General features: G+C 39.8%; 1 protein-coding gene across 5 annotated transcripts; it reads left to right on the plus strand.

The window, feature by feature from the left end:
• The first annotated feature begins 6,349 nt into the window (after nt 1–6,349).
• Nucleotides 6,350–60,219, plus strand: nhsb (Nance-Horan syndrome b (congenital cataracts and dental anomalies)). 5 transcript variants are annotated; one of them, XM_085356648.1, is made up of 13 exons: nt 6,350–6,629; nt 49,684–49,836; nt 49,922–50,058; nt 51,987–52,034; nt 52,265–52,309; nt 52,434–52,475; nt 52,836–52,898; nt 53,713–53,906; nt 54,947–55,098; nt 55,451–55,603; nt 55,883–59,071; nt 59,305–59,428; nt 59,586–60,219. In XM_085356648.1, the coding sequence occupies exons 1-13, from the start codon at nt 6,350–6,352 to the stop codon at nt 60,217–60,219; spliced, it is 5,214 nt and encodes a 1,737-aa protein (XP_085212774.1). The 5 variants fall into 5 exon arrangements, with proteins under 5 accessions (XP_085212774.1, XP_085212778.1, XP_085212786.1 ...); XM_085356652.1 differs by having other exon boundaries at nt 53,713–53,905; nt 54,967–55,098; nt 59,287–59,428; XM_085356660.1 differs by having other exon boundaries at nt 53,713–53,905; nt 54,967–55,098.
• Nucleotides 60,220–63,284: the final 3,065 nt, after the last annotated feature.

Raw genomic sequence — 63,284 nt, forward strand, 5'->3', positions numbered from 1 at the left:
CTGACAGAGTGCCACTGTAAATGATCTTTCATCAGGTAAATTTTAAAGTTCAGTATTTCAAAGCAGGAGTTATGAAGAATCATACTGGCATTAGGACTAATAATATGTACTTACAAAGTCAAAGTTTTTTTTTTAATTATGCTAGACTATTGGAAGACAATCAACTTTTGGTGTTTTCCGCATATTAATTATTCTGAAATAGAGACGGTGACCCTAACTGTACAGAAGCACACTAAACAACTGACAATCTAACAGACATCATTGGCCTGAGCTGTCATGCACAGTGAGTCTGATCCTTTGCTGTGAGAGTCTGACAAGCATGTTTCTGGTCAGTTTGGAAGAAATAATATCACAATGTTGATCTTTCTTTCCAATATTCCTTCTCTTTTACAACATAAACTGTGATCAAAGCTACTTATGTTCACAGCATGTAATAATACTGACAGTCCAGGGCATTGTGGTCTGTTGAGCTAGGGTTAGGGTTAGCAATTCAGACATATGTAATCAATATTAAACGTCTCTGACGTGGGCCACTGGCCGCAGTGTTGGGAAATCCATACCAGGCTGGAACGAGTCAAGGTAGGTGAGCATCCACGAGAAGACACAGCAGATGCATCCTAATACTGACAGGACCAGGAGACTCCAGAAACCGAGCAACAAATGGCGAAATGAAAAGCCGAACAACAACAAAGCTGTTTCTTTAGAGAGTCTTAGCTTACATGTGTGTTTATTTCATATTTTCAGTTGTTGCCCTCCACGGCTAAATAAACCGGTTTCAGTAATGCACTGATATACAAGAATGGACATAAGGGGCTTTCAAAGAAAAAACTCAGGTAGTATTTTATATATTATGCTTTGTATGTTGTTCAGTATATTTCTATGCAAAACAAGAGGAACTTCAATACACAGCAGTATATTCACAGTTGAAACCAGATATTTACATACACTTCATGGAAAACACAAGAACATTTTTTTACTGTACAACATCAATTTAGAGTGAACTTGTTTTGTTTTGGATAAATAAATATTGCAATATCTTTTGAATTAGTTAAATCTCAGAATAAAGAGAGACAGAGCTTTCTATTTTTTATCACAGGCATAAACACACAAACATTTATTAACATGTTCCACCGTCTTCCAGTTTGATTTTCTCATCCTGTGGACAACAACGTACATGGATGCAGGTTTATTGTTAACTTTTGTAAGGTTTATTTAGTGAACACATCCAGCTGCAGCTCCACTGTGATCCTGAACTGGATAAGCACTTAAGAAAATGTGTCAATAAATGGACATACATCAACTTACTATATTTATCCAAACAGACGGGACCAATAATGCTTCATTGAGTTAGAGACTTTAACAGTCTCTTCTATGTAAGACTGTCTCGTGCTGATATACCTGCAAACTTGACAACAAAGGTGTTGCGACTTTCGTCCGTAAATAAAGCCGCGGCCGGCTGAGTTGGTTGTGTCCATGTGACGCGCCTCCAATAATCCATAATGGGTCGTACTTGTACTTTGCGCATTTATTTTAAGAACAAAACAAAAACAAACATTTGCGCTTTCAATCAATTTACAACTAGCGCATGGATTAACTGGTGTGCCAAAAAAGGACGCTCAACAGAAAAGTTTGCCCACAAACCACTCACCCAACACACCTGCTGCGAACACCGACATCAGGTACCGGTAAATAGACTGTGACCACACCCACATACCATCACCTGAGATGCAGGTAAAGCTATACACCTGTGCCACCAAAACAAAAAGGAAAAACATAAACATTGACTTTGGCTCTTACAAAAGGTTTTTCAGACAACATGTAGCTGTCCTCTATGTCAGCTCACACATTTACATTTATGTCACACTTATTTCTGCTTTCCCATTTTATAATTATTACTTACATTTTGATTAGATACCTTGAGTTTGTAAATGATCAGATTACATAATTGGAATACAATGTATCCAATTCAGGGTTGCGGGAGGATGAAGCCTATCCCAGCTGATACAGGACAAAGACAGGCTGCCAGTTTATTGCAGGGCTAAGACAATATGTGTAACAGAAAATCCACTTACATGTTTGATATTTCTTATAATAATCATAATTATGACTATTATTTAAAGGTTTCTTTATAAATACATTTTGATTTTTTATAACACCTAAAATATAAACCTGAGCTGTTTCAGATTCTGACCTCTGACCTCAGTGACCTGGCTGTGTCCTCACTGCAGCTCCCTCTTTGGAAGTACATCTGCTTCTTGTCTTCCCCCAGTGTTGACCGCCTGCCCTTGATATCATGTACTGTACCTGAGGAACAAAAAAGGATAAACACTTGCCTTCATTTAAGAAGTACATTCATACAGAGGTAATCTATGGAAACACACTAGTTCACCATTTGGGAGGAATCAGTTCCTGTGAAACATTTCTGTAAATGAACATCATGTGGAGAATGAATGAAATGAGTTCTTCAGGTGACTCAGCAGTCCCACACTGACAAATGAAATCTAGTTAAACTATTAAGCATATTTGCTCTTCTGAAATCTGTTAAACAATAACAAACATAAATTAGTAACAAAAATACAGCTGAGTAGAGGCTTTACAAACCACCAGCAGCCATAATGCTAAATTTTAATCTTCAAATGTTTCTGAGCCGTCTTCAACCTGCTTTTAACACATTAAAGTCCCACAGTCAATGCAGCCTGACTCAATCCTAGATGTTCAGCACACAGAGGTACCGTTTAAAGTTTAGTGATAACATGAGTCACTGATCATTTGCAGTATTACAGAGTCTGGCAGTCTTTGCATGATGTCCACGTCACTCTAAGTTTCTAGCTGACTCTCAGGTGTGACAGCAGGAAAGAGTAATAATAACCTGCATTCTGAGGTTTGTCATGCAGGATTAAAGGAGCCAGGCTTTGTTCACACAGCTAGAATTGTATTTTACACTGACCCTGGGTCAGTATAAGTATCATACAGTTTAAACGAAGCACTGAAACTTGCACATATTTATTACAGATGCACTGAAGCTAATCGAGATATTTGCTGTCAGTCTGTGGCTGCGATTAAACACTTTACTGAAAACTTTATTAACTAGTAACTTCATCAGTCATGACAGAAGCTAATATTTCTGTGCTAACATCGTTTAAACAGTAACAGCTTTACTACAATATAAGCTAACGTTTACACTGTAACTTTAAGCTAGCACCATAAAGACGGTAAAACACGTAATAATATCTACAAATGCATCTTAAAGCTGTTATATTAGCACTCGGTGTATTACTAACATAACCACATTAACATTACTGACACTCGCTGACTTTTAATAGTCATTCTATAAATGCTGTCCGTTTAAATGGTCTTACCTGTACACACTGCTGTATCCGGATTCCAGCCAGAGTGGATTCCGGAGTCTTCCCACGCTCCTGTTAGTGATCCTCCATCTGGATGGATGAGAACAACCTTCTGAACAATCTAGCAGGAGATGGCCCAAATCTATGGGACTGATTTGTGCTAATAACGCCCATTGTATGGACTGATAACAGCCGAAGCGGGTGAATAAAGTCACCCAGTAGCTAGCTGTGCCATTACCCAGCATACATCACTCCCTCCATAAATGCAATAAACGATACAAAAGTATCGTTCTACCTGTTTTTCAGGTAGTCGTTTACATTATATAATTTATTGTGTTCAGTATACGTCACTACAATGTGATTTCGGAAATATATAAATATACAGACAACAGGCTCTTCCGCGGCAATCTCTTGTCGTCAATAAGCAACGTTAAGGGAGCTCTATAGTATTCAATGAGAGGACCCTGCGCGTCGATAAGTGAAGCAGAGGGAGCCTGACCATGCGTCACACATTTGACAAGTTGGGAGTGAGAACGTGTTGCTCACACAGATCCCTGTCTTAATACTTCTCAAATGTCTAATTGATTGAATTGGTCGCCATGACAAATCCTGTCTCATTATAAATAATAATAAAGGATATAATGCATAACTGTATAGGGAACAATTGTAGCATTCTTGTCTTCTTGGCAGTTCGGAGAGAGAGGCCCGTGACAGGTTCCTGTTAATCTGCACTGCCTCAAATTTGCAGCAACAGCAAGTTTACTGCACACGTCCATATACAGACTGAGCCTAGAGGCTATAGGCTAATCACTGTGAATGAAACAGACAACGGGCAGGCTTAGCATCCTGGAAACAGAAATTCAGCAAAAAAAGAAAAAAGGAAAAAGAAATAGGTTGACAGAGGATCTGCTGTAGTTAAACTTTTTGGTGAGGTGTACAGGGTTAACAGTTTATGAATTTGGAGCCTCAGTGCATCATGAGAAGATACTGTGCAGTGACGTGTGCATTGCAAACATGGTCACACAATTTAATTTTGTAGTTTGTGAGTTTATATTCATTACCTACTATGTCCACATCATCTATAATTGTGGTTTTCAGTCTTTGCATGCATTTTTTTCTTGGGGGGCGGGTATCAGAAAAACAAAGCTTAACTGTAACTTAACAACAACTCCAGATTACAATGACATAACAAAACACCATGTTCTTTGTTTAATGGGAAATATAGTTTGATACTAATTTAAGACACAAGCTAGCAGTGTACAAAGAGACACCCAGACCTCTCTAGGTGCACCCACCTCCTTTGGCTATTCTGGGGGGACACGAAGCTGGTCCCACACTAGCTGAGAGGTATAACCTCTGCACAGAGGTCTTCTTGTGATAGGATATCCCAAAACACCTCAATTCAGAGGCGCATGCACCACGTCTGCCGGCTCCGCAGGAATAGCAGCTCTAGCGCCTCTTCACAAACAGGAAGCTCATTTCCGCAGCTTGCATCCACAATCTTATTCTTTCTGCCAACATCTAACACCAGTGGCCACAGGCAAACGTGGCAGAGCCTCAGAACTGGTGCTAATTCTCCCCCCAGCCGCTCCACACTCAGCTGCCAACTGCCCCAGTGTGAGCTGGAGTTCACTACCTAATGGCACCAAGAGACAATTATATTCCAGCTATATTTGGGGTTTAGAGAGTTGTGAGAAACATTGTGTTAAAAATCAAACGCAGCTAAAGTGCTGAACACACCTCAGTCAGAGGAGCTCCATCCAAGCTTCAATTTTACCACCACCTCCAGTGTCAGATCCTAAATCCTATCACCACTGAGATTCTTCTCTGCCATGATGGGTCATCTGAGTCTAATTGCCAAATACATTAATTTCTCTATCTCAATAAATCGAGTTCAATTCTTCCAAGTGATCTCTCCTTATTGAATTGCTTTTGGCCCGTTTAATGACACTGTATGTAAATGAAACTGTTTGCTCAGTACAGTATAGATACTTAATTAGTTATTTAAGTTTGTAAGATGTTCTCATAAAATTAGAAAAAGCTGTTTTCATGAATAATTAGAATTGTGTCAGTACACCGGAAATTCTATTAATTAAAATGAGTTTAGAAATTATATCAACTTGTGTCCCCAGCTCCGAACATCCCCTTCAAGAAGTTTTGGATGCTGAAAACGATCTGTTTTCCCCAGACTTACCTGATCACCTGCATTTAGGCCAAGTAAGACATTAATATTTTTCAGAATTATCCTCTTTCAGTGTCTGCTGACAGGCACGACTGTCACGACCATTCCCCATCTACTCATATCTGTATCTCCGGGTTTTACCTCAGTCTTCTCCCTCATCTTCTCTGCCTGCACATACTTCAGGCCACGGAGCCAGGTTGCATCAAATACCAGAAGAATTACCGCAATATGGGCGGAAAAACAAGGGAAGGCCTAAAAAATAAAAGCTCCAAACGCGGAGATCGGTTATGAAGTAACCTTTGTGTATTTAAATACAGGGCTTTGCAAGACATGTTTTCACTTTTTGTCGTATCCACCTCTGTATCCTGTGTAATTACCATCAATTTTGACGACACCTCTTCAGTGATTTTCTATTACCGTCGTTGTCCCAGATTCTTATTTTGAAACCTTTCAGCGGCATTTCCTTTTCGCTCTGGCTGATTTGACGCTGGACGGAGGCAACCCATGATCGCAGACTCAACACGCATCCTCACACCACTGACCTGGGCTTAGCTGTGTCCTGCATGTGTGTGCATGTGTGTGCGTGTGTGAGCGGGAGTGTGAATGATCCCCAGAAACCAGCAGCAGGATGGAGGATCTCAAGGAGAATCTGGGAACTTTGGATTGACGCCCGGGGATAACGCGCAGACGGCCTGAACCTCATCGGGCTTCTCGTGGATTTATATATTTGGATGTTGTCCGTTTTACCCTTTTACCTTTTACTTCTAGGCAGCGGGATTTTACGCTTGGCTTACAACCCTTATCATCTTTGGCGTGCAAAATGCCATTCGCCAAAAGGATTGTGGAGCCGCAGCTTCTGTGCAGACACCCGATCCCCAATGATGATGGTCTGCTTTTCGAGGACCTGTGTGCCATCAGTAATGTGGTTCTTTCCCGGACCTTGCGACAGCTCTCCGACCTGGCCCGACACGCCTGCTCCTTATTTCAGGAGCTGGAAAACGACATCATTAGCACCAACCAACGGGTCTGGGTCCTTCAGAATAAAATAGGCCAGATACAGCAGACTGCCAGTGCCCTAGACCCCAAAAAGGAGGCTGTGCGTAAGTAGACGAACACATGTGCATACCCCCATATTATGGGGAGAAATCGCTCCATGATTTAAACCTGAGCGTTTTGGCTTTGGTTTCCATACATTAACATCCCTCATGTGCCCCCTAATGCTTCTTAGTGTCCCTTCCTCAAAAAAATAAAATAAAATAAAATAAAAAATATATATATATATATAATTTTTTTTTAACACAGCTGCACGCGCGCCCGTCGTAGACTCGGCCGCGCTCGCACCCCCACCTTCATTGAAATGTGTCACACGAGTGCGTTTGCACATTTGCCCATCCAGATGCATGTTTCACAACGCAAGATGTGTTGACTGCACATTTATGTGGCGTTGGAGACTCGGATGCGCGCGTATGTGTGTGTGTGTGTGTGTGTGTGTGTGTCCTTCGACGTGGAGGGGAATCTGTGTGTGTGTCTGTTGACAAGCAGGCAGCGAGAAGCGGAGCGGAGGGGCGTGTGTTGCCGCTGCATTGGCTCAGCATCGCAGTCTCGCTACTGCGGGAAGCGCACACCTGAAGCATGTTCAGGCCGTGTTTCCCGGTCCCCCAACAAGGCCTCCTTCTCTTAGAGAGGGTGTGAACAGGCCAGTCTGCATGAAGTTAAGGTTCGAGTATCTGTTTAAAAAAAAGGGGGGGGATACGTGTGTGTTTGTCTGTGCTTTTCTATCTGTGTGTGTGTGTTAGAAAGAGAGAGAGATGGGTTTTTCGTAGACGACTCCCCGTGCGCCAAACCCACCCTTTCCACATGCAGCAGCACCAACACAGCATCAATAATGAATCCAGATGTCCATGTTGCAGGGTAAATGTGGAGCGATCGCGCCTATATGTTTAGGCGTCGCATTCATTTCCAGCTCCCGCGGATCTCACAAGAAAAAAAAAACAGAAAACAGAAAGAAAACCCGCCTGATTGGCAGCGATGAGAGAGCCTGCAATTGACTGTAACAGAGCGTTCTGTGCAGCAGCTACATATTATTTATGTTCTCTGCAGTGCCGTCAGTATACGTCTTGAGATTTTAGAGGTTCGTTTCAGAGATTTTAGGGCAGTTCTGTACGCTGGGACTCATCACTGCTGCATGTTATCATAGTGTGGGGACAATAAGAGCTTCTTGGGGGTGGGTGGGGGTCTGATTGTAGGAACATAAGCACCCCTCTTCAGATATAACCCCCTCAACACACATCTCTGAGCGTGTGGTACGGCGGCCATGTCTGTATTACATGGGAATCTGTTCTGCTGTGTTGTTTTTGTTAATAAGGGTTGGTTGTCTCACATTCAGCAAGACAGAAAATATGTTCAGTTGTGCCACATGCAGTAAACAGTAAACTCATCTCTCCATAATGGAAACTCTTCAGACCTGACACAAGCAGCACTAAACCCAGAAACCTGTCACATACTTGTTGGGCACAGAAGACTGATTTGTTTAGTGGATTGGGCTTTTTTTAAAATCCCCCTATCCAGTCAAGACATCAAACACAAGTTGTTGTTTTTTAAACATGTACCACCGTCAGAGTTTTGAAAAGTCTTTGCACTCATGCTGTCAACTAGAAATTCTCTATTGTGAAATGCTGTTTTACCCTTTCTGGCCCTTTAATGTTCTTTAAATCTGACAACCTGAGATGTTGACATCAACTTTTTACATGCTGCAATTTTAGGCGTCCAAGAGAAAAAACTAAATTGCTGCTCATATGTGCATACACTATAATAAAAATATAACTTGAGCTCCTCTTCCCCATTTGAATTGTTGTTGTTTGAGAATTCCAGTGCAATGTGGACAACTTTGGCAAAACAGGAGAATGATGCCATGCCGTATTCTATTTTTTCTTTAACTGTCCTTCGTACAGTGTTACATGCCTACAAATCTATCACACAATTAAAATGTTAAAGATATCTTGCCCAGTTATATACACTATAAAACATTGTCCCCTTTCTGATCCTTAGATATTTAATTTCCCACAAGAGTATTGTTTTGAATTTACCTTTCACTGGCATCATTTATGATCATATTCTTGTTATGGAGAGAGTATGCAAAGAAGTGGCTCCATGGTCTGAAAACTCCCCCCGGTTCAGAACTGGGAGGAGACACAAATCTACCCTCTGGGTGTCAAGCTACTCTTAGTGCTGGTCCTAAGCCTGGATAAATGGGAGGATTGGATCAGGAAGGGGCCCTGCGACAGACTGGCGACCTGTCCAGGGTGTACCCTGCCTCTCGCCCTATGACAGCTGGGATAGGCTCCAGCGCCCCCCGCGACCCTGAAAAGGATAAGCGGAAGCGAATGGATGGATGGGTGGATGGATCAGGAAGGGCAAAATATGCGCCAAATTAAACGTGCAGACTCATTTGCTGTGGTTAACCCTTGGGAAATAAGGGAGCAGCTGAAAGCACCTTCTAATATGGATACAGAAAGAAAACTTTGCTTTTTACGGTGTCTTTTAATGCAAAAACACTTAGTGCTGGAATATCCTGTGAGTGGTGGGGATAGAGTTAATGTGGCACATTTTGAAGACAACTGACAAAATGCTCTTTGACTTCAGATTGGTTGCAGGGAGAGTCTGACTTCTCTTTGGTGAATGCTCATTGGATGAACACCAAAAATGTTGCTATTTTTATTCAGCTATCAAAAGGGCTATTATCTTCCTGTGTGCTGATAAACAGAAGCAATAACCCCGAGGATGTAAAAGTCACTGTTTAAACACAGACGGAGATTCAGTGTCGCTGACAACAGTTTCCCCACCTGATGGTGGAGCGTATCAAGATTCCAGGGAGTCAATATGGTGCTAACTTGGATTGATCCTGAACATAGCAGTGGGCAGTCTTCAGACGGCGTTCAGACCACCTGCGTTGTGTGAGACACTGATCAAAACATAATTAAACAGTCTGTACTTGTTGTCATCTGTTGGCACTAGCACATGGTGTTAATGTACAACTTTCTTTTGTTTGATAATGCGTAACGAAAAGCAGGTGACCTACAGCTCAGTGCTGCTTTTCCGCACTGATAGAGGACTGAAAGTCCCGCTGCTCTGATAATGCGCTTATGATACTCCTTCTCTGTACATATGGACTGAGGGATAAGCCAATCATGCAGGGGAACCTCATGGCAAATGTATGAATATCATAGAGGAGGAAATCAGTGGAGATGTGACAACCAGAGATAACAGATTGTTGTGAAATTTGAGGATTTGTAGCAATAACAGGACAAACAATAGCTAGTGATGGGAAATGGGCACTTATCACTTATTTAACTTTGAGGTGAGCAAAACTAGGCGTGAGAACTACTGTTGACTGACATGTGACAGGCTGCGAAATATACCAGAGGGTTACGTAAGCACCCACGCCTGGAATATCCAGTAGCAACTAGATGTCAGCAGCAAAAGGGATATCACTTTATATGGGAACACGGTTTAAGGCTGAGGGATATTTTTACTGTTGGCCATCAGGATGTCAGATTGGAGTAACGGCTGTCTGTACTTTCCTGGGACTCAGGGTGCCAGATTTAAGTATCTCACTGGCAGCCCAAGGCTCAGTGATACTCAGTGAAACTCAGAAACAAACAAATAAACACACACACACACCTCTTTGTGACTGCTTTCGTCAGTAGCAGATTGATGTAGTCACTTGTAGTTTGTATGGAAGACACTGCAATCACTTGGCAGATAATTTCCAAGTCTGAGTGAAACTGAAAACTCCAACACAAACAAGAGATGGAACGCACTGGTTGCAGCGCTAACACACAACTTTTACTTTGAAGGCAAATTCTCTTATTTCTGGGTTGTGTCTCATTTTTTAAAGCTTTAATAATCTTTGGCTGGTAGTTACTAAGTGTTTGCAGACAAATTGGTGTCTTCCATAGGAATTTATAGGTGACTACAGCAATCTGCTACAAAGGACAAGGCAATTCATGGTGCAGCACCCTCTTTGCAATTGATTTCACCTAGTGACAGCCAGCAGCCTCCAGGAACCCCATTTTGCCCCCATGATCAGTGGTTGTATCTGATCTAATATGCCAGACAGCTTTTGAAAAATGTGCACATGATGTCATGTGAGAAGCCAATATAAATTAAGTCCCCTTTCCTATACATTTTTATTCTATACATCTTACACTTGTCACACGTTTTTTTAATACACCTTTTTGGGGGGTGGCAGGGTAAGGGTCTTTAGTGGCATGATCGTTCAGCAACTATATTCTGTTGACAGAATATAGACTACCTTTAATTACCAGTTAGCAATAGCATAGTAATTATACAACAAGGGTCATCGAAATATCAAAAATATACTGGTCGAGTAGCTGAAGAAGTATTGCCTGTCTTAGTCCAAAAAACACTAACACATTGTTTGTATATTGCCTTTTACAAATCAGTTATCATTCCTTGGTAACCCCCCAAGCAAAACACACTTCCATATCCAGATTCTTACTCTGGATGGCATTACCTTGGCCTCCAGTAACGCTGTGAGGAACCTTGGAGTCATTTTTGACCAGGACATGTCCTTCAATGCACATATTAAACAAATATGTAAGACTGCGTTCTTCCATTTGTGCAACATCTCTAAAATTAGAAATATCCTGTCTCAGAGTGACGCTGAAAAACTAGTTCATGCATTTATTACTTCCAGGCTGGACTACTGTAATTCATTATTATCAGGATGTCCAAAAAACTCACTGAAAAGCCTTCAGCTAATCCAAAATGCTGCAGCAAGAGTCCTGACAGGGACTAGAAAGAGAGAGCAGATTTCTCCTGTTTTGGCTTCCCTTCATTGGTTTCCTGTTAAATCCAGAATTGAATTCAAAATCCTGCTCCTCACATACAAGGTCTTAAATAATCAGGCCCCATCTTATCTTAATGACCTTGTAGTACCATATCACCCTATTAGAGCACTTCGCTCTCACTCTGCAGGCCTACTTGCTGTTCCCAGAGTATTTAAAAGTAGAATGGGAGGGAGAGCCTTCAGTTTTCAGGCCCCTCTTCTGTGGAACCAGCTTCCAGTTTGGATTCAGGAGACAGACACTATCTCTACTTTCAAGATTAAGCTTAAAACTTTCCTTTTTGCTGAAGCATATAGTTAGGGCTGGACCAGGTGACCCTGAATCCTCCCTTAGTTATGCTGCAATAGACGTAGGCTGCCGGGGGATTCCCATGATGCATTGAGTTTTTCCTTTCCAGTAACCTTTCTCACTCACTATGTGTTAATAGACCTCTCTGCATTGAGTCATATCTGTTATTAACCTCTGTCTCTCTTCCACAGCATGTCTTTTATCCTGTCTTCCTTCTCTCACCCCAACCGGTCGCAGCAGATGGCCGCCCCTCCCTGAGCCTGGTTCTGCCGGAGGTTTCTTCCTGTTAAAAGGGAGTTTTTCCTTCCCACTGTCGCCAAAGTGCTTGCTCATAGGGGGTCATATGATTGTTGGGTTTTTCTCTGTACCTATGAAGTGCCTTGCGGCGACTTTTGTTGTGATTTGGCGCTATATAAATAAAATTGAATTGAATTGAATATCCCATATCTAACTCTGCCTTTCTGCAGTAGTTGTCTTCTACTTTCTTTGGTACTTGTGGGCTTTAATCTTTTTCTTCTTCAGTATGTAAGGATAGAACACTCTTTTAGTACTGGAAGAACTGCTGCCTTGATACATATGCTGCCTGATATAAAAAAATACAGTTACTGTTGCATTTTTCTATTAAACGGTACTGTAAGCATTGGCTATGGTGACATCTCTATATACAGCAGGTTGATTATTTCCCTCAGTGATCACCTTCGTCTACATTTTGATGCCAAACGGTGTTATCAGCCAACCAATGACGCTCTCTGTGGATATATATCACAATAAACAAGATGTGATTGGCTGATGCCTGCAATGGTGCTTCAACAGTTTTCAACAGTTTCAAGCAAAGCGACGGATCCTTAATTCACTTCAGCATTGTGAGACACCCCCCCCCCCCCCCCCCCCCCTTTAAAGTGAATGAGAAGCAAAAAAAGTCAAAGCCCAAAATGCTTTTGTGTGAATCCTCCCTGAGACAGTATTATCTTTCTAGCATAATGATAGTGTACTTCAGGTATATTGTTTATCACTCATCAAAGCTTCCCCAATCAAATTTTCACATTAAAAAAATAACTCATATATCCGTGTGAAATCTCTCACAGCTTCCACAGCCAGCTGAGCAGCTTCGGACCTCTTGTATCTAATTTTTCAGATATTGCTGTTAAATAATTCTGTATGGTACAACAGTCTTACTCTGATTAGCCCCATTTACAGTACAGCAGGTGAAGCAAAAGGCACTGAAACTCTTTAATACTGTCAATGTAAATCACCTGCCCAGCACACAACATCAGACTTAATCAGTTATTAAGAACTAATATAACTGGTCAGAAAAGTGATATTAAGAACAGACAACATCTATACAGTATTTTCAGTTAATGGACTATTTAACAAAATCTGTTTAAAAAAATAACAAATTCCAAATTAATATTTACATATTTGATACAAGTACAAGCATTCGGGGTAAATAATGGAATAATGTGTGAATGCTGGCAGACCAGACTTATTAAATAATGCTGTGAGAATTGCAGTTAAGTGCAGTTCACCTCTGTAAGGCTCACATACCCTGACTGGTTTGGATTCAGGATCTTCTGTTAAGTAGTAATCTACACCATACACTCTCCACTGAACACACACACACACACACACACACACACACACACACACACACACACACACACACACACTTACACACAAGGTGGAAGGGATTTTAATGTGAACATATTGGACTGTGGGGACTGTGGCAAATATATTGTACTGCTCTGGCAACACTAGTTTCTTTGTGGTATGCCATTAAAGCAAATTTGACTTTGAGTTTCAGAGCGTATGGCCTGTGGCAGCGGGAGGCTGCTCTATCTCTCGCTAGTCTGCATAGTAACAGAGGACAGAGAGGGAGGCCTGCTTTAACCTTTCAGCTGAGTCAGTCCCTTTCTCTTTAATGCGTGTCGTACATTTTAAGTCGCTAGTCGTTCTAACAACTAAAACTAGGATCGCTTCTGAAGCAAACAGCATCTCTTTGTCTGAGATAAATTGAGGAGAGCGATTGACAGAGAGAGAGACTGAGAGCCTGGCAGTACACAGTAATTCTCAGTGGTTTGAATGTGTATTTATTATTAACCAACTCATAAACAAACTAGCAGAATGAACTATTATCTGTGGAGAAAAACATAACCAGTCTAGGAGAGGTATGTCTTAGTACGATTGGATGAGTTCTCAGCAGGGCTCAACATTGATTGGTTCAACTTGGAAAAAGTGCCATTTTTGAAAACAAGCAATCTATCAGAAGCTAGATGATAAAAACTGCCATCAATGACTGAAAACTTGGCTCCATTGTCTTGTTTGCTGATGTTGTTGTGGTCTAACAGATCTATGGTTACAATCATGCACTGTTTTGAGATGCATCATGGTTGAAACCTTTCTTAAAGCTATCGTCACCCCACAAGTCCGGTGGCCTGAATTCCTACAATGGAAAATCACCTACTTAGAGATATTGACCAACGTCATAGGGTGCTACTGGTTTACAGGCTTAATCCATTCAGTGTGTGGTTCTCGGAGCTGTGCAGGTATTTGGTTTCAAACACGCATTGCACATCAGAATACTCTGCGTCTAGGCACCGTTTGTCTGCCTCACACCTTACCACAAACAACCCAAGTCAGATGCATCAATTCAGATGTTCCCAGTTCAATATGTGTGATGATTTGTGTGCAAAGCTTTTAGAGACTGTCTCCTTGCCTCTCTCATTCCTTTTTTTTCTGTCCTCCATCTTTTCTTGTCTGTATCCATTCTCATCCCCCTTCTTCTACTTTGCTTTCTCCACTCCATCTATACCTCTTTCCTCACTGCCCTACTTTCACCATCATCGGCAGCATGGAGAGTCTTCTGCCTCTTGACAGCATATTTAATGTTTAATGCACTTTGATTTTCACGCAGACACTTACAAGCCGGAGAGGAGAGGAGAGGAGAGGAGAGGAGAGGAGAGGAGAGAGTTTGATAGCTAAAAGGAGAGATGAGGAGAAATCAAAGAAAATGATGACAAATTCTTAATAGTATTAATTAAGAGTGTCCACAAAAATGGGAGACATGAGTGGTGTAAAGTTATTAAAGTCACACTTTTATTATGGAAGTATGCTTGTATTGACAATGCCGGCATGTTTATGAGCGTAATTTTTAGCATATTCATATGGTGGTTAAGTCAGAGATAAGCTACAGTTGGAAGCTGGCACATTGTAAGAAGAGGGTACTAAAGATGCTGTCCAGTTGCTTGAATGAAAATTGTTTTCCTGTTCCTTGGTTTGCATCTATGTTGCAAGATCCACTACAAGTGTGCTTTAGCGTGTCGGCCTTCTACCCCAACCAGTCCTGCTAGGGTCCAAATATTTTTCATACAAAATTCAAGTTCTTAGAAGCAGAGTTTATTTATGGGGCAGGCGTAGTGTAGCATTAACTGTTTAAACTAAGATTGTGACATTAAAAAATGTCATTTTCACAGTCAAACCAATTATTGCCAATATGCATTCAAAAGAGATTATTCTGGGAGAGCATCCAATCAGTGCAGCAGAAAGACAATGATCTGTATGTGTGTTGGGTAAGCAGCTTCAGCTGAAACAAACAGGCCTACTTCTGTAATGTTTAAGAGTTGCATTTGAGCATGCATATGAAAATAGTTCACCCCTCTCGTTTAATGCACATTAAACGAGAATCACTGTGCTCGTTTAATGTGAATCAGTGACACAGAACCTACAGAAAGCTCATTTTTTTTACACATGGACACGTTCATTTCAATCATCAGTGCGAGGACAGGTAGAAACATAAAAGATCTTAAGTGAAAAGGAGGCTTCAGAGAGGGAGGATTTCATAAAATTACTAATACTGTTAGATAAAGACCTTACAGTACCTTACAGAAAACCCCAACAGTTATGTGACCTATGAGCAAGTGCTTTGACCTCAGTGGGAAAGAGAAATTCAGTTTTGACAGGAAGAATCCTCCAGCTGGCCATCAGCCACGACCTCTTGGGACTGAGGGGAGGAAGACAGGATACACACACGCTGTGGAAGAGAGCCAGAGATTAATATTAACTAATGATTAAATACAGAGTAGTATAAAAACACATGGTGCGTGAGAATAAAAGGTGAGTGAGATAGGAAGAACTAAGAAAGAGAGTCAGAGATACACACGAGCTACAACAAGTAAACCAAAGCATATGGTCAGCATATGTCCACTTATGTTGCCACAGAAACATGTGGACACGACATGTGGGGAAAGCACGAGAAAGGGATGTGACGCCATACTGTGTTGTTATTACTATCTGCACAAGACAACAGAGCGCCCGGCTGTCCTCGACTTACACACGCACACACAGACACACACCACACACACATACACACACAATGTATTTTATTCAACTCCTCAGAGTCTCTTATGTCATGGAGAGTAAAATCACCACTGCACATTTTCTGTTCTCGTGGCCCAATTACCTCTATGCTAATTTTGGCTGGAGTGATTCCGTTGCCTCGCGCACAGTAGCACACAAACACACACAGACATCTGTCACAGTTTTGGATCAGCCTTCCTATGCTAGCTGGTAAACACGCACATACAGCTGCATACAAAAATAAGCACAATTAAACATGAAAATACATGCACACTCTCTCTCACATGCACACACACTGGCATAACATACACACCTGACCCGCTGAACTCTGAAAGCCTCATCGTCTTCCCCTCATGTTATCATTTAAAATTCTGCTTTAAGTGCCTGTGGCTCTGCTGCCATTGCAGCCGGCGATAAAACATGTATGTAGGACTTCTAGGTCTATACAACCCAGGAGTCAGCCAAGTGGATTCCTGGCATGCCGACTTCATGAAGGTGATTCTTCACATGTGCACACTGATCTCTGGCGTATTCATGTTATCACAGTTATGCCTGAATGTGGACATGAATGGTTGTTTATCTTCATGTGTTATCCCTGCAACAGACTAGCAACCTGTCTAGGATATACCCCACCTCTCACTGGGATAGGTTAGGGTTGGATGGTTGGATGGATGGATGGATAGATGGAAGGATGGATGGACTTATTCACAGATATTGCACATAGAGATTGGACTGTAGGGTAGAATGTAGAGTAAAAATGTGACCCAAGCTAAAATATTTTTTGCAGAAAATAGAACTATTTCCCCAAGTGAGCAGACACTATACTAACTTGATGCCATTAGTTATCAGTCAAAGTAAATGTTAATATTGTCCCAGCATTATTTAAATCAGATCAGATTAACCAGTTTCCTTCAACAAATGACAACTGAAACCTCAAAGGACTGTTTTCTTTTTTTAAAAATGTTAAAGCGATCATTACAGGGAGTGCAGAATTATTAGGCAAATGAGTATTTTGTCCACATCATCCTCTTCATGCATGTTGTCTTACTCCAAGCTGTACAGGCTCGAAAGCCTACTACCAATTAAGCATATTAGGTGATGTGCATCTCTGTAATGAGAAGGGGTGTGGTCTAATGACATCAACACCCTATATCAGGTGTGCATAATTATTAGGCAACTTCCTTTCCTTTGGCAAAATGGGTCAAAAGAAGGACTTGACAGGCTCAGAAAAGTCAAAAATAGTGAGATATCTTGCAGAGGGATGCAGCAGTCTCAAAATTGCAAAGCTTCTGAAGCGTGATCATCGAACAATCAAGTGTTTCATTCAAAATAGTCAACAGGGTCGCAAGAAGCGTGTGGAAAAACCAAGGCGCAAAATAACTGCCCATGAACTGAGAAAAGTCAAGCGTGCAGCTGCCAAGATGCCACTTGCCACCAGTTTGGCCATATTTCAGAGCTGCAACATCACTGGAGTGCCCAAAAGCACAAGGTGTGCAATACTCAGAGACATGGCCAAGGTAAGAAAGGCTGAAAGACGACCACCACTGAACAAGACACACAAGCTGAAACGTCAAGACTGGACCAAGAAATATCTCAAGACTGGTTTTTCTAAGGTTTTATGGACTGATGAAATGAGAGTGAGTCTTGATGGGCCAGATGGATGGGCCCGTGGCTGGATTGGTAAAGGGCAGAGAGCTCCAGTCCGACTCAGACGCCAGCAAGGTGGAGGTGGAGTACTGGTTTGGGCTGGTATCATCAAAGATGAGCTTGTGGGGCCTTTTCGGGTTGAGGATGGAGTCAAGCTCAACTCCCAGTCCTACTGCCAGTTTCTGGAAGACACCTTCTTCAAGCAGTGGTACAGGAAGAAGTCTGCATCCTTCAAGAAAAACATGATTTTCATGCAGGACAATGCTCCATCACACGCGTCCAAGTACTCCACAGCGTGGCTGGCAAGAAAGGGTATAAAAGAAGAAAAACTAATGACATGGCCTCCTTGTTCACCTGATCTGAACCCCATTGAGAACCTGTGGTCCATCATCAAATGTGAGATTTACAAGGAGGGAAAACAGTACACCTCTCTGAACAGTGTCTGGGAGGCTGTGGTTGCTGCTGCACGCAATGTTGATGGTGAACAGATCAAAACACTGACAGAATCCATGGATGGCAGGCTTTTGAGTGTCCTTGCAAAGAAAGGTGGCTATATTGGTCGCTGATTTGTTTTTGTTTTGTTTTGTTCTTGAATGTCAGAAATGTATATTTGTGAATGTGGAGATGTTATATTGGTTTCACTGGTAAAAATACATAATTGAAATGGGTATATATTTGTTTTTTGTTAAGTTGCCTAATAATTATGCACAGTAATAGTCACCTGCACACACAGATATCCCCCTAAAATAGCTAAAACTAAAAACAAACTAAAAACTACTTCCAAAAACATTCAGCTTTGATATTAATGAGTTTTTTGGGTTCATTGAGAACATGGTTGTTGTTCAATAATAAAATTATTCCTCAAAAATACAACTTGCCTAATAATTCTGCACTCCCTGTATACCCAAATAATAAAACTGCATTCTCCTTCATTCTTTTAGCACTATGCTCTAACCGTGCTGGCACCTGCCATTGTTTTCATTGCTTTGCATTATGTGTGTGAGTTCATTATGATAGCAGCCACATTTGTCCAGCAGAGACCTGCCATAGCAAAAGCTGCCACGGCAGCTGTTTTGATTGTGTTGTATCTAAAAGTCTATTTACGACAGAGGCGGTCAGCATGGCAGCGTCACGCTCTGCAAGGTGGATTCACAAAACTATACAGCAGTTTGATATGAAAATGAAGGATTACTTTAAAGATCGGTACTCACGAGTACTGAGTACTAGTATAATAATGTAGTAATGACAGCATCATTAATGGATGAGCATTACAGCTGATGTGCCACGTTGCAAAATCTGCTAAACTGAACCTCTTTGCATGATTATTTTGTCATAAAGTATAGTGATGGCAAATGCTGTCGTAGAGACAGCCCATGTGTAACAGACAGCAATTGTAGCAATCTCATGTCATTGCAGCTCAGTCAAGAAAAACTCGCCTGTGTGTATCCAGTAGCTCTGCCCATGCATAACTCTGTCCCTGATGTGTGTATGTGTGCCAGCCTCCTGTGACATGCTAAACTGAACTGTGCTGACCTGTTGTCATCTCTGTCTGGAGACCCCATCATCACCACCATTCACCCAAAATCTTCGAAAGATGGCCGGGGACCAAAAAAACAAACAAACAAAAAAACAACATAGTCAGCAATCACTCTCTGCTCTGTGTGTGTGTGTGTGTGTGTGTGTGTGTGTGTGTGTGTGTGTGTGTGTGTGTGTGTGTGTGTGTGTGTGTGTGTGTGTGTGTGTGTTATTTTAGCTTTGTCAACAAAGCTAAAATAAGTGGACAGGCATATCTACCAATGACAAACCTTTATTTTTGTGTAACATATAAAACTGAAGACAGAGAAAGTTTCAGAACGATCAGATTTATAAAGTGTTAAATTATCAGTTTCAGTAGTTTTTTGCTACAGAAGGCAGGAAAATTTTATAGGAAATATATTATTTTCTTATAAACACTGTAAATAGACCTGTGATAATCACTGGGTTTCTTTTCTGAATTTAAATATTTTCTGGCATCCTTGCTCTTATACCACTGCGAACAGAATTTCTTGACACTCGACAAATTTCAGTAGGTGCTTGTTGACATCCTACCAACCAATGAGCCATCATAATGGTAATATGTAAAATGATATTGAAATAATTTGTGATCAAATTAATCAGCAAGAATGTGAAAAGGAAAAAGTCTCTGTTTAAAACGTATCAAATTAGGTTTTGTTTTTTGTTTTACACCACAGAGAATTTTGTCTTTGGTGTTATTAGTATTCAATGGGAAGAGAAAAGTATTTCCATAGATATAACATCAGCAACATAATGTTTAATATTTTATCTGCTTTTAAAATAAAATAACAGTGATCGTTTCATTGTAATGGCTCTAATCCAACAGAGGAAAAATAGGACAGCAATCTCCTTGCGACTAGCAAGCAACCAGGTGGTCACCCAGAAGTTAAGCATGCAGTACCTTTAACCTCTAAGCAACCACTTTCAGTTGCAAGGCAACAGGCCCGATCGCCTTCCAGGAAGACTGACTGACTAACTGACTGACTCTCTGGTGTAGGTTTGCAAACGATCACCATCTGATTTATAAATTCAGACAGACTGTCAATGTAGCAATCAATCTGAATGAGTCTGCACCAGTGAGTGAAACTCCTCTGCGTTATATCTCGTTGCAATAGACCATTTGACTCATCTGGATGCCAACTGGTTGTATTCTGGTTTTATTCCTGTTTAAAAGAAATGTTGCTGGGACGTTCGCCATTTTGATGTTATGCAGCATCTTTTTCACTTTTTGTGAAGAAATTTCTGTTTCAGATGTATGAGATTCTGGGTAAGTTCATAGCACACGATTTTCCCTGGTGTCACTGTTACATTAAAGATTTCTCTACATGCTGTTGCAGATCATTTGTTCAATTAACGTCAGTAAAGGTGTTTGAATTTGGAGATCTTTTTAGTGTTTTAGAGATAGAGTCAGTTATTGCAGAGCTTGTGAAACTCTTTCATTGTCTGCACCACGCTTTTCTATGCCGGGGCTCTTACAAACAGGTGTGGTATTGGGTTGGGGTGTTACTGGAGGAGCTGCCATGTTACAACACAGAAATAAAAAGATAGCTGGTGAAGAGATTGGGGAATATGAGACTATGTGGGGAAAATTTGTTAATAATGAATGAGCAGAGTTGAGGGTTGTTCAATTATCCAGAATGCTCTTATGATGAGAATTGTTAAACTGAGCTTGTTTCATGTATACTGCTACTTTCACCTACAAGTTTTGGAGAGTCCCCAAAAGAGACTTGGTTATTCCTTCCTTGGCTCAGCGGGGCTGTTAATACTACTATACAGCTCCAGTGATCAGAGCTGTCAGTTGTTGTAGTCTTGTATTATCAGATGGCAAAAATAGGATGGGAAGCCAATTATATCAATAATGTTGTGACCATGTGCTTTACTCATGCTCAGAATATGGACAACAGAGATTATGGGTATCAACTTGGGATTTAGGGGCAAAGCATGGCAGATGATTTTCAAAGGAAAAACTTCTGGAGAGACTTAGTTGAATATCAGCATAAAAATAGAAACAGATGGAGTCAGAAAAAGCTTAGTAAAGGTTGCCTGGTGCTTGTTTTAAGGACTGATCTGCTCTTAAGGAGCTCCCTAGAAACAGATTGTCTCTGTAAGAACCTTAGCACACCGTCAAGACGAACCAGCCTAATTGGACTATAAGGAACCCCTGCCTTGAAGTCAACATGCTTAGCTTCCTGTGTGCATGCTCATGTATGTGTGTGAGATGTGGAGCAAGCATTAGCACGACAGGTAACGTCACTGAAATATGCAGAGAAAATTTTAAAACGCGTCTATAAAGAAATCTGTGCTCTGTGAAACAAACTTGCTTTTGGTCAAATTCCACAGCCAATGCGGTGCAATCGGGTAAGTTAAATTAATCCAATTTCACAGCGGGCTGGTGAGAGGTGAGGACAGCCCAGCCATAGCTGCACTAATTAGCCGTGTATCTGTCACTATCAATTGTATCAGAGAGCATACCAAAGTCTACCGTTTTGCAAACACATGCATATCTGTATGCAAAAAAGTGCAGTCCCTCACAAAGTGCTACTTGTCTTCCTTCACAGATGAGTTCTCATATTCTTTAATTTTTAAGGAGTCTGTGATATTTCATATAAGATTGAAAGAAAAAGTCACCCTATAAGCATAAGAAGTTCTTGTAGGTTTTGCATGCACGTTGTGTGTTCTGTGGCTTGCTCGATGAGTGTGCTAATGTACCTCTGGATGACAGGCCAGAGATGCGTTAGCTCAACGCTGCAGGCAAGCACAGCTGTTACAAGGGAGAGGAGAGCAGAGGAGACGAGAGTAGAGGAGATACGGGAGAAGGAAGATGGACTGCTGCTGAGCATTGAGTAATGTAATAAGATAAAGAGACTGCGCACACAATACCTTCTCTGTAACGTCCTACTCTACTTTTATCGTCTTTTGTAGCTTAACAAAAAGTAGAGCTAAAGAAAACATGTCAAATCAGGTTAATTGTTGCGGTTACATAAAAAGTTGAACACTGACCAAAATTGTTACAGTTAATCCTGAGTGAAACTCTAATCTTTGAAGTAACAGTTGTAGTGTATCCAAAACATGTCACCCAATTATCCATGTTTTAATATCCTGAGAGGAGACAGTAAGTCACCAAAGCCAATGGGATCCATCTTTAGGGAATCATTAATGCCCGTACCAAATTTCACAACGATCGATCCAGCAGTTGTTGAGCTATTTCAGTCTGGGCCAAGTGTTGGACCACCTATCAGACAGAAGCACTGTCACAGGGAGAAATATACAATAGGAAGGAAAATTGATGTTGTTTATCCTTTTTTTTCAGTAATAATACTCCACATACAATATGTGAAAAATAATTACAGTACGCTGACAGAATCTGCTCCCTGTAATTATCACCACACAGTCAAATAATTACAGTGGCAAGAAATTACAATTAACCAATTGTTTGACTTACAGGGGACTCCTCACGACGACTAGTGTGTGTGTGTGTGTGTGTGTGTGTGTGTGTGTGTGTGTGTGTGTGTGTGTGTGTGTGTGTGTGTGCGTGTGTGTGTGTTAGAGAGAGAGAGAGCCAGAGAGAGTGATTGAGCCTTACCCAGAAGATTACTCCAGTGAGGCCAAGTCCCTACAGATGAATTGTGATAGCAGATTAATAGCCTGTTAACATGTTAAAGCCACATTTCTTATTATTTTCCTTTGTATCAGCACCTAATCAATTATGCTACACTAACACTATGGAACACAGACATTGGAGACTTTGGCATGAATACAATTATTCTGAGCAATTAAGGTCCAGTGAACTTGTGTGTTGTTGCCTTAGAAATGGTTCCTTCGAGCACGGGGACCAGGCCTGTGACCACTCGCAGTCAGACGCCGTCTTCGAGTATGAGCATCATCTAGCTAGCCATAAAGCATAAAGGTAGAATGTTTTTTAAGTGTCAGGTAATTTCACATCCAAACTGTTTGTGTGCAGTTTGTCGCACAGTGTGTTGCTAGCTAAAGATCCAGCTGCTGTATTTCACAAGTAGAGAAAGGAAAGAGAGCTAACTTCACTCACTCAATCCTGTACACTAAGGAAATCTATCTGATTCTTTTCCCCACACTGAGCCACTACAGCTGATTTTTAGGGTTCCCCACCTGCTGAATCCCACTTTAACCGTTCATTCATTTTCCTGTTTAGACACAAAGTCACCCTCTACAATGTAGGCAACAGAAACAAGCTATTTTTTCTCTGCTTATGTTCTACTTAACTGATTCAAGCTGAGTAATTTTATCAGAATTAAAATATTTAGACTAAAATAAATTTGAATTTCTGTCTACTAATATTATTTTATTATTACATTAAACACAAGGTTCGGTTAGCTTTGCATAAAAGTAGGTGGTAGAAATGTTCTTAGTTACTTTTCCTTCCTGTACTTTTTCATTTTTACTTGAGTAAAGAAGTTGAATCAGTACTTTAACTTTTACTGGAATATTTAATATCTGTACTTGAACTTAAGAACAGAATGTCTGTACTTTTGCCACCTCTGCATTTAATCCATGCGTGTCATCCAAGCAGAGCCATATGGTTTGCAGTGGATCACAATCACAGTGATCCTGAGGATGAGACTGACCCAGCTGAACCTTTGTAGAGATCATTTACACAATCAGTGTTTATGATTGCCACATGGTCCCTGATGAACAGCTCTGATGTCACACAATCACACTGCTTGTTACTACAAGCAGGAAGCATGTCATGCATGTAGCTGAGGCTCTGTCAAAGATTTCACCAGCAAGAAAACATGAGACTAGTAATGTGCTTTTTCCTTGTTTACTAGTTTTAGAGTTAGTCTCTTTTTCTTTCTGCTGCATAGACTCTCTTCTTAAAAAATACCAGATGCTTTCTTCTCAGTCACAAGCATGCAGATAAAACATTAAAATGCAAATACACTTTAAATTAACACATCCACATACGGAGAAATGCTTGTATAAAACATTAGACAAGCACACGTGCACGAATCCATGACCAACACTTGGATGTCCCACAGAAACTGTCCCTCCTCTCATCATCAGGATGAAAAGGGAGATAATGCATTATACATTTTCTCCTCTTTTTAACAGCTCATTACGGTACTCATTTAGAGCCTTTGCCTAAAAACAGGCCGTTCCTAACGAGACAAGGTTTGCTATGTAAACCATTTTTATTCAAGTGTCGTGCTTGTTCTGGCATCAAACTGTTTCTGTTCAGCTGCAATGACCAAATAGTTTATTGTATTATTCGTATTTGTAAACCATTCACAACAGTGAGCACATTATTTGTTAACACATTAAGCTAAGTCTATGGACTTCCTTCTTGTTCGTTAAAATCCACTGGTGAGGTGAATCTAGGTGAATGCTAATAACTCGCAGTAAATCCATAGACATCAGCAAAGTCGCTGAATGAGGGATGGATTTTTTTTTTTTGCTTTAAGATTATGTTAATGTAGATTATGCAAAAGCACAGACGATTAATTTTTTGTAACAATCTTGTGCTTTAAATTTGAATTTTTTTATAAGAGAACTGCAATCTGGACTGAGTTCTCAAAGTTGTTTAATGTCTGATATCTCTAAATCCAGCTAATCTGAAACCCTGGAGTTCAAAGTTTTAGGTCTATAGATAAATGACAGAGATTTATTAGAGGTTTGTTTAGTACTAAAAATATTTTAGGTGTTTTTGGGGGGGGTTTTCAAGTTCATTCATCTGTGAAATTGTCTGAACAAAATCTCCTTGGTAGCATGGTCAGGATATGTTAAAGGGGTATTTTTTTAATGAACATGGAAAAATAGCACCTTAAACAATTAAAGTGGTTGCCTGTAAATTATTCTGTAATTGCTGCCGCCAAGCTGGAATTTTCCCACGCAAAATCAGATTTGCTTTACAGCAAAAAGGAAAGGAAACTGCACAAACAAGTGCTTAGCAGCTAGCTAGTGCTAACGATTAAGATAAGATAAGATAAGATAATCTTTATTAGTCCCACGCGTGGGAGATTTGTTTTGTCACAGCAGTGCACAGTGCAAAGTTGCATAGAAAATACATTACATGAACAGTTATTGAAACGCGTCCTCCCCCCAAAAAAGAGCTGCTTTATGGAAGGAAGTGAAGCAAAAAAAAAGAAGATATTTTCACTTTTTCTTAGTGTTTGTTTCTATTAGCATTAGATATGCCAGCTAATGCGACCATGAGGTTAGCGTTTTACTGATCCCTCTATGTGGTGAACATAGATAATTCCTGTGTGCTAATCATTCAGTGTGCTCTGTTGATAGTTGTGGCTAGGTTAATACACACACACACACACACACACACACACACACACACACACACACACACACACACACACACACAAACAAAACAGGAAAGTGAAGTGTTATGGTGCAACACTACATGCCGTAACATCAGTTAGAGGGCCAAAGATGATCTATTATAGGTCATAGCTTCTTTTTTCTATGATAAACTAAAAAACACGCGAAAGGTCATATTAAGGTTTCTCATCGCATTGCGATTTCCTCAAGAGTGGTTAACATCACATGATTAGTGGTCATTTTCCATTTGATAATGAAATGCTTTTAATTTAAGCTGCACAGAAGCAGGTTATTACCGAATATGACCGAGTATTCTTTCTAACAAAATACCCAGTTTTGCACTACAATATCTACGTGCAGTGACTTCAACAATATCAGACTTTTTATGATTAGGTTTCAGCAATCGCCGTTCTTAAACACAAACAAATGCATTGTGATGTTTTCCTGATGTCATCCAAGTTGTTTAAAAATAACCTTTGGTGGGACTTTATATGTGAACCTGTCTGCCCTTTGTATACCTGCTATCCATCCCAAACATGCATTCAAAAAGTTGCCTCTAAATGCAAAATGTATATGCCATCAGTTACCCTCTAAATATACCCTGCAACTTGGAAAAACTATGCAAAAATAAAGACACGGTGAAGTACTGGTTCTTAAAGGTACAGTAATGTATAACGAGGCTATAGCTTCAAAGCCTTTAAACAGATTTAGACAGTAAATACCTCTCTTAACCCCATGGTAAAGAGATAGATTGGATACGACTAAAACTGATCTTGTTATCTCGTGTCCTGCTGTAGCAGATGAAGCTCCATGAAAGTCTATTGTGGGAAGTCTAGATTTTTAATTTCGAGAAAGAGCAGTCAAAATGTTTTGGGTTTTTTTTCATATATTTTCTTATTTAAACTCTTAGAACAAAGGAACACGAATTCTAATTTATACATGTCAGCACAGTAAGCACTATGTTTAATTCCTGTGCAACAAATGGTACCTATTTTAATATATAACTCCACCATTCTATAATAATGATTTTTTAAATGATGTAATTTGTGCTATATGTTTTACTAAATGATGCCCAAAAACCTGAAATGCATTCCATCAGATTATGGACAGAAAATTATTTAGGAGTTTCTCTCTCACAGGTCTGTGTTTACACACCAATATGCTCACTCTTGAGTCCAACACTGACATGATCTCTCACTTGCTGCTTGTAGCAGCTTGCTGGCCGTCACTAGGTAAAATCAATCACAGAACCTCTTTGCTTTGGTTTCCATTTTTATCAGTTTGCATTAAAGTTGCTGACTCGTCTGCAAAAACTCACCATTAACTCTCCAAGCGATAGTGAAACTTGAAATGGAAAAACAGAGTGCTCACCTTCAAAATAGAGATTGCGCCTTATTTTCCACTGCAGCCAACATATTTCAAAAGGCACACCATGTGCTTTGAAGGTCTCAGTCTCCATTTGTGATTTCTGTAGCACTTTTCACTGTTTCACTACAGCTAGCCAAGTCATTTGGAAGTGTTTGCAGACAAGTCAACATCTTCCTTGCAAACTGCTGGTGACCGTAGAAATTTATTATTAACCAAAGCAATCGCAAGAAGGTTTGCTGTACTGCACCATGTACCTTTTTACATACAGAATACAAAGATTTCCCTAGCAACCTGTTGTTTCTCGATGGTCACAGACTGGTCTCTAGTCCTACATGACTGGCGCCTAACATGCTACTGATCAAAATTTAAGCATAAAAGCCTTACACAACGTCAGACCTCGTAAAGTCTTTGGGCACAGGAGATGAACAAATAATCCTTAAGCGGGCCATGATAAAGAAATTCTAAACTATGGCATGTATGGCAGGTGAGAACACTATGAAGACAATGCCTGAGACTTTTAGGCGAATTCTAAATGTATGCATTTAAGCAGTTTAATAGCATCAAATGTTTTATCAAAACATTTCAAGCAGACAGCAGATGAAGACAGTTATAAAAACAAGTATTTCACTATAAATACACAACACAAATTAACTGATAAAATAAGAGACGCCTGCCCTGTGATGCCCGTGTGCTTTCTTTTTTATTTATATGAATCACCGTGGATATTGACATATACACCTAACCTGGGAAATACTTATTTATAAAGCAGTTTCACCACTGAGTCTGTTTAGTAGCTGTACAAAGCTTTTAGTTGTATGTTCTTCAGCAGATTGATTTTGCTCAGAAGTCCTGAAAGTTGTTGGAAAAAACTGAAAACTAAATTGAAAAGTTAAGTGAAAAATTCGGGTGATATTTTGGATTGTTCCTAGGCAGAAAAAAACTGTTTTGTTTTTGTGAGTGGTGTATGTCTGAGTCAAGCATGTGCTCCTCATCGTAACACCCCGACAGTTTGAGAATTCTGTGAGGAGCTTTGCTGAGCCTTGGCTGAGATTGGCTGTTTCAAACACGAACAGTAAGAGCCACAGAGTTTATTTGTTATAGATTATATTTGTTATATATTGTTATATTTGTTTTATGTTCAGTTTATTTTAAGAGTTGGGAGCTGCAGACAGTGTAAATTGGCAGAAGTTTTCGGTAAAGCCAACATACTCATTAGAAAGTCAAAATCTTAAATTTAGTGACAGCATGCTAAAAAAAATAATAGCATTTTAAATAGAAGCTCCACCACAGTCTGCTTAAACTCTGAGGGGATTAAATGCAAGCAAAATCCCCCACTGGGGGGTTAAAATCTGTGTGAGTATCTCCTCAATCCGCTGCCATCTCTTCCCAGGCTCAAACTGCTTTATTTTCTTTTTAGCTCAGAAAAGTTGTGTTCTCTGCATAAAACAGCGAAACCTTTTAAACACTTGCCAAATAAGATCTGGCACAGATGAGGTATTAATGTTTAGTACATTGAAATTATTACTAAAAATTGATAATAGATTTTTTTAGGGATTATGTACTTTTTACTGAATTTGTCATTATATTATTGCGCTTGCTCTTTTTTTCTGCTTCACTTGTTTTTAATAGCCACAGAGATATATTTGCTAAAAAGCCTGTTAGCCCAGTAACTTGCAGAACACATCTGCTAAGCTTATGCTTCTAATAACTTTCTGTACACCTTAATCTTTATTAACAAGCACACATGGCTATGTATGTGATCACTTCATCAGTCGTGATGTGTGTTCTGACTTGACACACACCTCCTTAAGACTAGAAATTTGCATCAGGCCTAGAGCAACTGCAGAGATACTGCATGGACACCATGAGACATCCATTGTTGTTTGCATTGCTAACACCAGGATCTCCACTGCAAACAATGATTCTCTGTCACAACAAGTGATGAAAGAAAGCTCAAATATAATTACAAAGACGTCACTGTAGTAGTATCTCATTCATAGGAAAGAAATAAACTACAGTCATGCAAACAATTTTCACAGAACTCTACACGCCATGATTCAATACCCCCTTTTAACAGCAATAACTTGAACTAATCGTTTTCTGTATGGCTTTATCTGTCTCTCGCAGTCCACTCTTCTTTGCCACATTGCTTCAGTTTATTGAGGTCTGAGGGCTTCTGTTTGTCTGCACAGCTCTCGTGAGGTCCCCAGCATTTCAATCAGGATAAGGTCTAGACTTGGTTTTCGCAAAATCGTAATTGTTTTCTTTTTCGGAAATTCTGTACATAAGCAGATGGCTTCACACTTGAGTCTAGAATATTTTGGTATACAGAGGAGTTCATGAGCGAATCAGTGACTACATGGTGCCCAAGTCCTGTGTCTGCAAAACAAGCCATGCGTTGTACAGTTGTTTTCTTATTGTACTGTCCTGAATTTGAGCTAACTGAGATCTGTAAACTCTGGCATGTAACGCTGGTATTTTTTTAAAAAATTATTTGCAGTTCCTGCAAATAAAATCACAAGATTGTGCAGGGTCTTGTGAAAAAACTATGGAAAACGTCCAGAAATACTTTCCCTGGAAGAAACAGTCACTGTGGTCAGTGGTCATGAGGTCAAAAGGACTGTTTTTGAGATTCCGTGTTTAATTATTTTCATATTATTCTAAAATCCTGCAAGATCTCCAGATGCTTTTCACCTTTACCTAGATGAAAGAGGAAATCTCCAAGACAGATCTCTCATAAGAAGTCAGCTGAAAAATCCACAGAGGTAGCATCAGCATCATCATCATCGTTTATTTGTATAGCACTTTAAAAACACACCAGGCAGACCAAAGTGCTGAACAACACAGATTATGCTAGTAAAGACATAAGGAAAAGCCAGACAGTAGCTCCTGGTATTTCTGGTACTGTTCTGTAGTTTACTTGTGCCGGCCGACATTTATTCTAGACATTGCTCCAATCAAATTTTCCATTTTTTTATTTCTTTCATAATAATTATGACTCAAATGGCAACATAATTTTCACCTTAGACTTCAGCTTCTCATGGCTTTACAGAGCTATACAGTTGCAGATTTCCCTATTTGCAGATTACAACGTAACTCCAAATTATTCGTGAAACATTTGCTTATGCACTGGTTTTTTTCATAGACCATATCTAAAATATTTGCAAATTACTTTCATCAGGATGATAGTATGAGATATATTTGGTGTTTTTAGCATTTTTAGAGGGGGTCTCAGGTATTTCAGCTAATACCAAGGGTCATCTGTATTGTGAACTTAACCTGATTGTTAAACTACCAGTGTCTGTTTGGCTGCTGCAAGCAGCTGTTTTCAAAGGAAAAATCCCCAAAAGACACTACCTGCACAGCAGCAAACATCAGACACACAGTCTTCCACTAATGCATATGGCTGAGTCGAGCCTTCCACAAACAGCTGTTAATAAAGACTAAAGTAGAGTTTTCAGATTGCCGAATGATTTGATTTCCATTCATTAGGTGGACAAACTCAAATTCCATATGAATGCTTATTCAATAAAGACATCCTTATGGTGCAAATAATCATGTAACCAGTGATTTAATCTGCGATTCTGAGGCCACTGGGTGCTTTGTGTCTTTTAACATAAACGCTAGTTGTTCTCTGTAAGCCCTGGATCATTGCCCTGAAGTGCACAAAAATGGATTAAAAGGTTTCTATAGAGCTTTCTTAATCTGTTAATCATTTTTGTTTTTGCTTGCCTAGTGATCAATGTGTGAATGAAGAACAATCTCTGTCATTACATGATCACATATTTTTATAAAACCAGAGCTAGTGCCATTCCCCGACAACTCACAGCTTCAGAAACTGGACTTATAATATCAATACTGTAACAATTTCTGCATTTCTACATGGAGTGCTCCTCCTGTTTGAATTTGAAGTAAAAGGTGTGATAGTTTAGATGCTGAATGGCTGATAGTGACCAGTATGTAGTCAGCGGAGAACATAGAGCTGTGAGCCCGTGATAACTAAAGCTAGCTTCCAAGATTCAACTGTGGTGGAATAATGGGGGGGAAAAGACGACAGATGGAGGGAGAAGGAAAGAAATCTGTAGTCATTGTACAATGTTGTATATGCGTGTGTGTGTGTTTGACAGTGAGAGACAGAGTATGTCATGTGTGTGAAGGGACAGCGTGGAAGAGAAGAGCAATAAGGCCAAGCTTCTTCGAGGAGACTCACTCTCACTGTCACATCGATCAGACTACGGCATCGTACACACTCATGCAGCCGACACCCTGCTCTTCTTGCACTCTCATTGGTGGAAATACAACATGGAAGTAAGGACAGGATTTTCTTATTTATGTAGATGTACTAGTCTAGTGAATAATAGCTATAAATCATTTATATACCTATAAATTATAGGTATAAAAGCTGCAGATTTTATTTACTAAACATCAAAACTATAACCTTGCAGCTAGTTGGTTTGAAGCAGGGTAAAAAAAGGTAGCCTCGTGTCAGCAGGAAGCAGGATCTGTAACATATCTGCCTGGTGGACTTCATGTGGCTGCAGAGATGTAATCAGCTGTGGAAAGTTTTCATCCAGTACAACAACACTTACTCTAGGAAATATATCTACATAGATGTAGTGCAGTCTGCCTCCTCAACGAACTGCTGTAATCACATAAAATTTTAATTTAATTATGCCAACTTATATTAATATTTGATTCATTTATGAATATTTTAAGCATTATTCTGTACATAGTGATGCATTTCCACGATGTACTTAGGTCCTGTTGACAAAAGTACACATATTGGCCACAGACACCAGACACTGAAGGGATAGTTAAAACAAAAATCCTTCACAAATAAATTGCATTAGCAAAAATAACGTCCTCATGTCACCTTCGCCATGATGTGTGGGTATATGATTTTATTTTTTTGACTCTACTCTCAGTGTAAAAAATAATGTAAAACCACAAATTCATTTGGTACAGATCGAACCCGTTATTAATTAGTCAGCTTGCTGGTGAGATGTGCTGGCAAGCAGATTTTGTTACTTTTGCACAGAGCCAGGCTTTTTGTTTCCCACCGTTTACAGAGAAAAGTTGAGCTATGCAGCTCCTGGCGGTATCATTATTCTCAACTACCTCGCATCAAGGTAGTAAATAAGTGTACATATACAAAATGACCCTGGAAGGCAAAGTAATCTGGCAGGCTAAAGTCAACAGAATTAGAGCAAGTAAATGAAGAAATAAGTGCATCAAATTTAAAGGCGCACACAGGTACACGGGCTTATAGAAAAGCTGCAGAGGTGCAGTGGTTATTTATAATGCAATGACAATATGGATGCGGAATGTATTGTTGTTGTTGTCTTTGTTCTCCATCGGCTCCCGGGAGCAGATTTAAAACGGGGGCAGGGTAGATGTAAAATAATGGAGGCAAGAATTTTTAGTTAAAAATGCACTAAATATATAAATAATCATAAACTTTGTATACACATTAATTTTATAGGCACTGGCAGGGACATGCACGCACGCACACGCGCGCGCGCGCGCGCACACACACACACACACACACACACACACACACACACACACACACACACAGGGCTACAGGGTGTGCCCAGCGTCAGCGAGAGTACTCTCTGTGTGCCTGCTCTCTTACTCCCGGTGCCCTTATTGGTTCTTGCCCAATCTGGCCATCCAATCGCAACAAGCGGAGCGATTCTGTGCACAGACTTGCAAATAATCTGCAGTTTTACACACAGCTCTCCACAAGCACCACAATTATCTTTGTTTTTTCCAATATTCATGGCTCATTCTGTTACCCTGCAGAAAGTCATGAACGTCACGTGATGAATGCAAATTACCTGCCAAGTTCCACTTCTCACAGCGACAAGTTACTTACATCTTTTGCCAATCCCTTTCCAAACTATTTACACTTCCTTTAATAGAGTAGTTCCTATACTACACACGTTATTCTATTTATGTGGCTTTCCAAAACACATCTGTGAAAACTGCTTTTTTTTCCCTGAGTCTGTTGTTTAGTTGAGTAGAGGCTTATGAAGCTGTAGTGAATTATTAAGCAGGGTGAATTATGGGGCTGGAGTGAGTGAACAAGAGAGAGAGAAAGGGAGAGAGAGAGCGAGGTCTGGACAAAAATAGGTCAACCTAGCAGTGGCAACCCAGGGAAGTAGAAATGATTCGTTCTCTGAGGAGGAGCTTTGTGTGTGTGTGTGTGTGTGTGTGTGTGTGTGCAAGTGTGTGTGTCAGAGATGCTGTATATTTGTCAGCCGCTCGTGGTGTGATTCTAATTCATATTCTACAACAAAGCAGCTTAAAAGAAAAGGTTCACCCCTTGAGCCATGAAAGGGAGCCAAATGTCAATTCACATGTGAATCTGGAAAGAAATAGTGGGAAGTATCAGTTGACACAAATAATTTAAGGTGGGATACAATTATATAGTTTTTTTTTCTTTTTTTGGGGGGGGGGGGGGGGTGTCTGTGATGGAAAATAAGCAGTCAGAGCATTTCTATAGCTGCCTGACAGGATTTAGTTTCAGATTTTTAAAAGTAAATGAGGCTGATTGTTAAAATTTCACCAGCTCCCTCCGCCTATCACCACCAGCACCACCTCTTTGCTACCTTATTCAACAGCACTGTCTTGCTGTGGCTCTTTGTCTCATGTCAGATGAGTAACTTCCCCTCTAGACATAGCTCTTCATTCAACAACTGACAACTTGTAAATCAAATCCTCTGCTGAGATGTGAAAACAAAAGTCAAAAATATGAATACACTTCTTTGTAGCACAGCTTTTTTCTTCTTTTCCTCATGTTTTTTTCTTTAATGTCTTTTTAATCATTACACAGTCCATCACATTCATCTTCTGAACCTTGAAAGAAATCCAATCCCAGGGTCGTGAACCGCTTGCTCTGACAGTCTGTGCATAAACGTATTCATTCATTAGCAGATGCTACAAACATTTTAATAATACCTATTGATATGTGATATGTGATTTGCACATGTCATTACTCTTTCATCCATTTTTGGCTTATATGTCCCTCCATCTGTATGACTCATGCACATCCATATGTATTTGTGTCCATCTACCTATCTCTTGAGGGAAATTCCTTCAAATACAGCTCAAACTTTCAGTTGAAACGATGGACTAATCAGATCTTGAAAGTCAAAGGTCAGTGATGAAGGTCACTGTGCGTGCTTGTAAATGCCATATCTCAAACACACCTGTTGTTCAAAGGTCACAATTACCCCTGAAATTAACTTTTGGCCATTACTCTAAAAATTCACGTGTCAGTTATTGCAAGATTTCACACACATTTTTGCTAAGTGGGATGAAATAATGACAATGATAAATGATGAGATTTTAGTGCAAAAGGTCAAGAACATAAAATTGTGCTGCAGAAACACATTTCTTGCCATTTTGCAGCAGCTTAGCTCGGGAAACGAATGGGAGATGTGGCCATGTTATTATTAGTCTAAACAACAAACACAAGTCTGGACAGGCAATGCAAGGCATGCAGCTTCAAGTTGGTCGATATGTTCATGACTACTTTACATTACAGATTCATTCTTTTAAAAGGTTTTGTTTTTTGTTGCTAAGGTGGGTGATGTTGCACTGTGGGGATGCAACAGCAATGCACATCCCTCTTCCGGGATTTAAACAATTTGATTTCTTTAATATGACACACAGCTATTGCATTATTTCCTAAATCCATTCAGACTGCTCAGTTTAGGGCTCTGATTAGTGCCTGGTATAATCTGCGGACTCCTACCGCTGCTCTTGACTTTAAAATCCTGCTTGTGTTATACAGACAGAAGCAGTTCAGCAAGAGTTCAGGATAATGTAAGTTTAATCATTTAGGTTTAGATGGATCTGGGCATCTTATGAAGTGTTCATCCTGTAGGGAAGAAACCCACCAGTTATTAACAGACAACCAAGAGCATTACCACTGAGCACAGCGTCACCCTGCCTCCAGTGAAAACCCACGAGAGTGTTGGGATGAATTCTGCATGTTTGCATTAGTGAATGTACGAGTATGAACACCTTTGCGTGTCGCTGTGTGCGTGTCTACTTATGTGATGAAAATACACATTTATCTATTTCCCGTGTATGTGTTCATCGTGTATGTGTTCATGTGTGAAGGGGTGAAGAGGTTTATGTGTGTGGAAAGGTAAGAGAGAGGGAGAGAGAGAGACAGAGAAAGAGAGAAGCATGACCTACATTTGGCAAAGCTCATCGTATGAAACTGCCTAACATCACCCCAGAGCTCCTCAACGCAGAGCCACACGATTGGCTGCTTTTAGCTCCAGCCTGACAACAGCACTGGCATCACCCAGGGGGAGGGGGAAGGGAGAGAGAGGGTAAGAGAGGGAGAGGAGGACATGGGGAGGATTCACATACATTAAATCCAAAAGAAGAATCAAATTGATGTAGTAATAGAAAGAGACAGAGAGTGAGGAAAACACTCTAATTACAGACAGCAATATTATTAAAGTTTGTGTGTGTGTGTGCGTGTGCGTGTGCGTGTGTGTGTGTGTGTGTGTGTGTTTTCTTCTTTTATTTAAGAGTATATTTGACATGGTTAGTGACAGTGTGATGGTCTATTTCATCGACGGCCAAATATTTTTTTCCGAAAAACTCGATAAATAGGGTTAGTAATTTGGTTGTAGTGGCCCTTTAAATAGCCCAGGAAGCCCCAAATCCCTCAACACAATAACACTTTAATAATTTTCTGCCATAAACTGATATATCTATGTAGGTTTTCATTCGGTCAGGTCATGGTAGCTTTAAGCACTTGAGCTAAAGGCAATTGGACTTCTTTTGTTTGGTTTACTTATCCTCGAGGCCTTGGTCTTTGATGCTGACAAAAATGTATCATTTTATGTTCAATTTCTCAATTTCAGAAATACTAACATTTCTGCCAATATAATGACAATTTATGTAACTATATTGTTTTCAAAAATTCCTGCAAAAATACTCCAGCAATAAAATAAAGTAGAGTAATAAAGTAAATTACCTACCAGTATGACCAAATACTTCAGTAATACAAATAAGCGGCTTAAATTTAAAGGAAGATTCAAGCATTATTTGGGTTTTTTGATCCAATTTTATGCAAAAAATCTTACATTTAATCCATTTTTAATGTTATAAAATGATATACGACCTATAAAAAAGTTCAAACATTATAAGACTCAATGGCTCAATCTATTATAATATACCTAAGTGTTGACACATAACTCTCCATAAAAAATGTTGTAAAAATTTGTGATTATTATTAATTGTTACTGTTTAAAATGTACATTTACGTATACATATAACGGATTACCCTTTTAGTTTAAAAGGTGATTTTGTTTTACAATTACAATAATTAGGACACAAAAAATTACATCTAGTAGTTAAGTGAAGGATACCTAAAACTTTAGAATGACACTAAACATGAAAGACGTCATGATCCAGGCTCAGAATGTAAATGTTTTTATCATTTAGAATTCGGTTTCCATGCATCTCTTGATTTGTGTTTGATTTGTGTTTGTTTTTATAAGAATCTCAGGGTTCTGTGTTTACGGTTAGTATTCTTCTTTATGTTATGTTTTTTAGTTTTTTATTCTTCGTGGTTAGAGTGTGATTTCTGTTTATTTGATAAATCGCTATGGTTCTTGGTTTCATTCTTGTTTTTCATTCACATGTACTCAACAGTATGTGTGCTCAGTTCCTATCTGGTGTTAATTACTTTAGTTTTCTGTTGAATTTACTGGATTCTTCCTTTTTTCTTCTCCTGTTTTTCTGCTGTTAAGTTCACCTGTCTGCAGTGTTTCGGATTTGATTGTCAGTCGCTACTTTGTTAGTCACTGACTCTAGTGTCTGGTATCTACTTTGTACTTTCTGTCTCTTGATTGAGTCCGACTGTCTGTAGCACCCCTGACGTCTCTACTTCAGGTGTCTCCTTTTCCCTCATTACTTCCTTTGTATTTAAAGTTTGTGTTCTTTGTCAGTGTCTGTTTCCTTGTCTACTTTCATGACTTGAATCCTGCTGGGTAACCCTGTGAAGCTGGAGGTAGTTAATGAACTTAGAAGTAAGATTTTTACAGCTAGTACCAACAATTACACTTCAGTAAACGTTAGTGTTTTCTCTGTTCTTATAAGTATTAGACTGCAACTCAGACAAGTTAATTAAATAAACTGTATTTTGTATTTCATTGGGATTTTTTATCGGTTAGTGTTGATGCTGAAAGAAAATGCCTCATGTTCAGACTCTGTGCAGGTTTAAAAAAGGTCCATGGACACACATATTCTTTTATATGTTGCCAGATTTGCTGGCAATATTGGAGAGTGGCAGAATAATGAGAGCTTGAAACCAACAATTTTTAAATCTTGTATGATTAAAGGGGCTATAAGTAACAAAGTCTACAGTGAAACACAAGTCTCTTTGTGTTTGTGAAATTTCAATGCCAGACAGGCATTTTAAAACATTAGGAAACGATGACAAAACACTGGAAAAGTGATCTCTAAAAGCACTCCAGGTGGAATATCTCAGAGCTTATCAGTTTAACTGGGTAGCAATGAATTAGTATAAATAGGAACTCTTGTCATTCTTCCATAAAACTGGACTAAGAGCGATGTTACGAGGTTACTGGGTTGGACTTATAATATTTACATAGTACTTTCACTTACAGCACCACTAGCTCTAAAAGTGAGTCACTCTCTTCCTTCCCTTTCTCTTTTCCTTTCCTTGAGATCCCCAGGCACAAGGCATTATGGGAATCACTCTGGCACAGCTCTCACTCTTCGCAGCTTTAATCTTTAAGTTGTTTCCATAGAAACAACTAAATTCACTCAGCTGATAACTGTTGGATCATTTCTAAAGCCATAAATGAATGTCTTCATCTAACATAAAGCGCCTCTACAGCCCAATAGCACAAGATTGTCTTAGTCACTGTTCACTGATTCACTGATTATAAGGAACGGAGAGTCAGTGCTGATGACGGTATGTAGGACAAAAAGAAGTCCAGTTGTTAAGGGTTTTTTGTTTTGTTTTCTTGTGTCTTTTGGGGAGATTTTTTTCAACATTTCCCAGTATGACCACTGCCATATTTTTGTAATTGGTGAACCCACTTCCTTAGATTTGGTTATTTCAGGTTAACATAGCTGCAGCAGAATCCCACCTGTCGTCTTCTACAGCATGTTGGTGTTTCTTCAGTCACCTCAGAAGCCCTCTCCTCTCTCCCTCAGTATCTGCCTGTCTCTCTTTGGTCTCTTCTTCTGTCACACTCTTAGACTTGGCATGTCATTAGAATTACAGACAGACAGAACACTAAAAAGAAAAAGAAAAACATAGCCCATTAGTGTGACTGGAATAAAGACCAGTTGAAAACAGACTCAGACAGACACACACACTTGCGCATGCATGCACACAGACACATACCCATTCACGCTGTGACCAGGGTAGGAGTCTTCCTCGGCACGTGCACAGCAGGAGATCACCCACTCCTTGCAAATGTGCCGGTTTCCATGGAGACACACAGTTAAAAATAACATGGGCGATGGCTTGTCTTGTGCCATTCCACTAACATGGCTGAAGCGCTCTCACACACACACACACACACACACACACACACACACACACACACACACACACACACACAGAGAGAGAAATGTTGGCAGCAGTGTGTCTGACAAGCACACAGAGAACAATATGAAATCACACACACATACGGCCACAGTTCTTACAGTATGATAGTGGCATTTATTCCCACCCTCCTGCCGCTGGCCTATACAGAGGTGATCTCTGATATTTTTGGAGAGAAACAAAGACACACTTAACTATGGTTACTGTATAAAGCAGATGGTATGAGTACACCATTATAGTATATAAATCTACCTTTACATTAACAGTTAACTTTAATTCTTTGGGGAAAAGTCATTCCGTTACTCATCCAGCAGATACACACCAACATAAGTGTTTATTGTTTTCTTATTACTTGAGGAATCTCCAGTATTTGATCACTTTTTAGAGAAATGTGACTTTGTACCTGATGACACACGGTGCTAACAGTGTGTGTCTCCCACTTGGTAATGTGCAGGTACTTTATTAAACATTTATAAGAACTTTTCTCAAGTTAAGCAGTTGCCTGCTTTGCCAAAAAAACAAAAACAAATTATCTATGCATAATTTTCTCTTGATAATTCTCTATTCATGTCACATCAGGTAATTTCTCCTAAAATTAAACTACCTGTAAGTGAAGCTTTACAATTGTTTTTTACAGTTATAACGAACGTTTTTGTCCCTAGTCTGGTTAGGGATGCATTAAGGTATCATGGATCACTAGACACAGTGATGGAAGATGGAACAACAGACAGCATTAAGACAGGAATATGAAACTAGGATACTAAACAGCATCAGTAAATTAAAAAAAAAAAACAGTCAGATGACACAATTTGTAAGAGAAGTTCAGAGAGTCTTGAAACAGAGTCACTGAATACAAATTATTCTAAATGACTAACATCAGTTAAAAAGACCACTTTCCTTTCCTAGTTGCTGTCTCTTACACAAGTTCACCTATCTCCAGTCTGCACAAAGGACTCAGCCAATACTTTTGATATTATAAAATGACCATCTTTATTCATAAAGGTCTTTATAAAAAACATGCAGATAACATTTTAAGCATGTCAGGTGTTTGGTAGAAAAAATACAAAACATGTATTTACTTATATATTTACTGAGGCACCGTGTAGACTGCCATGTGATAATTGCCAACATTAAGAAACAAAGCGTACTTGGCGTCTGGTATAGAAATCCTTTGATGACATATAGCTTTTTTATGCCTTTATAACAATTGTGCATGAAGTGAATGTTTGTACAACGCACCCCAGTAATAAACTCACCATAATTACAAATACACAACATTGGCTCTCACTCTATGTAGTGTTCATGCAGTACCACTAAGGGGCAGCACAGGAGCTTTCCACTGGTGTCTGTTAATACTGAGCAAACAGCAAGTACAGAGCCAGGAAATAATCCCTTGAACATTTAACCTGCTGTTATATTGTTGATATTTTCTCTGGCTCGTCTGACCCATTGTGACCTAGTGGATGCTATAAATAAGCCTACGCCTGTATTGACAGATGCTCTGCCTCATCTCTGTTTGCCATTACGGCCAAGTCCCACAGCCTTATAGAAATGGGCATGTAGCTATGATAACATGAATGTTGTGCAGGAGGGAAAGAACAGAGGGATTGAGGAGGAGGGAGACTGAACAATGGCGCAGGTGTGCAGCTTTTGAAATAGGAACAGAAGCAGAGAACAGCAGTAAATGTAATGATTTGAGAAGATACACACTGGAAGCAAGTCACATTATATGCCAGCGCATTGAGATAAATTACACTACAATTCCATCAAAATTTTTTAAAATCTAGCTTTGGAAATCTTATCAGGGACTCATAATTCAATTTCAAAGCATTTTGTGAAGTCCAATAAATTCTAAACTAGCGACCTTTACTATTTTGTTATAAATTCAGTGAAAGGATCTTAAAAAGTCTACCGAGCAAGATGGTTCTTCGAACATAGCTGTTCAGCACTTTTGCCTTTGCAAATGACTTTGGACATGGAAGAATTATGACATACAAAGTGGTTTATTCTTAACCTCCTAGGACTTGGCGTCCACATGTGGACATCACATTTTGGGTTGTCTAGACCAAAATATAAAATTTTGCTCTACAAGGGCCCGATTTCCACTTACGAGGATGTTATACTGCCACTGTTCTATCGAAATTTAAAATGAATGTCCTCATATGTGAATAGATCTTTTCTCAGAAACAAAAATCTGGTAAAAAAAATAATCTGTTTTTACATTCATCAGGTCCCAATCAGCCCAAATAGCAAAGAGAAATTAAAAATACATGCATGTCTTAGGAGGTTAAAGGTAGCAAGTACATTAGTGAAAGGTCGGTAGTGCTTACTGTTTTATTTTAAATTTCAGCTTTAAAGAACTTTTAGCAACATGACGTTGCTGCTGTTGATCATACATTATATTAGCAAGTCAGTCTCAAAAACAGTGTGTATCTTTTGACAAAAATATATACAGAAGTAGTCATTTATATGGTATCAGAGTTACAATCATAATCATCAAGCTAAGAAAATGCAAGAGAAAAATACCGAGCGTGATCCCTCCATTAAAACAAGTCTGTAAAAGCTTGTTTTATGTGACTTAAAAGATGAGACTGATAAAAGTGATTTGGTTAAGCTTCTCAGGCAGAGCAACCCATTAGGGTCCTATCTGAGAAGCTCAGGTTACGAAGCAGTTAATATGTGGTTGAAAGGTCTCTGATCTTGCACTGATGTTTCATAGATCACTCAGTACCACAGCCCCTGACAAACAACCCCAGGGACGCCAAGCTATTAAGGACTTCCCAGCAGTCCTGTTTAGGAAATGTGCTGTAAATAACTGAGGCAACCCACGAGCAATGTCTGTACATTTAATATTCGGAGCCATGTGCTCTCTTTGTCTGCATATTGACCACTGCGGGGAAGCGTGCAGGGACACGTGGTGGCTTTAGATGTGTGTTCAAATATTGCTGGTGTGTCTCCCGGGCATGGCAGGAGGCTGAAAGCTCCTTGATCAGACTGCCAGCTCCACCAGCTCTTCTCCAAAGTCAGAGCTCCAGATTACAGCAGATTACCAGGCGGGGTGCGCTTACACTCTCTCTTTCTGTGAGTGCGTGCTGTTTATTTTACACCCACATGGGGATCATGACCCTGATAGTCAGTTCAGACAAAGACAAAGTTTCTCTAAAGAGGACACTGCATTATTGAAAAAAAGCAACAAAAAAAACCACCATTGAGCTCAGCTTTTCAAACTGTAGACTCAATTTTTTCCCCTCTTCTTCAGTGTTGCAAAGTTCTTCAAATATTTGACTGCATCAATGAGAGATGTTATAACCGCACAGCATGACTTTTAGATCACGGCCATACATATTCCCAGCATGTGGTGGATTAATACATTAATACGTTGACGCTGAAGCCTCCTTCCACATATTACCGCATCATAAAGAGATTATGGTCAGGGACAGCCCATGCCCAGGCAGGAATCTACCATCTGATACAGGCACATGGGGGTGAATCACAGGGACAACAGGGATGGCATACAGACGTGTAGTCCTGTCACTCTTTGTTAGTGTCATGAGGCTGTCAGTAAAGCAGTGGAACATCCACATATTCTGTGGACAAGAAAGAAATAGTCCTTTATAGTGATATGTTGGGTCAGCTGAAGGGAGGAGAAAGCAGGGATAGCAGGCAGGTGGGTGATGATGAGGAGGAGGAGGAGGGAGAGGTCTGTGTATGCAGATGTTGTTAGTTGTTGTTAGATGTTGGGCTTGCACAGGAATGGTTTATAAAGGTCTGTAGCTTTAAATAAGATGTTATTACTGAGAAACAGATGATAAGGAGTCTAAAAGAGAAAGGAGGACCAACAGACGAAGACACAGAGGGAGAAAAGAAAAAGAGGAACTATACAGCTGCTGACTATGGCTTTGGCTTGTCTTGGTCTAGGGTGCGTCCCTGTGCGATCCAGAGGTACTGTCTCCAACGTCAAGTGTATCTTAAACTTCTTTCTTCCTGTTTAGTCCTTATTTTGATTGTCTAAAATATTCATTGGATTTTTATTAGGACAGGACCATTCTCCTGTGTTGATTTTATATCATTTGTAGAATCAATGTAGAATATTGCCGTATCCATATTTTTGGGAGGGAGTGGTGTATTAGGCTGTATATATAGAGTGCTCAAACACAGATATCCATTTAGTGTTAATAATGCATAACTTTAAACCTTTGTGTATACTGTATTCGCAAATTAATTTATCTGCCTTCAAATTCATATAAATTTGAGTGACATCCCATTCTTAATTCAAAGGGTTTAATAGGATGTCGGCCCAACCTTTGCAGCTATATCAGCTGCAACTCTTCTAGGAAGGTTAATTCAAAAGTTTTAGGAGTGAGCTTAAGGGAATTCTTGACCATTCTTTCAGACACTGATGTTGGATGAGAAGGCCTGGCTTGCAGTCTCCACTCTAATTCATCCCAAAGGTGTTCTATCAGTTTGAGATCAGGGCTCTGTGCATGCCAGTCAAGTTCTTCCACACCAAACTTATTCATCCATGTCTTTATGGACTTTGCTTTGTGCAAAGTCTATGTTGCACAGTCATGTTGGAACAGGAAGGGGCCGTCCCCAGAATGTTCCCATAAAGTTTGGAGCATGAAATTGTCCAACATGTCTTGGTATTCTGAAGCATTAAGAGTTCCATTTCTTCTGGAACTAAAGGACCCACCCCAACTCCTGAAAGAGAAACCCACACCATAATTCCCCCTCCATCAAACTTTACACTTGACACAATACATTCAGACAAGTACTGTTCTCCTGGCAACTGCCAAACCGAGACTCGTCCATCGGATTGCCAGATGGAGAAGTGTGATTCGTTCCTCCAGTGCTCTAGAGTCCAGTGGCGGCGTGCTTTACAATGCTTTCCATTGCACTTTCATATAATGTGATGTAAGGCTTGGATGCAACTGCTCGAACATGGAAACCCATTCCATGAAACTCTTTATGCACTATTCTTGAGCTAATATGAAGGTCACATAAGGTTTGGAAGTCTGCAGCAACTGACTCTGCAGAAAGTTGGCAATTTCGATGCGCTATGCACCTCAGCATCTGCTGACCATGCGCTGCGATTTTACGTGGCCAACCACTTTGTGGCTCATTTGCTGTCACTCGCAAACGCTTCCACTTTGTTATATACTATTAACAGCTGACTGTGGAATATTTAATAGTGAGGAAATTTCACAACTGGACTTATTGCACAGGTGGCATTGTTTCACGGTACTACGCTGGAATTCACTAAGTTCCTGAAAGTGATTCATTCTTTTACTCGTGTTTGTAGAAGCGGTCTGCATGCTTGATTTTATAAACCTGTATTGTCTACCAAGCATTTTGTCACATAGTGATGCAGTGGTAGTACTGTTGTTTTACAGCAAGAAGGCCCTGGATTCAAATCCATCAACTGGTTGGGGACTTCCTACATAGAGTTTGCATGTTCTCCTTGTGGGATAAATGGAAGAAAATCTATGCATGTGGTTAGAAAAGAAAAGAATTAAGTCCTTTTCAGTTGTCAAGATCAGGGAAACTAGCGATTAGAGAACCAGGAAGAGATAAAAGCAATTTTTTTGTGCCAAGGTATAAACATGTTTATTTCTGCCATGAATTTTTTGGCATAGAAGTCAAAGGGACTGGCTTTTAAGCACTTCCATGTTGGAATCTAAGTTGCCACTTTGTATAAACGTTTAGTTGATTGAGTTTTGTACTGTTGGTCACAAGTTTAAAAATATATATTGTATGCCATTGTATATTGTTTAGATTAATAGACATTAATCAATAAGTCAACCTAAAGATTAACTGATTCAATTAATTAGTTTTTATAACAATAAGCCTTGTACAGCAAACGATTATACTGCCATTTTATAGGGGTTGGAAAAAAATTGATACAGCATATATAAGTATATTTTGTCTGGCAATATTGTATTGATACAGTCACACAAAATATTGATATTTTATTCTAATAAATTAAAATATTCCAGGAATACTACAAACAAAAGGGCCCATCTTGCCAATCTCTCAGAGAGATTGGCAAAGGTTGGCAAATAATTGGTACCTCATTTATAAATGTAGACAGACTGCCAACATGTTGACTAAGTATTTGTAAAATGAGCGCAACTTGAGGGAACAGGGAGGTTGCTTTGAGTAAATGTTAAAATTAAATGTGAATTTTTGTCTATGTAGACAGCAACAGATGTGTGATTTTTGATGATTAATCACTGATATTTGCTGTATTATCAGAAGCTGATTTAATTTAACTGCAAACTTGATCCCATTCAATCGCAGACTGGTGGCAGTCTTATGACAACATTTACGGAACCTTTTAGTGACAAAGAGATATGGAAAGTTTAAATTGAAGGACATCATTTTCCCAAAAAAACTTTGATTAAAAAAAGTTTGATAAATTGCAATAAATGATGATGCAATACTCATATAGAAAATCGCAAAATGTTAATATTAATTAATTGCAATAATATTGTATCGGGAGCAGTACTGGGGTAAAGACTCAAGAAAAATAATGTATTATACAATACTCGTTATTTAAGTAATACATTTAAGTTAAGCAGTATGTTACTTGGTTACTCACCGCAGAAAGTGATTCATTACACTACTTATTATTGTATCATTACTCTATAAAATTACCTGAAATTATTACATCATTACCAGTTAACAATATAAACCTATAGGCTACAGTCCCACACACCAACACAAATCCCTACCCTAATGGTGACACACGTAGGATCTTTCTTTAGTATTTGCACATGAAAACACAGCCGGCAACACAAAGCAAAGATGAAAAGCAGCCCAAAGAGACTTTAAAGCAATCGCCACAGTGATTCTACTTTAGAAACATGAAAAGGTAGAAAGAGACTACAAGTCTGAGTTCTCATTCAATTCAATTCCACTTTATTTACATACAGCGCAAAATCACAACAACGTTCAACTCAAGGCACTTTATACTGTAAGGCAGAGAGCCTTCAATAATAGAAATCACTCCCTTTGCTACCTGGTGAAGATCAGGGTCTGGCTGCTGGGCAGGAGACAGCAAACACAGCGATAAAGTCACTCTGGATTCTTTGCTAGCTTTGTGTTAGCATGCTGTCTGTGCAGCTGCTTGCAAAGGGCTAAAGTTGTATGAGCAGCATAATGTAGCTGGATGCCACTTCAACTTTACCATCACACTCTCATCCTATTGTGCAATAAAAATTAAAGTAATTTCCGTATCTCCACTCCTCAAAAGCTCTATTGCTGTACCACTGTGCCATTTTTCTCTTTCCACACATGAAATAAAATCAGCTGATCGTAGCTTGTAATTGTAACTGTAATGTAAATACAGTAACTCTTTACATTACTGTGCTACTGAAAAATATCATGTAATCACAGTAGCGTGTTACACCCAGCAAAGATCCTGAGTGAAGTATTGTGATAATATCATATCGTGGGGTGTCTGACGATTCACACCATTTACATCTTTATAGTCATTTGTACTTACACTGACCACTCAAAATACTTTAATATAGTACACTATTCCATGCATGAGCATATTATCTACCTCACATTCTCAGCCGGCTCAGAATCACCAGTTACCCACAGAGACACAAGGAGACCATGCAGATTCCACAGAAAAAGGCCACAGTGGACCAGGAGGAGATACAAAACCAGAATCTCAGAAAATATGAGATGTTGCACCGTTTGAGTTGCCATACGCTCACAGTGCAATTTTCCTAAGCAGAACTGGCTGGCTTGTGTTTCTTATATAACAGCTGTCTACTATGACAAGATTCTGCAGCTACTGCCTAGGGTGTATACTGCCTGACCCAGATACACCCTAATACATTCTACTAATGACTTACATTCACTCACATCTGCACAAGAGAGATTGAAAGAGATTAAAAAAAAAGAGAGAGATACAAAATCTGTATATATATATATATATATATATATATATATATATATAAATATAGCTGGACCAGTAATAGAAAAGTTAATGCTAAATCTGGGACATGTGTAGTTGTCACAGATGATTATGTCTGGTTGTAGTCCTGCTTCATACAACCTTGATACAAGTATAGTTGTGACACTGTGTAAAATGGTAATAAAAACACATTTTTAGATCATTTAGCACATATTGAATCAAAAGTAGCACAAAAAACAACTTAAAAAATGTTGATTATTTTTGACAGATATGTTGAATTTGCTGGTAAAAACTCTTAAATGAAACAGTGATATAAAGGCAACAAACAGTTTTGCAGTTCTTAAAAAAAACACCTGGTGAGACATCTCACAACTAGTTCATTAATAAAGCTCTATTAATAACATGACTGAGTCTAAAAAGAGCATCCCAGATAGGCATGGCATCCTCTTTCCATCCCTTTTGTTTCACAGATTACGAATACTATTGCCAAATCTTTGATCAAATCTATCAGAAGTGGGAATAATTTATGCTGAAGTTAAACATCTGAAGTTTACATCAAGCAAAACTGGGAAGAAAGAAAAGATCTTTTTCAACTACGGTAAAGCAGCTCTGAAACAGAGTGCTGTTAAAAAAATGATGCAACACTGAGGTAAACATGACTTGAATGAAACATGTTGCCAGTATCAGATTTAAAAGCATGTATTTCAAAGAGTTAAGTTTCATGATTTCTAGATTAATAAGCTCTGTTTGTTCGATTTTCATTTGAATTCAATTCATTTTTAATTTACTAGGATTATTTATATTTAGAGTTTTTTTTTTTGTTTGTTTGTTTTTGGAGTGTGCCCAAGATCTCAAGCTGTTATAAGTGCCACCAGACCTCCTGCAGATATTCAGCACACCCAACATGGCGAGAGAAAGGAAACTGCATGTGGCAAAACTGTGTTCATCCAACACTGTCAGTGTAATAAAAGCAGCTGTTTGACATATAGGTGCTTCAATTTGCTGTTTGGTTAATTGCAGTGTTACAGCATTGCAACTGGGTTGCCAATTTTGGGGTTGTAACATCTGAACACACAATAATTGTCCAGTTGAAACAAACTGACATTTTTCTGCCTTTAAACTTAGATACTGTTGATCTAAGAGTTGATACAACATAAAATGCTATCTTTTTCTCATCTGTTTGTTTTCTCTGTTTCTCATCAATACTTTTTTTTGGGGGGGGGGGGGGTATTGAAGTTGTTCAGCAAATCGTTTTGAGATCTCTCTTTACCGTCTGCATGCATTTATCACAAAATTTTGTTTGATATTCTCAGGCATTTACTCTCTTTTGTACTCTACTTTTTTCTTTCATACTTCCCCCTCTGCAAGTTGCTGACACTGCATCTGCAAATGTCACAGTTTGGGGAAACAGAGACTTAAACGTAGAGTAAAAAAGAGAGCAATGATGGATAAAGAGAGAAAGTTGGCAAGATACGGGACTTTAAGTCAGCATTCATGCTTTCAGTTTGTTCAGTTTAATCTGACTTGATTAAGATCATACCACACTTTATGAGTACTCATATAGAAATGCTGGTTGTACTAAACAGCAACAATGTACCAATTTAATGGACATAATGTGGTCAGCAATGTACAGACACTCAACTTTTCTTCCAGCTTTGGTCAATATATTTTGCTTGTCTGTCCTACTTGTAATGAAACTAAAATATATTTTCGTTTCTCTTAAAAAAGTTCAAGTTCTTTTCTTCAGCTGTGTGAAGTCTTGTTATATCTTCAAAAACATTATCTTTATGAATTATACAGATGTGAAATCTAAAAAAGTGACTTTGTCTGTAACTGTAATTTGTAATGGTTTGCTTGATGTCACTGAACGGACTCTGTGTTTTTTAACCTTGTAGTTTACATGAGCCAAATGCTGTCTGATTATAATTGGATGCAGGCACATATAAGGAAGGTTGCGTGGCTACTGACATACAGTGTGGCTTCCAAGGATGCAAGTGCATTTTGAATTATGAGTTATAAGACAATTGATTGCATAAGTTAAAGAGCTTAACAGCCCGTATCGGTCATTCTTTCACTTCTTGTGTGAACATCAACTTTGAGAATTATATACAAATTATATATATATATATATATATATATATATATATATATATATATATATATATATATATATATATATATATATATATATATAATTTATGATGGGAGAAATTTTTCTTTGGTGAAATCTTTGTTGCAATAAATACATGAAGGACTGCAAAATTTACAGTGGTCTGTTGGTATGTTCAGAGTTTAAGGTGTGGGTTTAGCTGCCACCTGCTGGTGTGTCAGGGCTTTGTCTCGTGTTTTCATCCACAAGACATACAGACTAGAGACTGGCAAATTCTGTCTGTAAACAGATTTGAAGAAGGTTCTGGCTGAAGTCTTTCAGTGTGGAGCCTGCATGTTCTCCCTGTGCCTGCGTAGGATCTCTTCGGGCATGCCAGCTTCCCCCTGCAAGCATGTCTAAAGACTTACTTGTTAGGTTAACTGGTGATTTTAAATTGGCCAAAGGTGTGAAGGTGGGAGTGAATGATCGTCTTTTTGTCTGTGTTAGTCCTGTGAGGGCTGGAATAGGCTCGAGCCTCCTAATGACCCTGAACTGAACAAATAGTTAAGAATATGGATCGAAGGGTATACTTGTATGTGTGTGCGCAAAGCACTCTGCAAAAGCCCTTTCTTCTAAAAGTAAATAGATATTGCCTTCAAAACTATTTAAAATTCCAAAAGTGAAGTTATTTATGAATTAATGTCATATTGATTGAATGAAGACTACATTATATCTACATTTATTGTGCTGGCCTTCAGCACAACAGCAGCTTTCCTAATTTTATGCTAAAGTATTTTATGGGCAGGTTTTTCCAAGCATCTTGGGGAGCTTGTCATAGTCTTTCTGTGAATTTAGTGCATCTCTCTCCTGTTTCTTCACATGGTCCTCGATGATGTTGATCGCTTTTCCTTCTTCTCCTCATCATCAATTCATAGAATTGTTGTTTTGCTTCAATTTTTTTGGAGACAATTTTGATTTCTGCGCGTCCTGTTTATTTATGATGTAGAAACCATATTTTAGTTTGTGACTGTACATGCAAATTCAAGAGTCCCAAGTTAAAACTTAAACATGGATAGTCATATCAAAGATTCTATTTAAGAGAATTAATTCTGTCTCTCTCCTCTCATCTTAGCGGTGTCAAACCTCGACATAGAGAGCAAGCTGTCGGTTCACTATCAGGCTCCATGGCACCAGCAGCACAATGTATTTCATCCTTGCACCCGACCGCCGTGTCTGGAGGAGCTGCACAGAAACGCTCAGCTCAGTCTCAGAGCTCTGCACCGAGGTGAGAGAGGCAAAATCAGGGGCAAAGTTGCATTATGTACAAAGTATGGATTGGAAATTTGTACTCGTGTGTTCGGTTTTCACAGACGAACAACAGCGGCAGCGGTCCACGAGTCGGGAGAGAAACAGGGTGACCATCTCTATCTCAGTGGCGCCCCCCATGCCCACCTTCCCTTCGCCCCACACCATCCGGCGGCAACAGAGGAGTCGCCTGGCAAGAGCGGTAAGGACTCACTGAGAGTAACATGAACTAAGAGTATGTTACGTTTAACAAACAGGGTGGAGTTAAGATGCGGTTCACCGTAAATGACAGCAACTACGCCAGGGACTTCCCTTGCTTCATAAATCCTCGTTTAGGACTGTGCATCTTATCAGTGGTCAGTTAATATCTGTAGCAAAAGTTGTGATAAAATTTGGTATTTGGCATCAGTATCTCCAAGATTCTTCTTCAGTCAAATGCATGTATTTTGATATTGCACCTTAACACTTATTGTTGACTCCTGTAAAACAAAATAAAAGGAGATAATATTTTCATATACTTACAGTGTCAGAGTTCCACCTCCCTCCACCCATATTTTGATTGCGATTCCTATGCAACACAAGTAATCAAACACACAACAAAGAAAGTTAGAGATTAATTAGATTGATATAATTTTTGCTGCAATCACATATTTTTATAGCGTGATAAAATTATCATTGTGAGTTATTTTGGCCATGATAGTTGTGTAAACCAGTCTTAAAACAATTCTGCCGTGTGGCTCCAAGTAGGAGAAACTACTCCATGCTCTGAACCAATATAATGTTTGCATTTGTGAATGTTGTGTGTGGAGCTCAGATGCAACAGATCCACTTGTCAAATCAGTAACAGTTTTGACAATTTTGAAAACATAGCTTTTAAGGGAACTAAAAAAAACTCCTAATAGAACTCTCAGGTCAGCTGATAAGTCTAGTTGTCCCTAGAAGCAGGCTAAAAACCAGAGGAGATCGGGCCTTTGCGATTGCTGCACCCAAACTTTGGAACAATCTGCCTCTTGAAACTAGGATCTCTTCATCACTTGACATTTTTGAAAACCCGTTTAAAAACACATAATTTAATTGTGACTGAGTTTTGTTCTTTGTGTGTGTTTGATCTACTTTTTACTTTTTTGTCATGAACCGGGCCTTACAGTCATGACAACAACAAAAAGAAAATCCAGACATGGTTAGGAATGTATTCCAAGCTGCTTTATTCTTTTAAATAAATAAAACAGAAAAGAAACCCTACTGTCAAAAACAAACAGTGGTAAGTGTAATCAGTACCATCAGTAGTGTGTGAAGGGATGTATGAGTGGAAGATGATGCATCTAATAGTGTCAAAAGTAAAACACCAAACCTAACGCAGCCAAAGTCCAACCTGGTGTCTCAGAGCCAACCAAAACTATGCCCTAAAGGCTTTTTATATAGAGTCCTGGCACACTGGCCCAGGTGTTGCCAGTGTCACTGATTGTAAACGGGAACTCTGCCTCTCCAGTGCCTGCATACAAGACACACATGAGCCAAAAGGAAGGCAGGGTGCAGTGGGTCATCACAACTATGTACAGCACTTTGGTCAACCTTTGTTGTTTTTAAATGTGCTCGTAAATGGCCTGTATTTGTATAGCGCTTTACTAGTCCCTAAGGACCCCAAAGCGCTTTACACTACATTCAGTCATTCACACACTGGTGATGGCAAGCTACATTGTAGCCACAGCCACCCTGGGGCGCACTGACAGAGGCGAGGCTGCCGGACACTGGTGCCACCGGGCCCTCTGACCACCACCAGTAGGCAACGGGTGAAGTGTCTTGCCCAAGGGCACAACGAGACTGTCCGAGCCGGGGCTCGAACCGGCAACCTTCCGATTATGAAGACGAACTGCCAGCTCTTGAGCCACGATCGCCAACATAAATATTTATAAATAAATTGATTGATTGATATGAAATCAGAAAATTGCTTACTTTGAATTCTGTGTACAGGTGACAATAAGCTGCGTAGATAAACTTAAAGTGTTTCCTTAACTGGTTCAAATTGTCGTGTGGTGCTGTTTGCACAACTTTTTGTTGGTTTTTATGAAATCTGTACTTCGTGTCTTCCAATAAAATGATAAAATATCTTATTCTAACTTTTGCATGCAGCAAGAGAGAGCAGAAAGGGAGCGAGACTTAGACTATCAACCCAGGAAGGTAAAACAGAAATTTGTTTGTGATTTTTCTATTGACACATGCTAATGTGAAATTTATGTTATATGCACATTTGTGCACAGTTAAGGCTGTGTGTCTGGAACTACATGTTATCATGCTACATCTTTTATACCACTTCTATTTTTTTAATTGCTTTGGAACTTTTTTGTGTAGAGGTTGTGTGTTTTTAATTACACTCGCTCTACTCTTTCTTGTTTTGAAAACTCTTGAAGGAGAGGCCTGTGAAAGAATCAGAAATCCAGACCATACAGAGAAAAGTAAGAAAGAACATTTACACTTGGCCAAAAATTGATCATTTTCAGTCCTGACAGACTTTACAACATTTGCCTGTGTGTGTAAAAAAAATGCTTGCTTTTATGTGCGTGTTTCTTTCTACTACAGGAGAGGCCAAGAGAAGCAGATGTTCAGACGATCCAAAGAAAGGTAAGAAAGATGTGTCAGAGTGACATACCTGACATCTGATGTCAAATATTTGTACACCGTTTTTTTTCTTTTCTTTTTTTTTACAGCTTTTATGTTAGGAGATAAATGCAGGATTGTTACTATATAACATATGTTAAAAAAATTTCCTGGGTTTTGGGTTGAAGAACAGGAACATGTAGCAGCATCGATTAAATATCTGTTGGGGAGAAAAGGTTGAAAAGAGTGCACCGCCTTGTTCAGTTGTCACCTTTTGATTTTCCTTTAATCTTTTTTATGTGGAATTACTTTATATCTTTTGGATTTCACATGTCACTTCATCGACTTAATTAATTTATTTTTTGTTATATTTTGTGTTCTTAGTTTGAGTGCTTTTACTCACTTCACCCTATTGAAAGTTGCATCTTCATTCCATGGAATAGAAAGGTACCAAGCTTTTTCGTTTTGATTTGTTTTTTTAATCTTCCTATCATATTACTTGTTTAGTAGTTTGAGTCATTCAGCTACAGCTTTCAGTGTGGAGTACTTTGAATTAGACTTAGCTATTGCATAGATTCATTGGACACATCATTACGTACGCCTTACTAGTACTGGATTGGACACTTTTCCCCTCAATTCTTCATATCATAGATTCAACATGGTGCTGGAAACATTGTTCAGAGGTTTTGGTCTGACAAGATAAACTCACAGTTGCTACAGATTTGTCAGCTACATATCCAGGATGTAAATCTTCTGTGCCACCACCACATCCCAAAGGTGATCTATTAGAATGAGATCTGATGACTGTGGAGGTCATTTGAGTACAGTGAACTCACTGTCATGTTCAAAAAGCCAGTTTGAGATGATTGGCGCTTTGTGACATGATATGTTATCATGCTCAAAGCAGCCACCAGAAGATGGGTACACTTCTGTGACCAACAACCAAACCACATTCAAAATCACTTCCCCATTCTGATTCTTGAATTTCATCTCTGTTGGGTAATTTTGACAATGTCTACAAACCTAAATATCTTGAGTTGCTGGCATGTGATTGGCCGAATAGATATTTGTGTCATTCATCATTTGAACAAAGTGTACCTAATGAAGTGTCCATGAGTGTATATGATATTGTTAGAAAAATTGTAAAAAAAAAAAAAAAGATTCACCTCACCAATGTAAGTAGTTACTGTTAATCTGTAACTTTCTCAAATTAAATCCTAACGCACATTTAATGCTGCCAATATCTGCCTGTTTCTTACAGGCTACCTCTACAGGGGAAGGTGAAGGCGGTGAGGTCTTGGGAAGCAACAGAGCCCAGGCCTCAGCCCCCAGTGCACCTTCAACCCAGGATAAGCAGACAAACTGGTCAAAGGAAAACGTCCCACCATCAGATCACAAGTCATCTGGCGATTCTCATGCTATCTCTTCCTGTATCATCCCGATCAATGTCACAGGTAAGTTAAAGAAGAAAGAGAAAATAAAGTTGAAAAATAAACAGCATTTAAATCAGTTGATAATCTGAAACATATAATGCACAGGCCTTATTCGGTATGTGCTACAGCTCATTCATGGGCTGTTACTGTTAAACATATCTGTTCTGTTATTTGTAAATGTTGGGATCATAAGCTTTAATAGCTTAAACTCTATTTAAGAACTACATACAAACTACATAGTTACTAGTAAATATGAATTTCAACACTGTTTTAAAGTACACGTTTGAACAGTCACTAAAAGAGGAAAGGGCAGTACTTTTACCATTTGCAATAGGTCAAACGCTTTAAACCGCACATTAATAGCAATAATAGGAACTTTTAATTGTAAGCACAGAAATTAAGATGCAACTGAAGTGGCAAAGAAATATATTGCCTCAAAGAAAAGAACAGCCAAACCTGCTGTTTGCAGCAACTACTTGCGGCCTTTTACAACTATCACGGTTCTTTGGCCATACCATGCACATGTCTGGAAAGATTCCCCTTACTCTGCAATCTGTTGTGACCATCGCTCACCCATAGTTAATGGTATAGAATCGTACCGGATAGAAAATAAAAACTTGACAATTCTTATGGCTTAAACTCTACGGTGACTATTAAAACACAGGTGTAAGGAGCATATGAACGTGCAAATGTTAGATTCTATTTACATGCATAGAAAAGGTGTAACTGGCCTCGATTGTGCAGTTTCTATATACACATACACAGAAAAAGAAACAGTGCATTTTATTTGAAGTAAATATTCTAATCAATTGCCATATAGATGTTGTGAATCTTGGTACCCTAGGCAGTTTATAGGGTAAGTTTAATCAAGATTGAACCAGTCATCTTGGAGGACTTCAGGAACAAACATACAGCCTACGCTAAAATCATTATAGCACGATGATGATGACTTTTACTGGCCTTTGTCAGGACCCAAACAGAGACTTTCTCATCTAGATATTCCCGAACCTGGGATCATACCAGATAGTTTCTTTAAAAAGATTATTAAACAACATTTTATATATACATTGTTGTTATTACAGGAGTTGGGTTTGACAGGGAAGCAAGTGCTCGATGCTCTCTAGTCCATTCTCAGTCAGTTCTTCAGAGGAGAAGGAAGCTAAGGAGGAGGAAAACCATAACAGGAATACCCAAAAGAGTACAGCACGATATGGGTATGTTATAATAAAATCCTTCTCACATAGTATTTTACTATACTATGTATTTTTGTACTTTTGGCAATAAAAAAGATGACATGTATTTTTTGCAAACAGCTAATTTGGTTCTCCATTTTTAAAGAGGCTTAAATGTGAATTATTTTGATCATGAGTTAAAAAACTTCACAATTATGTGTAAAGTTTAAAGATGCGAGCCAAAAGGATATTAAAAAACAAAGTTGTTGTTTATTTAAGGGTTCGTCTTCCTGCGGGGTTGTTTGTGGATATCACATTCTGAAGAAAAACTCAGATGAAAAAGTTAGCGCAGGATATTTCCGAAAGTAAAGACACTTTGATTCTTTGCTTTCAGATTCCGATGAATCACCTGTGGCAAGAGAGCGCACAGTGATTATCCATGCCAATCCACATCAACTCTCGCTCTGTCAGGAAGAACTCTCAGTCAGTGGTCGCCTCCATCACACTCGTGACTCTGGCTGCCAGACAGATGATTTTCTTATAGCATGTAAGTTTCTGATACTGGAGGAGGTTCTTTAGGGTGAGCACTTTTACCACACATTACAGCACGGTTCCTCCTTGATTAATCTACTCTGTTTTCAAAGACCCTCTAGATCCCATTGCATGAAAATTATCTCGAAGCTGCTTATCTACTTTCATCCCTAAACTTGATTAATTGATCTGGAATTATAATTAATTCTTTTTTGCAGTTACAATCTACAGGCCACATGCATTAAGAAATATCTCCATCTGTTCCCCTCTCTCTTTTCTGTTTTTTCATTTTCAGGTACAGCTGCTCCCTCCAGAAGGCGTATTAGAGCTCAGCGAGGCCATCAGGGAATTCCTGCCTCTTTGTCCCATTCAACAGGAAATATTTCTTCTCTTGGTGACCAATCAGACTCAACATACACCACAGCCACATCCCATGGTGGGCGATTGCGCTCCCGTAGCCTTCCACGAGAGGGTGGACGTCTGATGGATAGTGATGAGGATGACGATGACAATTATGACGATGATGATGAGGATGAAGAATTGTCACCTTACGAAGCAGAGGACTTTATTCCAGCTGGCCCCAGTCCAAGAATGAAGATGATGATGATGAAGGATGAAGAGGAGAGCACAGATGACCAAGCAGCTCCAGAGCCGCTACAGCTTGGAAGCCTAAAAAGGCTGCAGAGAACTGGGGAGAGAGACAGAGGAGGTGGAGGAGGTGGAAGCCCAGAGCATAGCTGGATGGAGAGGGGTCGTTCACGGTTACCACGCAAGGCTGACATGGGCAGCTGCGAGATCTCGTCAAGCTCAGATACGTTTAGTAGCCCTATTCATTCAGTGTCTACAACAGGAGTCTTAGGCAGCCATGTGGATCACAAAGAAGACCACCAGTCATCCAGCGGGAACTGGAGTGGTTCTAGTTCTACCTGCCCCTCACAAACATCTGAAACCATCCCGCCACCCTCTTCTCCACCCTTGACAGGCTCATCCCACTGTGATTCAGAGCTGTCACTCAACACCGTGCCCAATGCTATTGATGAGGGATTCTCCCTCGATCCCTCATATCACTCTGACCTCAGACCCCAAGGCCAGGGTCACAGATCAAGCTCATTCACATCCTCAGCCACAGACCAGCTGGATGATGCAGGGGTCAGTACAGCCAGTGAAGGAGAGTGGACATACCCTCCAGACCAAGATCAGACTGACCAAGATCAAGACCCTGACCAGACCCAAAACCTGAGCCAGAGCCATGGGGTAACCCAAGAGTACAGCTCTAAACATAGCCTTGAAGACCAAGCTGGCTTCAGTGACAAAACGAGCAACACTGAAACAGAGCCTGGCTCTCATTACCCATCTGATACAGAAGGTTTCTATTCCTCCTCTGTGCATATCAGAGAGTGTAATCAGAGTTATAGAGGATACATGTATAACTATGCAGACCAAGGGCCTGACTGTGGTCAGTCCAACACTGTGGCAGCACCACTATCACATGGAGTTTACCCTGAGCCCTCAGCTGACTTCAGAGCAGGCACTCTAACCCTGGGGAGGACATCTCGTTCATTAAGGAAACCGAAAGTCAAACCTCCACCACCCAAACGAACCTCCTCACTAAAGGAACCCAGTGGTAGTGTTGATGTCGGAACGGACACACAGGCAGATCAGGATCAACCAAAGATGGTTATTGAGCAGGAGCTTACTTTGTCTTCCACAGATATGAAGCTGGAACTGGACCTAGAGCTTGGAGTTGCTCCAGAACCATTACAGACATCCTGTTTAGTGGCAGAGCCTTTGGGAACATGGGGAATGGGACTGGGGGAAACCGTGGACATAGTAGAGCCCATGTCTTTCAGCTCTGCAGATACACACTCATTTAAAGATGAAGGTGCTGTGCAATCTGACTATGCAGACCTTTGGCTTCATAACAGTGAACTGAAGTCCAACAATGGTGAGTACACATCCATGTCCAACTCAAGCACCGCCACAGGCACTACTGTCATGGAGTGTATCAAGTCACCAGACAGCTCTTCCTCTTCCACAGAAACCCAAACCCAGGCCCCTACCCAGGCTTCAGACACCGTGGCAACTAGTTCACCACTCCCACCTGAAGACTTCAAACTAGGGTCTCCTGAGAAACTGGCTGGTCTGGCTTCACCATCAAGTGGTTATTCCAGCCAATCAGAAACACCTACATCAACCCTGCCCACATCTTCGGCAGCATTTTTCCCAGGACCATTGTCTCCTTCAACTGGCAAGAGGAAGCCCAAAGTGCCAGAGAGGAAGTCTTCTCTCGCTTCCCTGCAGCATTTCCCCAGAGATGGAGCTTCCATTTCCTCTTGCTATAAGAGAGACCCAGACTTTCCACCTCCACCTTCTCAGCTGGATCTCAGTATCCTTCATGGTGGCTATGTCAGACACACGTTATCCCACCGGACTTACCACATGCACACATTGCACCATAGCAAACACAGAGCTGCAAATGTTTTAGCCACTGGCACAAAGTTGTTGGCTCCTGAAGCATCAAATACCAACCCACCACCAAGTTCAAACTCTACATTAACAATTCCTAGTTCAAATCTGTCAGCGATAACACTGTCTGCTCTTCGATCAGTGCAGCTTCATTCTGTTAGCCAATCTGCAGATCCACAAATTACTTACACTACAGACCAGGAAACACCAAGTGTAACAGAAACTGCTACAAGACCCAAATGTCCTCCTAGTGCTTCTACTCTGGCTCCGCCACCTCCTAACACTAGGCCTCTCCCTCCTCGCAGACCTCCTCCTAGACCACCAGGTCACGAGCACACCTCCTCCCCTGAGCATGCACAACCAACACCTCCTGGCCGTCATCCTGATGGGCCTCCATCTTATGAAAGCCTGCTACTTAGACAGGACCGCTATGGACCTGGAACTTTCTGGGCTATGACTGCCTTCCGAACCCGAATGGACCCATCATCAGACCTCTCTGAGGACAGCTCACCTGTGCATCGACCTGTCCCACGTGCTCCCCATCCATCTCCTGTGGATCTACACACACATATCCATTCTCATAGAGAGTTCAGAGGGCTCACCCACTCATCTCGTGCACATCCTGAGTTTAGGGTTTTAGGAGAACGCTCCTTCTCCCAGGATGATGATGATGATGAAGATGAAGAGGAGGAAGAGGAAGAGCACGTGAAAGAACCCCCTAGACCTGTATGTCCCAGAGGAGGTATGCGATCAGATCATCCTCCACCCCCAGCATATGAGTTTGCTGGGGGATCCCACTCAGACTCAGGGCCCTGGGCTAGTCCAATCAAAGTGCCTGGTACCACAATGGAGACATTGCATTCTTACCTAATCAGTGACCCAAGAAATAGAGGACACGAAGAACAGGAAGAAGAGGAGGAAGTGACATCAGGTGCTACCAGAAGTGCCCAGCAACAACAGCCACAGGAAAGCAAAGATGACTCCACGACTCCTGACACTGAGGATTACTTCAGTAAAGGTATGTTTCTAAGCAAAATACCACTTCCAGAAGAAGTAGGGTATTATTTTGTAAAAAATAAAGAAAATCTCACAAAATGCCATGATGTTTATTAATATTAAGCTGTTGTATCACAAAACAACATTAAAATTCTAAAAAAAAAAAAGGCAGTTTAAGGGATGGCTATTTCATCAACTGTATACTAAGTGATCAGACAGCCAGATGACATGTGTTAGGGATGTTGTGTGCTACAGATTCCACACCCAGTGATAATTCGCTCTCCCCTCTGATGGATGACACCAAAGTGGATGATGACATCATTCTCACGTCACCCAATAAGACCCGGACAACTGAGGACCTGTTTGCCATGATACACAGGTACTGGTCAATATACTTAATTACAATGTCTATGCAGTGTTTGTAATATATCTATTTTCTAGATTATTTTTTGTACTGACTCTGCTACATGTTTATGTTTTCTGTTTATTCCTTGTCTTTACTTTAATTGTGACTGTATTGTGATTTCCTTATTTAGATCCAAGAGAAAGGTCCTGGGTCGTAAAGATTCTGGCGACTTAAATGCTAAGTCTCGTCTCTGCCCTCCAGTACCAGTGACCCCCAGCAACGTGTCCACCGTCATTATCCCTCCAGCACCTCCTCTCAACATTCCAGCTACCTTAGCCACTGCTGTTGGGTCACAACGAGCCCCTGTACCAATCTATCGCAGCGCCAAGAAATCAAGTACGTCGAACGAGGAATTTAAACTCTTGTTGTTAAAAAAGGGAAGCAGAACTGATTCCAGCTATCGCATGTCAGCTACAGAGATTCTGAAAAGCCCTATTACCCCTAAAACACCAGGGGAGTCTGTCCAGGAAGGGCCCATTAGACAGGGAGAGGAGCCACCCTCTACGCTCCAGGAGAGCCCCATTTCTGGCCTCGACCCAATCCAGATACCAGGTCTTTTTCCCAGAGCCAACTCTGAGAGTTTTGCATCGAAAACCCTGCCTATGTCAGCTGCATCTCGACAAGGACGTTCTCGGATACCCCCTGTAGCCAACAGTAGTCGCTACAGTACACGCAGTCGCCTCTACACAGCCCCCATGCAAGCCATTTCTGAAGGGGAGACCGAGAACTCAGATGGGAGCCCCCATGATGACAGATCATCCTAAAGCCACCCGATGCGTGATGTCCTCTATTCTTAGCTGTGCCCTGCATTTCAAATGGTCCCTTCTACTTTTCTTGGATGGCTGTGTCATCGAGGCCAATGGTGTAATTCTTATGACACACAAAATCTGACTGTTGCAGAAATAAATCCGGTTGTGGATATTTTATTCTATACAAAGGTGTCAAACTGTTGTGAGGATTTGAACCATAAAGGTTATGAAAAACTATGAAAAAATAGTGTATTAAATAAATAATTCCCTCATCGAAAAAAAAATGCAAGACTTATTTTGATTGAACTATCTTTTTAAAAAAATAACGAAAGAAAGAAATAACGAGTTCAAAATGTTTGAAAAATTATAAAAAGAAATTTTGTGGAGTGTAGACAAGGTGCGTTTGTGTTTGCATGAGCAAGCACATGCAACATCCACTGATATTTCTACTTCTTGTGTTGTGAATGATGTGGGTGTGTGTATGTCATTGAGGAACTGCTTTCTTATTCAATTTAAAAATTCTTATGACAATTAATATTCTTTTAACTTGTGGTGCCCAAAGCATCAACTTCCTAGACTCCATATTCAATATTCCTGCCAACCAGCAAGGTTTGTCTCATTGTGGAAGTTATCTCTCAAAACAGCATTGACTTATTAGACTGGATTTCCATCTGCAGACCTGGCATAGAGAGTATATCACACAGAGCCAATCATATATTTCTTCACATAAATTATATCCAAAAAGATGACATGATGCATGTATTTTTGTAAAATTGCTTCTCAGAACATGATGATAAAGTTTCACCATGTTGCATGAACCTATATGGAAACATCCCCTGGATCCTGGTTTCTGTTGACATTTTTGTGGTTCTTTTGTATTATATGAATCTTTCTCTGCAGAAAGATTTGGTTGACATTTGTACCACATTGCCGGTGATCTAAACTGATTCGTCTTGGATTTGAGTGTTTAATAAGAAGGAGCAAGGGCTTGCGCCTATTTGTCTAAGATACATGCTAATTCTGGACAATCGCACAGTGGCCTTTCTCTACCAGAGGTGGTTTTAAGCAGGGAATTTGTAAATCTCTGCATGTATACATGGAGCTGTGCCATGTTTCACCAAAAGTCAACCATGAACCCAACCCTGAAATCTAGTATGCTTAGACTGATTAAAGATTTTCCAGCTGCTGGCCAGTCTTGCTGTGCTGACTTAAGTGGAAAAAAAGGTACATTTCAACCAGATTTAAATACACCACTGAGTGCAGATGGTGAAAATGCTTTAGATGGTTCTCAATCGGTTTGACTAGAGGTTCATTTGGAAAGGTATCAACTTCGCTTTTGCACTTCATGATTATTCAAGAATATTCCTTGAAAAGAAAATATATCTTATAGTGAAATGCATATGTATATTTGTACTGAATATAAAGAAAACTCATATCTATATAAAATGACAAACAGAAATTTTATAAGGAATCAATCTGAGTGTAGCAAAGAACAGGTCTCACTGAAAACATAACACATAAATCTTAGCAATGTACACTGTTCTCCTCTCCTTGTTGCCTCTCCTTCATTTGCACTGACCCAGTGTAGCATTAGACAGGTGAAAGCTCAACCCAGTGTCAGGTGTACACCATTTTGTCTTGCACTCCAAACCTCATATATTTCAAAATCTGAACATAAGGAGGCAAGAGGAGGAAAGGACTGCATACATCCAGTGTTCAACAGTCAGCAGGGTACCGATTGCCTCGCTGCAGCCTTTTCTCTCCCACACCCGGTTTCGAGTGTGCTGTGAACTCTCTCTCATCCTTCAAATAAACATTACACAGTGTTTTACAGAAGCAAACTATCATCAGTGGAAAGCTTGAACTCTCACCTGCCTACCACAGCAAACGCAACACATACACGTCTTACATTCAGAGACCGTACTTCAATTGAAACCACTCACTGTATTCTGTGAATACCTCAGCAAGCATATTACTGTTTTATTGTAAATGATAGATAGATAGATAGATAGATAGATAGATAGATAGATAGATAGATAGATAGATAGATAGATAGATAGATAGATAGATAGATAGATAGATAGATAGATAGATAGATAGATAGATAGATAGCAAACCACAACTGTTTGATACTCAGCGAATATCAATTGCAGAACTGACACTGTGTAAGATGGAGAGAGTAAAAAGCTGTGAACTGATTACTTTGACATTTATCATACTCATACTGCTGAAGCGCACCTGTTCCTGTTCACTGTTTTATTTGTTGTGTTTTCTGTCGCATGCAATAAGCAACAGTGGGGGGGGGGGGGGGGGGGGGGGGGGGAAAGGACACCGCCAAATCATTATTTTTATCTGAGGGATGTCTCCATGAGAAGAGATTTTTGTATTTTCTGTTCAAACGTCAAGTTCAATAGTGTGTTCTATAGATGTACAAACTGTCTGGCTAATTCTGTTCTGTATAGTCGTGATCACAAACAGGGGTTTATCTTGTACTGTATATCTACTCACTGGACAATCATAGGTTATAAGAGACTGTAAAGAAAATTATCTAGAATCTGCTGGGAGGGAGAAATCTGAACACTTTCGGTGCTGGGTCCTAGTCCTGGTGGAGCTGTGGAAGTGAGAGAAATATTTTCCAGGAGAAACTGCTGATTATGTTTAAAGTGCATATGTGTACACGCCAGTTTCAATACAATGTACAAATAAAGAGTAAGCAAGGAAAAACATGAATTCGTAAATACAAAAAACTAGTTTGGATTTGATCAGAGTGTCACCATCTACTTTTGACTAATAGCTAAATATTTTGTTTCCCACTAATATTATTACTGAATAACTGAAATAAAGAAATAAAATCATTTGTAGGGCTGTAACAGTATTAAATGAAAAATGCAACGCGACTGTGAATTGCCATGTGAAATTCTCCAAACACTCAGTATTTGATCAGTTAAGTATTTGGCCTTTAGTTTAGTTTGTGATTTTTCCGTACTGTACCTGGCACTGATGCCTTAAAGGTATTCCAAGACTGTTTCTTTTATTTGTAAGGAGTGGACAGAGGGGTTGACACATTTTGTAAGAAAGAG

This window comes from Diplotaxodon limnothrissa, linkage group LG1 (genome assembly GCF_057381915.1).
Source record: "Diplotaxodon limnothrissa isolate DT_005_m linkage group LG1, D_limnothrissa_male_GT1.1, whole genome shotgun sequence".
In the NCBI taxonomy this organism is placed as follows: domain Eukaryota; kingdom Metazoa; phylum Chordata; class Actinopteri; order Cichliformes; family Cichlidae; genus Diplotaxodon; species Diplotaxodon limnothrissa.

What these genes read in the sequence shown, in the direction of transcription:
- nhsb (XM_085356648.1), top strand. Translation starts at nt 6,350, where the DNA reads ATGCCATTCGCCAAAAGGATTGTGGAGCCGCAGCTTCTGTGCAGACAC. An exon ending in AAGAGTACAGCACGATATGG is followed by an intron (nt 55,099 to 55,450) that starts GTATGTTATAAT and finishes CTTTGCTTTCAG; the next exon opens with ATTCCGATGAATCACCTGTG. An exon ending in TGAGGATTACTTCAGTAAAG is followed by an intron (nt 59,072 to 59,304) that starts GTATGTTTCTAA and finishes TGTGTGCTACAG; the next exon opens with ATTCCACACCCAGTGATAAT.